Raw genomic sequence first — 72,089 nt, forward strand, 5'->3', positions numbered from 1 at the left:
TTAGCTCGTAGGTTTAATTAATTACTATGGAGGTAGGATATCCATAGCAGTGCTCTTGCTCTGCCGGTGCATGGCGTGCCACGTTTCCATTGCCCCATGGACAGGACCAGGTTAGGGAAATGCCGCACACGTGCAAAGAAAGGCCTATGATATTTTAATAAATAAAGTGTAATCCTTCCAACCCACACACCCTTACATTCCATTTTCTCAAATCCTCCATGGGCATTGTGGGATTATTTTACTACGGATGATGACATTTTATGTGACCTTCAAATTTCCTCTTCTCACACAAAATCTCATGGAGGATAATGGTGATGCAAAATATAAACAGACCAACTGACGCACTTGCACATACCTTCGTCGCTTTTGTAATTCGCCGCGTAGGGTTTTCTTGCTTATTTTGTTTGACAACGTACATAATTACATTCGTCATAATGTGAGAAAGAAAAAAAAAACCCACGGGACTTGATGTTCTGAGCAAAATTACATCTTTGTAACAGAATAACAACATTTTATTCATGGGCATATTTATTTATTTAGCAGCCTCAAAAGGTCAGCACCGGTCACATCACTTGGATCGAACGGCTAAACGCACGTGGCTTGTGCGGACGACTCGCAGCTGCCACTTGCAAAACGTAAAACACTCGCGGCACATTTACGACCGACCACCGTAATTTGCTGGGCCGCAGACCCCCACTGCAACGAGCAGTGGGGGGGGGGGCAGCCACTGTGAGAGCCACCCCCCCCACCGCCCCGCCCCCACCGCCCCGACCCCCCCCACCGACCCCCCCCCCCAACGCCCCAACCCACCCCCCGAAGCGTCGGAAGGAAGTTCAAGCCGACGAGCAACCGAGAGTAACGAGCACATCTCGGCGGCGTTGTGGGTTCCGTGTACCGGGACATCTGCCAAACAGAGCTTTATAGCTCATCGGATTCCTCCAGCATGAATACGTATTCTGATTGTGAACAAGGCCATCCGTGCCCGACCCACTATCCCTTCCTCCCCACAGTAGCAAACCACATCCTTAGCCATCGTAAGGTTTCGCATTAAATCACCCGTATCCTCCAGATTTGTAAGACGCATCTTATTTCCCTATAAATTAAAGCTAAAGTTAGGGGTGGACCATATAAAAAACAGTGTGTGTGTGTGCGGCGTGTGAGAACTTTTTTAGGCATAATAAATTTTTGGTGCATCTGACCAAAAACTCAACTATTTTTTATATTTTATTTTTACCAGGTAAGGCCCACTGAGCTATGAAGCTCTGTTTCAGCGCGACCTGGCCACAAATGATAGCCCGACGAAGTGGCTTATCACGTGGACTCTAAACGCACGCACCTAAATGTGAAGGGAAAAACCAGAGTACCAGGAGAGAACAGACAAACTCCAAATATACAGCAGCAGGCGTCAGGGTCGGGATCGAACCCCACGACCTCCTGTACACCAGGCGAGGTAGTTAACATCTCCTAGCCACCGTGATGATGATAAGAGACACGCAGACTCCAAATATACAGCAGGCGTCAGGGTCGGGACCGAACCCCACGACCTCCTGTATACCCGGCGAGGTAGTTAACATCTCCTATCCACTGTGATGATGAGAGAGAGACACGCAGACTCCAAATATACAGCAGCAGGCGTCAGGGTCGGGATCGAACCCCACGACCTCCTGTACACCAGGCGAGGTAGTTAACATCTCCTAGCCACCGTGATGATGATGAGAGAGAGACACGCAAACTCCAAATATACAGCAGCAGGCGTCAGGGTCGGAACCGAACCCCACGACCTCCCGTATACCAAGCGAGGTAGTTAACATCTCACCACCACGGTGCCCCTACCGGAGCGTACAGTAGTACATGTGGTATTCGTGTTATCCCTTCATCAAGGCGCTGTGCTTCACAGATGGTCTCCCAGTTAAGGGGCGATGCTCATCTGTAGTTTTTTTTGGCACGTGAAGCAATTCACTCATTTCCAGGTAGTTTTCTTAAAGTTGGCAAAACTTGCACCCTGACGCCGGCACAGGTGGCTCACGTTCCGTCACACAACGCCGTGCGAGAATCTTCACCGTCCCATGCAACGACAACAACAACAAAGAGTAGCCGCGGCCGCCTGCAACGAGCGGCGAACGGCGCAACCTCTCGGCCGCGTCACCGTTCTGACTCGAGCGGACCACGTGTCGACCCCAAGCGGTTCCCTCGCTCTTTGCCCGGGTCATTCTGTGGCCGTGTTAGCGCGTCTGCTGCGTGCGTGGGTTACTCCCGCGATGCGCTCGATCTCGTCAGTTGTCAACGCCTGAGCGGGGGTCGGGCGTCGCTCGCACTTGGACGGGTGACCACAAAGACAAAGCACCCCCCCCCCCGCACCCCATAGCCTTGACGAACTGTCGGAGCAAGTGCTGTTAGCGAGCACCTGTGAAGGCCGGAATGGTAGACGAGGGGGTGGGTGGCCAGCACCACGCCCGGCCGCCTTTGTCTCCCCAGTGGCGATGCTAGGGGAGGCTCAGGACCGTAATCACCACGCGCGCGCGCACAAAAATGATTGCAAGAGGCAGCTTGCGGGACTGTGTTACGCTGTGGATAGCAGAGGGCAGTGCATACAAATAGAGTGTGTGCCGTACCCCTATGCCTCCATGTCTATGCTCCCAACCCGAAGTGCCCCATCGTGGCGAAGCATGTTCACACAATCGCCACGACCCACATGGCATGGGGAAGGCCCTCCGTCGTGCAGCAGTCGATAGATAAAAGTGGCGGTGCATGTGCTTGCGAACATCCATTTACGGATGACCTGGCCAAATAGTGGCACTTGTTCACAATGTCCCCTCTGTGTAGTCTGATGGCATAGTTTTGCTGGTTTGATGAACTTTTAAATGTGGACACAAAGCCCCCGACTCCCCACATACGGGCCCATGCAGAGCGGAATTTTGGTTGTTGTGTATCTTGCTCAAGTGGCATACTTTCCGCCGTGAATGGTTTTGCCCTCTGCTTCTTTCGTGCGAGCACCTTTATTTTATTTCCTTTTACTTTCTTCTTTACTTTCGTCGTCAACATCTTCCAAACTTCCCTTTCAGCTGCCGACACTTTCAAATGTTCGCAAACCACCACCGCCGTCGCCCCAGAGGCAAAAAGAAACACACACGAGCTCAGCTCTCTCTCTCTCTCTCACTCGTTCGCTCTCCCTCCCCGCCTTCTCTCTCTCAGTTCTCTCTCCACGGCCTGCCAAGTCGGCACATTCCTGCCTTTTCAAAACCGCTCGTACTTCTCATTTGCAGTTCAACCACTCTTCTGAATCTCCCCCACTTTCTTTTTTAACTCGACCCCCCCCCCCCCACCATCTTCGCTCTCCCCCATGTGCTTCTCTGCTTGCTTTTAAATCTCTCTCTCTGCGTTTCTCTCCATCTCAGCCCTGTGTGTTTCTCCCCCCCCCCCCCCGCCGCCATGCCCTGTCACCATTTTTGGGCCACCTCTCTGATTTTCGCCTCTGATTTTCGCTCTAAACGCCCCTTCCCCTCACACGGGAAAACAAACCACCCAGGAAGCCCCCCCCCCCCAGGCGCGCACAGCCCTCCTCATTTCCACCGCCCCCCCCCCTCGTGCAGGTGGCTGGCGTAGGGTTACTGCAAAATCCGGAGCGAACGTTGGGTGCAGAAAGACGCACGCTGTTGGGTCTGCGAAAGGGCCCGAAATGGGCAATTAGGCAACGGCGCTAGGATAACATCAGCGCGGCCCAATTCTTGCTTACATTAACACGCGACCTTGGTTATATATTTTAAAAAGTTCGTGTTACCCAATGTATCTTGTTGCATGGAGCGAAGTGGGAATTTTTCACCGCGCGCGCGCACAAAACAAAGACAAAGATCCCCCGTGTAGCCTTAACATACTGTTGGGGCAAGTTCTCTTAGCGAGCACCTATAAAAGGCTGGTACGGCACACGAGGGGGTGGGTGACCAACACCACGCCCGGCCGCCTTTGTCTTACCAGTGGCGATGTTTACACACCGCACCAGGTACTCATTTGAGGGTGAGTTGACCTAGGGGAGGCCCAGGGACCGGTTCAAATAATCGTCACCGGTTTTGGCCGTGAGCAGGAATCAAACCCACGTCGCCAGGTTCATAGCGCAGCGCGCTAACCGCTACACCACCGCACCCCACACACACACACATTCACTCGCTCACGCACGCACGCACGCCGAAAGGACGATCGTTGTAATTAAACTTTGAAAGCGCGTCATTATTACGGCTCAAACACTCGTGAACTATGCAGCGGCTCTCTGACCCTCAGGATTCGCCTTGGATTGGCGGTGCCGTGCCAAGAGCAAAACGCTCGCATTCAACAGCTTCTAAGAAGGCAGCACAGGGCGTTAATTCAGCTTATCCTCTTCATGCATAAACATAAATTTTGGCCAGATCATAAAAATACAAAATACTGATAAAAGAGACCGATGTGCACGTTCAGCCAGCTTAAGATAATGATATTATAAAGCCAGATAACCCGTTTGCGCGGTACATCCAAAGGCTTTATTTTCTCATGCGATTGAGTTCATCTTATTAATAAGGAACACAAACTGCAATTGAAAACACAGTCAGCAGGATGAAATGTTCTTCATTACATCCTTAAGGCCACCTGGTCTTATATCGACGAGCTAAAATATTACATTACGTTGCAAAAACGGAAAAGCATGTGTACATCTGTATTGCAGCAGGCTTTGTGCAAAACATGTTTCGTATAATTGATACCTCTTAGTGTCGCTGTTAATTTGTTTTAAATGTCTTTAGTATATTTATGGAGCAACCACTTCCGAAAAAAATTAATATGGGTCTCATATCAAACGCTTTAAAGTAAATCTTTCGAAAACAATTACAGCTGCAATATCTAACGATCCACTCAAACCAAAATTAGCCAATGACAAGAGGCGGAATAATTTCATTTGAACGAAGTATATTTTTGGTGCCTATATTACAAACATGAGAAGAATTTTACATCCGGAAATGTGGACACTTTTTTGATACTTCATGAATTTGTCATCAACAGCTGGGTGATGACAACAACACCCTGCATCCACACCACGGGCACGTGGTAAGGGTGAGAGACGGAGGCAGATGGAACAGGGTGACAGAGACATGGGAGGAAGGCAGACAGACTTTCCAATTTGATTAAATACATGCTTTAGATAGTTGTTATTATTTTGGCTTTGAATTCTAATTTGACCAAATACCTCATTTGGTATTCAGTATTTGGCCAAATAGTAAAAGTGCTCCATACTCTTTTGTTATTTCGGTAAAGTCACGTAGGTAAAAATAAAAAATAAAGTTACAAGCTTATTTTCCATTGCAGTCACGAAAACTTCAAATCTAGAAGTAAAAGTGCAATTCAGCAGATCCCTATAATTTATAATAGTTTTATTGAAACATTTTTTGTTGTTCATCAAATATTATATGTATAATTTATATACTGTCCATGAATCAAGGAGCACAATGCCAGGTTATTTTAAAACGGGACTTCTCCCTATTTTTACCAATGATTCCCCATGTATTACATGATTTTTTTTCCAGGACAGATATTTCCATTACAAAACAAAAACACAAACGGAGGAACGGCGATGTCTGCACCGACGAAATCACTTTACAATTCTATAGTCGGCCGATGAACACGCTTCACAGGAATTTCCTGACACGTCACTCTCACACATCCATCGCGGAGCAAGACGAGCTGCTCACAGAGGTCGCTTGAAGGAGGATCTCAGGAGGTGGTAGCTTCACGATATCCGCTCACACAAAAAGAGTCGTACTGCTCTGCAAGAGATCCATATAAGATCATGTGTTTCGTGACACGATGTTGAAAGCACCACAAACGTGCAATATTTCAATACATATGTATGTGCCGTTCACGAAGCTACACTTATATTTAATATAATTCTCGCTCGCGCTCGAAGAGAGAGAACATCCCTGGAAATGCAGACAAGCGGAATGGCAGCCAGGCACCAACAATTGTCCACGTTATACTAAGTTGTTATCAGCCAATGAATGAGTGGTTACACGTGGAAGGAGACCAGAGAGAACCTGCAGAAAAGACACGCGTGCGAGGGGGCAATACTATATCCCGTACAGATGGAACAAGGTGGGAGTCCACATTCGCTGTACCGCAAACCCGGACGCTCACGGGAATGGAGTTTCGTAAAAAGCGCGTGATCCACCGACCCTCACTGCCTTGGGGTGCTCGATTACAGGTGTGCGTGACCACCACCGTTCGGCTGTTGGCAGCAATTAGAAATATATATACACACATGATCAAAGGGGCGCCTCACAGTTTGAAGAAAAACCGCACGGAGAGAAGACGAGGGTGTGGACTCGTCCAAAATTACCGCGCGTGAATTATGCCGCAACACAAAATCCTCACCCCCACGCGCTTGTCGAAATCGTCGAGATTTACGTTGCAAGCAGTGCGAGATTTGATTGCCGAGTCGATGAGAGTGCTGTACGTGGCTTACACCCAAAGGGTTCTAATTTACTTTTCGACAAGGTCTTGATCACTTACTGTGCCGTGTAGAGCCACGTAAATCTGGCACGCTTTTAATCTGGGGAGCGCATCAGATGTACAAGAGGCGAAGAAAATATAATTCGTGTGGGCTCAGAACAGAATAGGCACTTCTTTGACAATTAATTTGAAAGTGCTTTACGCACGTTAATGTGGCCGTACAAAACAGATAATACAAAACAGGACAAGGTTTTATTGCATAACGAGATTTGGCAAATCATAATTATGCATAACCCTCATTGAACAGAGTTCATGTCATATTATTCAATTGTGTTATTTTCTCAAAGTACTGTACACTAAGCTCCCACCACCCGCTCATACCCCCCCACTCCTACTGCCATTGTGTAATGGCTATCAACGCGGTACTCTAAATTTGAAGGTCGTCTGTTCTATCTCCCGGCGTGGCAATTAAAGCAAATTTCCCACAGCCTCTGCACATCCGGGCATCACGCGAGCTAATCGGCAGGTCGCGTGTTATGGGTGAAAGTGGGGGTGCTCCGACCTCTTTCAAGACATTTAACCAGTGTGGAAGAGTAGGCCAAATACCATATTTTGGACGGGGCTCTTTATAGCTCCCTCTAGCGATCCCTTTCTGCCAGCAGCGGCTGCGAGCAAATACATTTCTATTGTTCTTACCGTTAACATTGCAAAAGGGACAATTGCCGAAAAATATCACGGGTTATTTAAAAAAAATCAAAGCTAAAAAGGGCGATGTTAAATAGTTTCGTAACAGCACAAAGCCCTCCGAATCCGGTGCATTGAGAGCTGTGCGTGCAGACGCCCTTGGACGCCTATCGCCTTGCGTCTCCAGGAATGCGTTCGCTCAAAAGGTAACGCACGAGGCTGCCTGGGCCAGCCCCGATGGAAACTGCTCGCACCAAATGGCCTGGCTGCCCTGCCTGCCACGCGTCACGTCAATACCAAGCAAAGGTCTGCACGTAGCATCATTGCACGGGCAGGCACGGGACACGCACAAGCGGCCAGGCAAGGGTGGAAGTCTAATTCTTCTGCCATCGGTTGACCTAATGAGTTCTGCATGTGTGCTGGAAGCGCACTGAGGGGCTCCTCGCTCGCTCCCCCCTTTGTTCTTTTCACATCACGTGCCGCTGACCCCCCCCGCTCCCTCCCCCCGATTCGCCCATCCCCCGCCACTTCACCCCGCTTCTCTCGCCATGCTCAAGCCAAACCCCCCCTTTTCCCTTGATTTCTCCCTCCTCCTTTCTCCCTGATTTCTATCTGCACCCTCCACCCACTGCCCTCTCCCTCGAGCCGCGACCCTGCCCACTCCACAAAATCACTGCTCTCCCCGGATAACCCAAACCAAACTTGCCCCCTCCCTCCCCCGTCCACCACCACCACACATCTCATGCGGGTGCACTCTCTCTCTCTCTGTACCTGGGGTGATTTATCGTGCAGCCCCGAGTGGGAGGTGGAACAATCCCAGCCAATGGGGTGAGCAGTTTGCTTCGAAGCAGCTGTTGCTCAATCCCCTCTGTCTGCCCAGAGACACGTAGCTGCAATGCAGGCCAGGCCGGCGCGAGAGTTTGTGTGGCAGGCCCTCCGCTGTGCAATGCCGATTGTGTCGAGGGCGGGGGGGACTGACTGGGCTCTTCTTCATTGCTGTGCTTTTGACATTTTTGGCGACCTCGTAGGACACGCTTGCAAACGAGACTATCCTGGTCCCCGTAGTCCTCGTTATGTTAAACGAAGTAAAGTTTCAAACTTGAACCATGAGGAATGTGGGATTTCCACTCATTGCATAAAAACTGATAGTAGATACGAACGCAGCTCAATGCTTGTTGAAGCATAGGGATGCTCTGACAAAAAAAAATATGACTCAGCTGTGTGCCAATTAAAGTTTTCTGACCCGCTCCTACTGGACATCTGTGAGAAAAGAGCTTCACAGCTCATCGTACTCCTCCGGTTAAAATAACGTTTATGATTCTGTTTGATCTCCCCGCGTGTGAGAACCTTTCTCTGGATTATCTGACTCAATCTCATATGCAATATATATGGGCCAAACATCCCAATGCAAGTAGACACCTTTAAAAAATAAAGAGTCTTGATAGGCAATATAATTTTCATGGATAAGAAATCAACATCAAGATATTATCATGTCCAAAGCCATTGATGCCACCCCAACCTCGCCAACAATTTCCACCTTCTGCCAAATTCCGCAGCTGCTGCACAGTAGACACGCAACTCCGATTAGCACGGTTGGCTACGTACGGTGCGAAGGAAGCTCAATATACAACTATAAACTACATTTTTTTTTTTTACCAGGTAAGGTCCCCTGAGCTTTATAGCTCTATTTCAGAAGCCACCTGGCCACAGATCATAACTCAATGAAGTGGCTTATCTTGTGGAAATGTATAGCAGCCAAATACTCCAAACACACGTTTCTAAAATTTTGAGGGAAAATAACCGGAGGACCAGGAGAAAAATTCCACACGACCACGGGGAGAGAGACATGCAAACTCCAAATACACAGACATCGGGGTTGGGATCGAACCCATGTCCTGTATACCAGGCGAGGCACTTAACATATCGCCATACACACATAACAATGTCTGCCTCGAACAGTATCCCCATCTTCTTTGGTTCTTTCGGTAAAGTCACGTAGAATGAGAATAAAATAATAAATTGATAAAATAAAATAACACAATAATATTCTCACGACGTTTCGGCCACAACACAAGCGGCCTTCATCAGGTGAAGGGACGAGACTGTCTGGTAGGACAGTGGCCACTCCAGCGCTGTCCTACCAGACAGTCTCGTCCCTTCACCTGATGAAGGCCGCTTGTGTTGTGGCCGCAACGTCGTGAGAATATTATTGTGTTATTTTATCAATTTATTATTTTATTCTCATTCTACGTGACTTTACCGAAAGAACCAAAGAAGATGAATCATTGCAGTCACGAAAGCTTTAAATCGCAAAGTATCCCCATCGTTTTGCTCGCAGCTTTTCCCCTCGTCTCCGGACTTGTGGGGCCATTCCAAAACCTGTTTTGGCAACCGGCCCTCCTCCGTGCTGCACAAGCCCCACGCAGTGCAACCACCGCGATTTGTCCACTCGGCAATACGAGTCTACCACAGCCGGTTGACCGGCAGGGCCGCGTGCGGTGGGGTAGAGTGTGTGGGTTACTCCCATCACTGCCAACACGGTTGGGAGTGGCCCCAATTTCTCTCCCTGGGGAGGCATAATCTAGGAGTTCCTTTCCTATTGGAGGCCGTTCTGCCCAGAGAAGTGCGAATAAGCAATATTATTGTAGTGTCCGCACCTTTGCCTTCACCATATTAAACACGAGAGCACAGCGTCCATCCTTTGAGATGTCCACCTATCTCCAGTGGGGGTCATCTGCGACTGCGTCACGGAACTGCACAACAATTTCAACCGCACAACGTTTCTACCGCACATCTGTGAAAACTACTGGACATCCGTCGAAAAGAGCTCTTCATAGCTCATCGGATTCCTCCAGTGTAGATACATATTCCGATTGCGAAGTGTGTGCCGACGCACGTGCATTGTGCTCAGTGGTCCTAAAAATCGCAAAATGGAGGAGGGCTCTTAAACCTGGGTCTCCTGTGGACGAAGATAATAATAGACGAGTGGCTAAAGAATGAATGAACTGCCGCAGAGCACAGTGCGTCACGGCTGCCACTCTCGTTCTAAACGGCACATCTGCCATCTCGTGGTTTCAATGGTGCGTGATGTTATCACTGCACATATGCGTTGAGTAAAAATACATGTTTTGGGTATGTAATGCATTCGATATGCGGGGCGAGGGGGGGGGTGTGGCACAGTGGTTCGTGCACTGCACTATGACTCTCATGATCTGAGCTCGATTCCCAGACATGGCTAAGATCAGTGAGGGTCTAAACGAATCTTGCATCACCCGTGTCTAATTTAACTTACAGCTCTTTGTCAATTCCCTGCTCGACGAAGGCGGCCTTCCAATGGCGTGTCGGTCACGAGGGTTGTTTGACAAGACTTGAGCAAGCTGGCCAGTGCGGGTCTGGTCAAGGAAGGAGGCACGCAACCGGTTCTGATATCGCTCGCTGCTGATGGGAGGCTTGAGCGCTGATTTCAACTGCGCAGTTCACCAACCACCGCTCCACCCAACGAAGCCATAAAATAATAGCCCGCTGCATCGCAGTCGTGCAACACCCCTGCATAATAAGCCTTGCAGTTCCGTTACCGGGGAAATCCCCCCTCCCATATGTATTTTGTTTTTTTTACCTTTCAAACAGCAACGAAGGCTTTCTCAATTCCCACGCCAAAAAGGCCGGCGGCATTTGGAAAAGCACAGTTTCAACTAACGGAACGAACGCATGCACTTGCATCTCACGGTCGGCGTTCCACTTGGCAAGGGGCACTGGAACGCAATGGATTGCCCCTTGCGAAGTGCAATGGGATTGTTATCCGCAAACACTGGCAGATGGGCGACAAACGCAAAATGCGTTAAGAGTAACTTGACGGATTGTAATATCTGCAACAGTAGAGGAGTGTGATTGCGATGTATAATCCCAATTGAGTCACTTGAATTTAGCAAATTTGGACACCGGCACACAAAGTGGCCTTGCCCTTGCGAGTGACGTCGCGGGGATCTTTAACGTCCACCGCGAAGCAGACAGTCCGTACTGTTATCGCGATTATTACACCCGCAGTATTAACCAGGGCGGCCACCGGAAACGACCCTGCAACAGGAGGCAAACGCTCCACAGCTCGGCCACGTCACTTGCCCGACGGATTCATCTCGACTCACCGCCGTCACGCTTTACCCCGCGGACAGGCACATTTTTGTTTTCCCAGAGCCGAGACCAGTTGACCCAGGTGCACGGCCATCGGCGTCTGTATTTACTCAACTTACCTGCAGGGGGAAACAATGTCGGATAATAGCTGAAATAATTGGGCTGTGGATAATATACATTTTTTTTTGCGGACTGTACAGCTTTCACAGATAATAGGAGTGACTGCTAATAGGTTTGCGGATAAGAGGAGCTCTACTGTAACACACTATGCTACATAGCTGCACAACACAGTTAGTGCTCCACAATACAGGTTTTTTTTGGGTTAGATCGCGTAAATGTATAAAATCTATCGTTAAACCCGCCACCACCCGACACAGCCAATTTGTAAGGTTTGTCACATAAACAGAATATGCCAATTCGTTACTTGTACAGCACACCGGTGTGTTGGCTTTGCTCAGATGGTGGCGGGTTTAACGACATATTTTATACATTTACGCGATTTAACCCCCAAAAAAACCTGTATTATGGATGATATTGATCGCGAAAGCCTACTACGTGTTAAACAGTTGGCGCTCCACACTGAGCATCAAGATGTTAACTACCTTGCCTGGTATGCAGGAGGTCGTGGGTTCGATCCCGATCCTGACGCCTGCTGTATATTTGGAGTTTGCATGTCTCTCTCCCCGTGGTCACGTGGAATTTTCTCCGGGCCCTCTGGTTACCCCCCTCCACATTTAGAAACTTGCGTTTAAGAGTATTTGGCTGCTATAAATGTCCACACGATAAGCCACTTCGTTGAGCTATCCTTTGTGGCCATGTCGCTTAATCTGGTAAAAAAAATGGTTCAGTTCATAGTTTTACCGGGGCAATACACGTGGCAAAGTCCAGCCAATTGAGCGATAACAAAGAACGTGTCAGTGCACGCCCGGTTCTGCATCGTGCACCGTGCACGGCTTACACATGCGGGGCGTTTATATACATTAAAAGACCATTGCATTAGACCGCACCTAACGTAAATGGCCTTAATTGCAAATACAATTTCAACGCGTGATATTTCAGCACGGGAAATTGTGGAATTAATAGCAAGCAGCGTGAGCACAATTTTGAAAGTTTAAGCACAATTTCGCATTGCAGAAACGCCAGTTAAAGCTACGTTTAATGAGGTGACTAACTGCACACAATGTGTGTGGGGGGGGGGTGTTCATGTTGTCAGTGTAATGAATTATAGATAGCAAGGTGGAAGCCGGCGCGGTGCACTTTATGACATGTTTATCCTAATGTTAATTATTAGGAATCTAATCAGTGCTTACATTTCAGCCGGAACAGTCCAAAAAGCTCTTCCGGGAAATATAGTTTGATAAAGCATGTAATTCTCGCATTATTTTGTCCTCACGATACGAAAAACCACACTGACAGCACCGATGAGCCCATGTGCCTAATTGTATAAACCTGTCCATTGCGTCATTGGAATATAGGGCACAAAATGATGAAGCATTATACATGTACACATTTATACCTGATACTCCAGGGCCTTGTGCCTATAACCCGTACTCCAAGCCAGCCTAGCAGTGTTCAGTGAAATATCGAGTCAGAACTTTTAAGCTCAGAACGTTAGTTAATGTACACGGTACCAAACTTGTGATGTTGTTACAGCCACACTGCTTTCGACTTAGAACGACTTACAGTACTTCATTTCCATACACTGAGTGCCACAACGGTGCCAAAGTTAAAGCACAACGGACTACCGTCACTTGGTAGTGTTGATCACACAAATAACTCTGATCTGCGAGCATCACACAGAGCCCGAGTGAGCCACGGGGGCAGGAGACATGCGAGCAGGACTGCGGCATTAAAAATAAATCCGTTCTGTTACATATACGTCCAGGAGATAAAAATACGCCCTGGAAAAATAAAATATTTTCCGAAACCCGGCGCGTAAATTTACAGCACCTATTTTGAAATGGTAAGGTTAGCCGTAGGAACGCACGGCGATAGGATTTCCATGGACTTAAGCCGGCGTCTGAGGCTGTGATATGGCCTCGCCCTCTGGTGGACCACAGGTGGCGCGGTTCTTTGCGCCGTTCGTTCATTTCACTCATTTGCCATCTTTGCGACTCTCGCCACGGGTAATCTCTATAGCGATCGCACCACGCACGTGGTAATTTGCTTTGTGGGCTATTTTGGGTTCAAGAATCTGCTGCGTGCACTTGCACCCCATGCCAGTGAACTCTCGTGGAGCCCCCCACAGGGCTGAGATTGAGGTGACCCAACCGAGGGTTTCCATTTTCGGGGGGTGGGTTGGTGCCGGGAGGCAAACTTAATTTTAGGACGTGAACACATCCCATATATATATCAGTAAACACTACAATCAAGACATTTTGTGGAGGTCAGCGGGGATAATACAAGACCCACGAGACAACGTTGTGACATATGTCTCCGTTTAATTCCTCCTGTTCACTCGGAATATATGCAGGAGGTCACCTATCATGATGAAGGTGAATCGTGACATGCTTAGTGAATTGGGAGATCGTGAATTCTCCTCTGCTGCCCCCATGGTTTACAAACTGATTTATCTCCCCAGTTACCCGTGCTGTCAACCCCCTGCCCCTGTACAAATCCAGGCTCAACACCTTCCCTTTACCCTCTGCCTATGACCGACTGCCGAACGCTACGAGGTAAATATGATCACTGTGCGTTTGTCTTAAACAACGTCTTGAGATGTGGCCGCATGTATCGTTTCAATAAAGTCTTCACGATATCCTACAACGTCGACTCTGCAACCGAAGTGGAATCTGGAAGAAAGAAAATCAACGATGGCAAATAGGCGGAGGGGATTGCTTTGTCTTTCAAATTATGATTAATTTTCTTTCATCTTAATTGTAAACTATTTTCAATAAATTAATAAAGGTGTCCAGTTTGGACGGGGCGTTTCCCCCCTCGTGACCCCCCCCCCCCGAAAACTCCGCCCATGGATGGCGAGTTGTGTGGTGGCATCAGCCGCAATGTCCCATATGACCTCTTCAACTGATGTCGAACTCCCCACTCAGCCTAAGGAGGAACCTGCCTCTGGATGGAGATACAAAGGGGGACAGTGCAGGGGCACATATTTATGATGGGGGGGCATACCTCCCTTCACGTCACCCCCATGGAGTACTACAATAGAGCTGGGGCAACTAGTTAATTGATACAATTACAATTATTTGACTAAACATATATGGGACGCCGCGGTGGCGAGATGTTAACTACCTCGCCTGATATACGGGAGGTGGTGGGTTTGATCCTAACCCTGTCGCCTGCTGCATATTTGGAGTTTGCGTGTTTTCCCCATGGCTGCGTGTATTTTTCTTCGGGTCCTCCGGTTATTTTTCCTCCACATTTTAGAAACGTGTGTTTGGACAATTTGGCTGCTATACATTTCCACAAGATAAGCCACTTCATTGAGCTATAATTTGTGGCCAGGGCGCTTATGAAAAAGAGCCATATAGCTCAGTGGGCCTTACCTGGTAAAATAAAATAGTTGAGTTTATATTAATGTGTACACTTTATTTTGTGGTTGATTATTCGGGCTGGCTTAAAAACTAAAATTGCACCTCCTACCCCGAAGGCGGGAAACCCCCTAAAAAGCCATGCTCAGCATGACGCGACTGTTGGTGCCGCTGGCGTAGCCAAGCTCCGCCCATCACTTGCAGTCCAGCGGCACATTTGGGAACAGAGGTGCGACTTTTTTTTCTAAATATTTTCCGGTTATCAGATTAGTCACACTATCGAACCGATAATCGGTAATCAATTACTTTACAGGATTCCCTCGTTATACGTGAGGGATACGATCCGGATATTATTGTGAAAAGCAAATTTCTCAGATAAATGATATTGACCTACAAAAACATAAATTTTAAATGAATGACCTTAAATACATTACGTAAACAAGCTATTAAACACATGAACATCATCACAAAACATCTTTCTCTCATCACTTTCTGTCATCACTTTATTTAGTCACTTTATCTCGATGCAGTCGTGTAGAGATCCGAGATGGGATTCACGGATAGCCAAAATCAATCGCGGAGAGCAAAGTGAGTGAATAACGATGGAGTACTGTTATTGAATAATGTACAGGTTCGATTCCTCGGCGCGGCGGTTGAAACAATAGGCACTTTATATATATATAAAAAAATCCACCCTTTCGCTCAACACCCACTTCTGTTCACCCGACAGTAAACATGTGTTCACCACCATCAATCGGCAGGTCGTGTGTGGCGGTGTAAATGTGGCTACTTATTATGGTCCGTGGGACCAGACCGGATATTTCACTCGTCGGTTCCACCTGAGGTGGCCTCACTTTCGCAGTTACAAGTTCCGCATGTGGCCAATAACAACAGTGAATGACGCAATTTCAATCTTTTAGTGTTATTAATAATTATCTGAGAATCATTTCAAATGCGTGCGGTGGTTATCAAGTACTGTAATTCAATGTTACTAGCCGAAAAAAGTACACCGGCACTGCTGAAGTCTTGCTACCTTAGGTGGTGCCATTTTCTGCTCTGGCCCGTGGGCAATATGAAATACTCCCTTCACCTTCAAAAGACGTTCAGCTACCGTAAGAGTGGGCAGAAATACCCTCTAGAGTTTAGATTATAGAATTATCTCTCTTGAGAAGCTTCATTTTCGTGGAATGGTCCATTCGCCAGCAGTGGGCGAGGTAAGCCAGTGGTAGCCCCCCCAGGGGGAGCGAGATGACCTTTCTGGCGGTGCGAGACATTGCCAGATTTGTTCTAGCAGGTAAATGATCGAAAACACAAATTAAGCACGGGGCACGTAAGTACAACTACTTTGTTTCATCGAACCTACATTATAAAACAACAATTTACGATTGTGAACCAAAGGGATGCAGGCTGCAGTAAAGATAAGAACCACTGCGACACGCAAACAATTGCGGGTTTTCACCGGCATTTGACCCCTTTTATAAACTCCACGGCGCCAAAGCAGGTGCCTTATAGAATCACGTGCTGCAGTGTGTGCGGTATACAAGCCGGTCACGGACGCCTGGCAGAGCGGCGGTGTTTGTTTGGCTTGGTAATTGCCTCTATAAGGAGGGGCCGCTATGAATACACGTGGCGGTCAGTGCTGTCCACATAGCGGCGGAGGAGACTTGCTGCCCGCCCTGTGTTTATCCAAACCCAGATTCAAATTGTTTCCATACACGCGGCGAGCTGTCACCGGGGCTGGAGAGGAACGCGTGGCCACCTCGACCCCCCCCCCCCCCCAACCACACACCCTCACAACATGCCCAACATGAGCTATCCCCGGTGTACACCCGGCAGCGCAAGTAACTATTGCTGCGAGGATACCGTGCAAGGGAAAACTTTCGGCCGTGCGCGTGGAACGTCAGCGCCACGTCGCTCCGACAAGACACGAGTCTAAAGCATGCAACATAATTCACTGACACGGCGTTGACTCGAGGTGTAATCTCTCTCTCTCTCTCTGCATCGTGGCCTTAGTAACCTGGGGGGGAGAGGGCGATTGGAGGCGCGTGGACCAGTGGTCTTGTTTGGTGGGGAGGTGGGGGGGGGCATAACGTACGGTGCGAAATAAGTTCAACAAACCAAAACGGTTGCGTACCACTCCTGTAGTGTAAAAGGTAATGGGGAGTGATAGCACCCGTTCAGATATCACTCGCCACTGATGTCAGTAATCAAATTCAGATGGCTGGATTTCAAGTGCAGTGCGCTCACTACTGCTCGAGCTGGGTCCTCCCCTACAATAATATTTTTTGCAGCAAACCGTGACAGAAGAAGATCACCGCGCCAAACCTTTTTTGCAAATAAATGTTTACCAAAAATTAGTGGCGAGTGACATCTTTCTGAACCAACCGGTCCTGCACCTCTCCGCATTGATCAGGATCGCGATATAGCAGCGATTTGGGGGGGGGAAACACCCCAATATTTATCTAGTGGTGAATTGACCATGGCGGCTTGATAACGATTAAGATTATTCGTACAGAATCAGACTGAAAAAAACCCCGGCTTTGAAGTTTCGTGAACCATTCACCTCGAAAATCCGATGTGTGGGTGAAACGCGCGAACGGAAGAGTACCAAAAAAAAAAGATCCTCCTTTTGTGCATCTGTGGGTTGGCGAGCGAGCTTCTAAGGATGCCTTTGAGCCCTTGATGTGATCCAAGCGGGTTTAGAATTGAGGCCATTTACTTTGGCGCAAAGTGTTGCGTTCCAACTTCAGAACACATTCAATAGCCCCTCACCCTCCCTTCCTCCCACCCACGTACCCACCTTTTCAAATCATCAAAGATGCAATCGGGCGTCGCGAGCTCTGTAGGATTCTTGAAATTCTCCATCGAGATAGACTCGGTGCATTCATCAAAAGCACGTGTTGCCCTACAATGATTGTAAGCGTCGCGCCTTGCACCCCGCTCTGATTGGCCGACTTTATGCGAAATCAAGTCCAACGCTCACCGTGAACTCATCCAGGCAGCAGCAGCAGCGTGTGTGCAGGCTGGGCAACAATTACAGCAGTGGTTCTTAACCTAGGGTGCACGCTGCAGCCCCTGAGGATGCGAGATGTTCTTTCTGCGAGACATGGCCAGTTGTTTTAGAAGTCAAATAATCGAAAGCACAAATTAAGCACGGGCACGTCAAGTACAACTACTATGTTTCATGAAACCTATTTATTAAGATTATATTTTTAACGATTGAGAAAAGGGGTGCAAAGCTGCAGTGAAGGTCAAGAACAATTGATCTCCAGTGATAATCAACGACATGCAAAAATCATCGCCGTCTATAAATTATAATTTGAACGTGTATCATTACGCCGACTTCATGCACATCGTTTAACAGAAGCAACCCCATATATCTCATCTACGCAATATAATGGCCGGTTCATGATGCGTAATTGGTATCTACGCAATTTGCATATACCGTACTTTTTGTTAATTAACTTGGAGTTGCTTATCAATGCGCTGTGCAATTATGACAAGTTTTGCACCGTTCGCTCATTGCGGGAACAGTGATAATTACTGGAAGAAAAAAACTAATTAATTTCGTCAGATTTGAATGCGTGTTAGATTTAACGCCGCTTGCAAACCATTTGGGTCAATACGCTTGCTTTCGAGTTGAGGTATTTACAAGCGAGATTTTAAGTTTAAAAAATACGTTAAACCAATGTCTTGCTTTAACAAAACGGTGCTTATTCAATTAACACGCAAACGTATTTGAGATTATACGATTTGAGCACCATTGACAAGCAATGCTATATTTAGTAATTATAAAATTTAATCAAAACGTATATTAAAGTAACGTAAATAGAGTTTAAAACCATGTGGTATACACGTGTTCGTCCTTTTAATACCGTGGTCAGAAACGTCCACAATTGTGACATTTTTACGTATAACTACATGGTTGGAGGATAAAGTGATTGTGCTGTGCAATTTAATTAAACGCTGACGATGGATAAATTACAGCAGGCTTTCAGTGAAAATCAGTGCAAATCGTTTGTTGAATTTTTACATGTCCTTTGCAAACGGATTATTGTCGATTTATCACCAGAAGCTGATAAAGCTTTGAATCTCGTATTTTCGGTAAATGCAATTTTTATATATATAAAACCGCACAGGCAGACCTCACCGAATGGCGGGGTTACGTTCCTGAAAAATGCCGTTTTAGACAAAAAAAGCCCTCTACAAAAAATATACCTCATGGGGAAAATATGGTTGCGTTCCTGGGCCCGACATTACCAATTGATTATCCGTGATTTCCGCTCTGGTTATTGTAATAAACGCTGCGAGTCGCTCTCAATTTCTTGTGAATACACTTTTATTTGTTTGAACTCCACTCCAACACAAAACAAAAATCCCTCTCTCCATCTTCCCGCAGCGCGGCACTCAAAACCCGACGTTCGCCCCCTCACCCTGAAATTGTCAGCCCGAGCCTCGACCCCCTAAACACTGTCGCTTGAACGTTTAACGATGAGCCACCATGCCGTCCGCATGACTAACGTCGACCACTGGACGGCAAGATGCATGCGGCGACGTGCGAACATTTGCACAATGCCTTTGTCCCTGAGCGTGTCGCTGATTCGCCATCTAGCCACCCCTTGGTCTTGCTAACGAGTGGCCGCCGAGATGCATGCGGCAATTTGTGAACATTTCCGTCGAATGCGTTACATAATTATCAAACAAAAACACACAAAGATCCCCCGTATAGCCTTAAGAGACTGTTGGGGGCAAGTGTTGGCTAGCGAGCACCTATGAAGGCCGGCACGGCACACGAGGGGGGTGGGGTGGCCAGCACCACGCCCGGCCGCCTTTGTCTCCCCAGTGGCAATGTTTACGTACCGCACCAAGCACTTAATTGAGGCTGAGTCGACCTAGGGGAGGCCCAGGACCGGTTCAGATACTCGTCACCGGTGTTGGCCGTGAACGGGAATCGAACGCGGTCGCCAGGTTCGCAGGGCAACGCGCTAACCGCAACACTGCCGCTCCCCACACACATACACACAACGACCTACATGGTAAATAAATCGTTATCACAGTCGAATCATTCGCACCTTGAAACGGATGCAGCGCTATCACGGCACTACTTTTCGATGCGGAGACAAGAATCTTGGCAGCGTCAAATCTCGTACAGCCGAAACATGAACCCCCCCCCGCCAACGTGTTCCGGAAAACAGACCTCGATAAACCGTGAATATTCTTAGCTCTTTCGGTAAAGTCACGTTGAAGGGAAACAATAAAACATATATAAAACAATAAAAATTCTCACGACGTTTCGACCATAACACAAACGGTCATCATCGGTCATCAGGTGTGATGATGACCGTTTGTGTTGTGGTCGAAACGTCGTGAGAATTTTTGTTTTATATTTTATTTTGTTTCCCTTCAACGTGACTTTACCGAAAGAGCTAAGAATATGAATTACTGCAGTCACGAAAGCTTTAAATCAAAATTAAACCGTGGATAGCTAAGTGAGCCGCATTGGGCAAGTTTTTCCTGCACATCCGGTCCCTGCTTTCACCACACAATGCGTTCCTGGAACGCCCGTCGTAAATCGGATCCTATTTTCCCACAGAGAGTAGAAACATTACTTGACGATGTTTTTCCTTTCATCAGCCACGTTTAACGGGGTTTAATAGGTAAGCATCCACGAAGACGCCTGAGATTAACAAAAGCTCCACGCCGAGTCACATCGGAAACCAGAGTGACTTGTTCAAATGCGTTCGGGAGTCGTGTTGGAAGATGCGTCGTAAAGCAAGTTTCTGCGTCGTCGTAAATCGATCCGTGGTGACGTTAAATCAACGTGATAAATGTGCATCTTTGTAAATTGGACCGTCTTAAACTGGAGACCGCCTGCATTTGAAAACTAAAAAATTGTGAGCGAGCCGTCATGCACAAAATGTAAAAATGTGTATTTAAATAGCAAAACCCAACATTGCTAAAAAAAAGTTAGAGGCCCATCCAAAGTGTTTGATTCGCCATGAATAGTGTATCAATCATTTTTTTCATTGACAGTGACCGCATTTATCCAGGCAAGTACACATGCAGTAAATCACGTACGCTCCATAATAAATTCAGATACAATAAAACCTTGGATTGCGAGCATAATTCGTTCCGGAAACGTGTTTGCAATCCAAAGCACTCGTATATCAGTTGTGATCACGTGACGCTCGGCAGTACAAAGCGTATACGTACTACTCGTATTGCAAAACCCTCGCTCGTTTATCAAATTAATATTTATTTAAATTTTTTGCTCATCTTGCAAAACACTCGCAGACCAAGTTACTCGCAATCCAAGGTTTTACTGTACACATAAAGTGTGCGCCAGTTTGTTCAAGTTGTAATATAAAATGTTTCTAAAGCAGCACATTGATACCTATACGGTGTTCTTACTCGTGTATATAAACACGTTTTTTCCCTTTGAATCATCGTGTGCATTTTGATAGTTTAAAATAACAAAAATCGAAACGTACAAAAATCAATTCACGTGCAGTATTCGAGGCGTAGCATCATTTAGTGCATACAAAAAAAAACACAAAAAAAACGAGACCAACAAGGTTAAGGAATTCCTGTTTTTCACGGACATTATATTCGGCAGTGTAAATTGCGGCAGGCAGGCGGGCAGGCAGGCCGGCCGCGGTTCACACGAAGAACTGGGCGATGAGGTTGGCAGTGCCGCACAGCATGAGCGCGACGTGCGCCAGCGTGGACCACCGGCCCAGCGTGCCCCGCCGCTTCTCCGACAGCAGATGTACGAGCGACGGCAGCACGAACACAAACGCCAGGCCGCACGTCGCTCCCGAGTAGCTGCACCAGAGGCAAAGGAACGTGGTGGTGGGGTGGGGGGGGGGTTGGTGGTGGAGCGTGTGCAGATCGGAGAGTCAACATAATGAACGAAAACAGCAAGTCAAAGTTTTTGTTTTTCCTTTTGAACTGGCACATCTGAGCAGAGCCAAAGCAGGGCCCGCGCGTTACGCACGGGTGGTTTTCCACTGGCTATTTGATGAACAGAGTCGGAAATAGACCGTTAAACTCTGGCCTCACGAAGACATCCGATTCTAGTTCGAGACCAAGCCGGGCCGGAGAACGGCTAATGGCACGTTCATCGCTTGTGCGTCAGTACAACTAAAACGCAACAACACCGTGCCATCTACACGTGTCTCGACTCGTCAATTGCAGTGCAGATTCTGCAGTGGGGAAAACCTGGCGCTTCCTGAACCGCACCGGGCTGGCTTGGCCCTGGCGCAGATCGGTTGAACAGTGTAAATGCAGTGCTTTGCAATACTTAAACGAGCAGCAATAGTTGATTAGAGCTCATTTTGACACTTCTTTGGGAAGGAATAGTTTCTCCGTAAGACAGCCACCATGTATTGCTTGCAAAGTTGCACTGAATTTGTCAGTGAGTCGAACACCAACCGGGATTTTAATTTACAATCTTCAAATTGTGAGTTGGTCAGTCTACCACAGTGCTACAATTCTCGAATAACAATAATAAAACATGCAAGTAAAATGAGTAAACAGAAAATGGGGGCGTTAGAAGAGGCATGGTTGAAATATGCAGGGCGTTTTGATTTACGAGAGGTGTGAAAGTGAAAAAAAAATCGTTGAGAATAGGGAGGGGAAAGGCCTTAGGGATTGGGGGAGGGCAACAGGAAGTCAGGCCAGAGGGTGTAAAGCAGGAGAGCGACGACAGGAACAAAAGGTGAGTGGGAACGGAAGCAGAGGGCACAGAGAGGAAGCGAGTGAGCGAGCGAGGGAGGGTCAAGGTGAAAAGGTGGATGAAAAGGTGGGTGAGCGGGAGGGGACGTTGAGGGTTGAAGGGGAATGCAAAGGCGACAGGGGGAAGGATGTGGATAGGGGTGAGGGGTCAGATGGGGAGAGGGTGGCATGCGAGAAGAGGCACAAGGCAGGGAAGTGAGGTGAAGGGGTTTTGTTGAAGAGTAATTCAAGCTGCAATACAAGAGCTGAGCTTGGCCTCCAAGCTTAGATGGCTTTCTCGGGGCCCTTGCCTTTTCACCGGCATTAATAATTTGTGTGCTTGGCACGCTGTGCAGTAAAAGAAAGCTAGTATTTTCCTAGGGTCCAAACCGATTCATTAAATATTGAATGCTGCAATGAACTCTTTTTTTGTTACGACATACGATGCCCAGACCTGCTGTGGCGATTAACCCTTCTTTAAAAATCACCAATACGAAACATTATCTGGTTTAGAGAAACTAAACTTTACTGAAGCATTATTAAACATAGTATATAAGACGGCTGGTCAGTGTAACATTATGAGACTGTGAATGATTAGTTAATCTTATTTCTGACCAATTCCTAACATGCCTCCAGCATAGTTAACAAGATTACGGCTGCTTTTTGTTATTACTTAGTATTGTCTTTAATCAGGCAACCATGACTAGTGGTCCACGCCGGGGTGACACATTAGGAACTTTATGAGCAACACATGGTTTAAGCTTCACAAAAATATGCAGAAGCACAAACATCCTTCACAGAATTCCGTTTATTTTTGCAGTGGGGGGGGGGAAGTTTCCCAAGATGTTTTTACGTGCGTAAATGCGTACATTTTTCTTCTTGTTTTTACTTTCGCTGTTCGCAAAGCACTCAAAAACTTAGACCGCACCCAACAGCATGGCTCACTTACCGAATGATCGCGCCGATGTTTGGGTAAAATCTAGCGACGAGAACTCCGCAGCCGATGAGCACCATATTGAGCACCAGCACATGCAGCACACTGAGGAACAAATGGCACGAAAAACAACAAATGTGAGCGCCTCGTGTGACACGTTAAACTGCATTAAAAGTTGAACATATTTCACTCGAGCACGCAGACAATTAGCGGCCTTTAAGAGTTTTCGCACAACCTAGTGGAAACGGTCAAACGAACGATCGATCGAGTTTTCCGCTCAATTCAATGCAGGGTCTATTTTCCACGCCGGGTCAAGGTGACTCCAGAAAACACGGCGAGGCCAATTTGGTCAAATTAAGTGGAGTTTTGAGCCGTGCCTCGTGGCCTCCTCATCTGTTTAAACGGGAGGGAAACTGACAGGGCTGTCACCTTGGGTAACTTTTCCCCCAGATCTGCGTGAAAATCTGCACGCGGAAGATGTACGCCAGCATCGGGAAGACGGTGCTCATCTGGAAGAGCAGGAAGACTCGCGCCAGCAGAGCCATGATGTCATCGTTTGGGAGATTGTCCAAGAAATTCTGTCAATACAATGAAGGGGATGATGTGCAGTGATAAAATATATTAAACAAAACGTATACACAGTGGATTAGCCGATGGGTAATTCCTAATAGTTATAAACATTTCAGCACTTTCACATCATCAGCTATGATCCATCCACTGTTGGATGAAAGCCTCTCCAAGTCGTCGCCATCTGTCAGTGTCTTGCGATGCAACAATCTAGTTCCTGCAAGCGAGCCAATTTCATCGTTCCTTCTCCGCCGTTGATGAGTTACCTATTTGTGCTGTCACTGATGTTAGATTTCACCACTAGCCATGAACTCTTTTAGCGACATGTCCTATCCAGGTCAACGTACTTTTCTTAATACAATACAATGTCTGTAATTTGTGATGCCTTAGTTTATCCAATCAGATTTTGAGAAAACATCTTCTAATGTCACTGTGAATATAACTTGCTTAAAATATCTTTCCCTTTAAAAATCTATCCTCTTTCTGAGCATGTCTATTGCCGTTCAGATAATGTTACCTTTCTACCCACTTTAACGCACTTTCCATTGTTACATTAGTTATTACGTTATTCAAAGTGGTGACATCCATTTGTCACTTCAATCATTGTGTTTCGCTAGACATTTGAAAATGACGCTTAGGTTTAAGTCTAAAATCAGCTATGCCTTGACCTACATTTTTTATAACTATTTTCTTTGTACCTACAATTAGCTTTGTCCTTTGGCTATGTTGAAGTGCACCTTGCATCGCACCACCCTGATATCTTTTCACGTTCGTTTTGCTGAGGACACAGATGTCTCCAACAATCCAAGTTTTGTTTGTTATAACTAGGTGAAGCCCATTATTAATTTAATCACATGGGTCCCACTCCATTTCCATCTCCTATAGTCCTCTTTGAAAACAATATTCGTTAACTTCATATAGTGATCACTAACAGAAGCTAACCTCTTGTATTCCTTCTTGCAATGTGAAACGTAATAATTTTCTTGCCATTGCAACTGTTACCAACTATTGCGATACAGTCACCCATGACGATGCCATGATTTTTACCCCTCGCTATGACTTGTTGCTGGGACATACACTTGCATTATGTTAAACCCATCGTGATTCTAGAGGCTTACCATTAGCTGGGCAATTCTATCCGATATACTCTTGAAACCTAAAACTCTATGTATTATTCCCAGAGAGTCTAAGAATCCTGCTCCTGCATAATTAATGTCAACTATCACTCTGAGACAGAATAGGTTGCCATTTTGCAGAAGTTATGGAGTCACCTTTTGTTATCACGTCACCGAGGCCAACTATGTCTCAATTTAAATCTCTCAATTCTGTCCCCAGTTTGACGACAGTTGATTATCTGGATAACAGTCCACGTGTCGTATGCAGTAACGATCCAGTCAAGAAGGAGTTCTGTTCTTACCTAGTGAATCCTAACATCCGTTACTCCTATGCCTACGATGTTGCCATAATGTGTGATGAAATCAGAGTTGCAGGTGATGAAGGACCATGGTTCAGACTGCACTAACATAGGGGGAAAGATATGTGACTATACTTCACCATGCTGGTCAGTGCCGGTTGGTGGATATACCCACCAGACAAGGGAAGTGCACTACCTATATATAAAAAAACAACCTCAAAAACACATTTGTCAATAACACTGCTTTAAAAAGGAAAAAAAAAATCTAGGATTGAAGCTTTCGTGAATGCAGGAATTACTATACTCATTGGTTCTTTCGGTAAAGTCACTTATGTAGAAATAAAATTAAAATTGAAACGTCGTGATCTATTGTAATTTTATTTCTACGTACGTGACTTTACCGAGAGAACCAATGAGTAAAGAAAAAAAAGTCTATGTAATAGGTGAAGTTTTGGGCAAGGGTCCTTCGTTACATCAGGCAGAGAGGTGGAGACAGAATTTTATATTCCACAGGGCCTAATTATTAAATAATACAAATGTTGCCTGATTCACAGTTTTTAAATAATACAATTAGTGATGCATTTCTGGGTTCAATTATAATTTTAATACAATTATAATCAGCGTAATGTACTTAAGTGATGTTTAGGCCCAACATTCAGGTTAACCCCAAACATCTCCCAATCACTCATGGGGGGGGGGGGGGGGTGGTTAGCCATGCTCATGTTCTCATCAGTGTAATGATGCCGAATTAAGGCTGTGTTTACTCATTACCTAAACCGGAACAATAATATATATTATTCTTGGTTCTTTCGGTAAAGTCACGTAGAAGGGAAACAATAATATATATGTACAATTATATTCGTTTCTTATGAAATACATATCGACGAATAATTATGCAGTAAAATGGTACGGAATATATGCAGTATATAGAGTGGTCTTTACTCGCCTCTTGAATGCAAGATTTCCACAGCGGTGGAGATGGGAAGGAGGCAAACACTAGGATTCCTACGTAGAGGTACGTGAAGCCAACCAGGCCATAAGCAATAGAGAGATCTCTGACCTGCTCACACGCATGTCACACCACCACACACATGATACATGTTTAGCGAAAGGGGATCGAGGCCATTGAGGCCCTTTATGGAACACTTTTACGATTAAGGCATCGAACATAATGAACGGTGAAACGTATGGTGTTTTATGCTGGGGGAATGTTAGCGTACATTGTTTTCGGGATGCCGGTTGTTTTTGACCAGGGTGATGACGCAGTTGTGAAGGAAAAAGGCAAGCGTTAGGATGCCTGTCATGGCAGGGAAAAACTGGCGAAACTCTGCAAGCACAAACACACGACCACAAAGAAGATTCAACAGTAACAAGTTACAAAAGTGCTCATCCAGCCATGATCAAACCACTGCTGGATGAATGCCTCCCCAGGCTGTTGCCATCTATCATGACCCTGCGATGTAATAATCCACCATGCACTTGCAGCTGATTTCATCATTCCATTTCCTTGGGAAGACGCCCTCTCGGATGTGTCCGTTCCTTGGCTGTCAACCATCTTCCCTTCTAGCGAAGTGCACTGCCTAAGTCCAATTATTTTTCTTAACAGTACGACGTATGCCTTTAACCTGCCAATATTCTCTCATCCATGTGTTCCTGTTTCGATTTAACTTCATCCAGATACCAGTTTGAAAAACAAACGCATTGTTGGTTGTAATTCCTATGTGCTGCGCTTAGATAATTTACCTTGCTATACAATTCCACATAAGTCACTTCATTGAGTTATAATTTGTGGCCAAGTCGTATCTGAAAAAGAAGCTAATGACTCAGTCACCTGGGGTAAGATAAAAAAAAAGTTTAGTTTTATTTGTATAGATTTTTAAACTGATTTGTTACCGTTCCTATACTTTGCACTCGTATCGTGTTTTAGTATTGTTTGTTGTTCTAATGTTCTGACTTGCCCCTCCTGGACATCGGTAAAAAAGAGCTTTATAGCTCATATGACTCCTCCAGTAGAAATAAATAAATAAACATTCTGACTTTATAAGCTTACCAGGCACAAAGTGTCTGTCGCTGGTCGAGATCCAGTGGAAGTCGAGGTGTATCCCCCACTGAGAGGCCTTGACTGTGACCAGGATCAGGAGGTAAACCACAGAGACTGTGCCTACATTGCAAAGTGGCAACCACACAAAAAAGACAAGACTTAGATCCCTCCGTATCGGCCAGCACCACGCCCTACCACCAAACGTGGTAGGGCGTGGTGCTGGCCACCCACCCCCTCGTGTGCCGTGCCGGCCTTCATTGGTGAAGGCCGGCACGGCACACGAGGGGGTGGGTGGCCAGCACCACGCCCTACCACGTTTGTCTACCCAGTCGCGATGCTTTTACGCACCACAGCAGATACTCATTTGAGGCTGAGTCGACCTCGGGGAGGCCCAGGACTGGTTCAGCTAATCGTCACTGGTGTTGGGGTCGCCGGCTTCGTAGGGCAGCGCGTTAACCATTAGGCTACCGCTCAACACAACACACACTTTCAAAATGAAGCCACGTGTTTGTACAACATACTGGCTACAGACCGCCAACTTGGGGCTGTCCGTATGAAGCCACTGGCAAACGTCAATTACTTTATAGTAAATACATATAAGGTGTCACTGATTTAAAGAACATGAGAGAAGTGTGGATGTATTCTATTTAACCACTCAACAGATTAAAAACACGAGGTATTGAAGGAAGATACAGCCTGAAAACCAGATAGCTCATAAATTGATGATACAAAATAATTACTATTTAGTTGGTGATATTGCAGCAACGGGTCTGGGACTGTCTGATAAGGCTTTTGAAGCCTTGTGAATAAGGGAAAATATATTTTAAAGCCAAGGGCAAATGCAAAATTATGGAATTCTAGTGAGTGTTATACATCAGCATTATAATGCAACATCAATGCAGTGATGTCAGTAGGGCACTATGGTGGATACCATATTAACCGAACTTCAATACCATTTTACAAACCAGGACACAAGACTTGGTAGATATCTACAAGATAAGCGCTATTTGTTGTGTTTTGGTTTCACGTTTAATTACAATTTGGAAGATGCTCAAAACAAAATGTAATCTTACGCTGTTGCGCATGTCATTTGACATGTACAATACAATACAGAGAATAACCCATGCAACATTACCAACAAAGATAAACCCTTTAGCCAAGTATATCACACAACAGCAGCAGTCTACAGTACGTTCAACAGAGCTGCCAACACGCCTCGTCTGCCATGCGCAAGGCACCCTCTGCTGACCCGGCTCACAATTTGTGCTGCCAGGTATTGAAAATGTCCCATCGGGCGCAGTGGCAGACCAACACTGAGCTGTATCATTACCGAAATTCAGGTGCTGTTTTCATTGCTGTGAAACGTAACCCATGACCAAGTCAACAGTGTCAGACTCGCTCGCAAGAGACTGCATTTTGTTTATATATTTGAACCTCAAGCCCTGCTCACCAATCAATCACGTCCATTTCCAGAAGCTAGGCGAGAAGCCCAAAGGGATACAATATCTCTTTTCGCAAAGCAAGCTCAGATTCGATACATTGCGACTGCTTTCAAAAATGACCTAATTTAATTGCACATTATTCCTCCGAGTTTACTTTTGTAACAGACGCGATACAGCCCCCTCCATAAATCGAGGCCGGGAGGGAATTAAATCAAACGGAAACCCCGGACTGTTTGGTATTACGGCGACCTCTGACCCGGCTGGGACGCTCGAGTTTCGTTCTAAATTCCGAGCGTCTCCCGAGTTGTTTCCCAAATCTTGGGCGCACCCTCGCCGGGCCTCACCCAGGTTATTGAAGCGTGCGAAGAACGCAGCGGAGCGGAAGTTGAGCAGAGGCAGCAGCAGAGGCACCAGGTAGAGGGGCACGGTGTTGGTCTGGCTCCAGAACGTGTTGAAGGTCTCAAAGGAGCCGTTGGTGGGCCCCCGCAGCCCTGCCTCAGGCGGTCCCTCGAACACTCCCGGCGCCAGCATGAGGAGGCCCCCATAGCCGGTCACGTTGGACAGCTGTTTGACAGGGTTCGGGCAGAGCACTGCAACGCAGCACCGCGCGCGGTAACTTTGACGTCAATTCCTTTAAGTAGAAACTTTAAAGTGTATTTAAAATTAATGGTTCTTTTAATGATATAAAACATACTATCAGTTTATATCGTGTCATTCATGCCGACAGCATCCCACAAAGGTGATGGAGTATTTACATGAAAGTCCTGGTGTTGGTGGAATTTCATCTGCAGTGGTTGTCTTTTGAGTCACTGGGCGTTGAATGCAGAAATTTGGTGGATTTGCATAAGCGGAATTGTGATGCAACATGGAAGATGAAGGTTGTGTGTCCGACAAAGTGCTTTGGAGGTTTTATTGGGATAAAAGATGTTACGTGATTTATTGCACGAGTGGTATTAGCAATGCGATTTATACACGTATAACACTTATTTTATTGGAACTGTTTACACATTTCTCTTGAAACATTTTGTTAATATACCAAATGTAAATGTTTGCAGTTATTCAAACAGTTTATGGCTGTCATGTGCATTTCATACCAGGATGAGAACCATTTGTTCTCGGGATATTATCCGTCATGTTTATTCCACAGGCTTTGTCTGTCACGCAGAAAGTACATCACAAGCACAAACACATGATTAACAACTCAAAGGTCTCCCTGTGCACTACTGCGCACACATTGTGGTGGCCATCGTTGTCAGTCCTGAATCAGTGATGGACATTCCACATTCTTATAGAACACATCGGGCTTCATGTCTCCACTCTTTAACGGAGTTTAACTCGCAGCTTATGTGCAATTCCCTGTACTCGGGTATCAAATATGCTCTCGAAAATTTAAATTCCTTCATGGCATCACAAAAATCAATAACACCAGGCCAAATACTTTTCCAACACACGTATGCATGTTGAGTTTATTTTTCGCACCGTATGTAGCCAATCGTGTTAATCAGAGGTGCGTGGGAAGGACCACAAACTAAACACAAAGAAGCAGATCTAAAGAAATTAGTTTTCAATCTGGATTTAAAAGCGCATCGCTCCAGTGGCTTCCTAATATCGGAAGGAAGAGCGTTCTGGACTGCCGCAGAAGCGCATCTGAAAGCGCGCGATGCAGTGGTTAAGCAAAAGGTGGTGTGAGGATGACTGGAGTTAGCGTGCTCAAGATGTGCCCTTTCCACAGATCAAACTTACACACACGCATTCTTTAGATGTATGGATGTCCATTCATTGCATTCCAACATTCTCTATCATTTAAAAAAAAGTCATTTCCATTTTACCCACACCAGAAACGGACTTCTTGACCACCATAAATGTCGCTGCACTGCCCTCTGCTGTCTATAATGTGGTCGCACAGTCAAACAGATACTCAACATTCACAATACTTCGCAATCGAAATAAACCATTGGAGCCTGTCCTTGGAAGTACATGTCAAATTTCAAATCGGGTATCATACCATGCTCTGTTAGAAAAAAAAATGTTTGCTGGCTGGATTACTGCTTGTATTCTTTGCCTGGATTTATAACGAGATTCCTGGTTGGCCCATGGCCAAATGCACGAGCGAAGCGGTGACATAAATGTGCACATATGCGCGATGACATCACCTGCATCACACAGCGTTGAGCCAGTTTGTGCATGCACCCCCCCCCCCTCAAACTCACCCTGCACCCTAACCGTGTATTCCGTGCAAATGCGAGAGGAGAAAGATAGACGGAGGGAGATAAGAGGGAACAAGAGACGGAGAGTGGCTAGGAGAGAGTGATATGGTATCAAACGGTGAGGAAAGAGGGCGAGCAAAACGGAGGAAAGCGAGGGAAGCGACAAGTAGCGGAAGAAAAGATGATGGAGAGGCAAGAGAGACTGAGACGGTAAAGTACTGCTATCTAATGGCCAATTCGCAGTCCGGTGGGTTTGGGGGGTCTCAAGAATACAAAAGGGTGAGCCACCAAAGCGCTACATTCCAGGTGTGCGCCACCATGCCAAGATACGCTATCATCGTGACATGTGGTGCTGATTAACCTGATCCCCACACATATTACTATTGGCTGAGTCGACCATGAACTCATGCCTCTGTACGGAGGAAGCGAGCTTCGGAAAGGACAAGTCCGGCACAATCTCAACATTGAAAATAAGTTCAACATACATAGATGAGATGGCCCGCATTGCACATGATGTTGGCCATGAGCACCCAGTAGACGGTCATGGTGCAAGCCAATCACACATCTTGGTCATGATTGCACATGTACAAGCACAGCCGATTTTGGCAATCAACTGCCGGATAAGGGCCTCTATTATGGCATGCGAGGCATTGGGATTATTTCACCCAAATTCCCCACGCTGCCCAGTTCTGCGTTGGCGAGCGAAGTGGGTACAAGACTGGTGCTGATATCACTCTTCTTGGTTGGTAACAGCACTCGGGTCGCTGGTTTCGATTTGCAGTGCGCTATCCACTCCACCACCACTCCACTAAACAATACCACAAAAGAAGAAGGCATCTCATCGTAGCTATCTGACACCAATGCATCGGTCTTTTAGTTCCGTAACTGGGGAAATTCCCCAAATGTATCTTGTTTTTCAAATGGTATTGCAAGGAGAGAGCAAAGGTGCATAGCAATACAACGCAATAAGATTGCTCTGCACTGCCCTCTACTGCAACCTGTCTGTGCACTCGAGCTCACCGTAGATGAAGCGGCCAGTGTTGTACATGAAGTTGGACATGAGCACCCAGTAGACGATCAAGGCGCCGGCCAGAGACACCAGCGAGAAGAGGAGGCTTATCCACTGGCCCAAGCGCCCGAAATAGTGGCCGCACACCTGAGGGAAGTCCATGTCTTCACCACCGTCTGGGAAAGAGTGGAAAAAGCATCATTCTAGGTCACGGGGTCAGCAACATGCACCTCCAGAGTAAAAAAAATAAATGGCTCTTTTTGTTATTTTGGTTGCCGATCCCTGGCCATGGCAGTCCAGATCACCGTGGAAGTCCAGTTTCACCATGGAAGTCCAGTTTCACCATGGAAGTCCAGTTTCACCATGGAAGTCCAGTTTCATCATGGAAGTCCATTTTCACCATGGAAGTCCAGTTTCACCATGGAAGTCCAGTTTCACCATGGAAGTCCAGTTTTACCATGGAAGTCCATTTTCACCATGGAAGTCCAGTTTCACTATGGAAGTCCAGTTTACCATGGAAGGCTAGTTTACCATGGAAGTCCAGTTTACCATGTGCCGGGGTTGGTAAACCTGTGGCACCAGAGCCGCATGCGGCTCATTAAGGACTGTTTCGTGATGTTAATTATTCAGGACCGTCTCATACGGCTCTTGTTTTTTTTTTACAAATTAGAAAAAAGGCTCTTGTTGTTGAGGTTGCAAAACCCCTCTTATAGGTAGGCTGGCCTTAACACAGTTGTGTATCTTCAGCAAGTGTGTGATGTTGTATTGAGGTACATTTCTGTATATTGTTTTTTTTCTAATAAGTTGAAAACGATAGTCTGTTAAACCTTACAGACTACAGGGGTCAATGTCATTAGTGAGCATTGTATGTGAAGAAAGTGGTGTGGCCAACACCTTGTTTGGCCCACTTAAGTCTCCCATATCTTAAGTTTTCACACTGCATGAGATACTCATTTAAGGCTCAAACAACCAAGTCAAGACCCAGGAAAGGCTCAGACACCAAATGCCACCGATCTTATTCATAACTGTGAATAAATCCGGGCCGCCGATATTGCCAACCAACACACGACAAATGTCCGAGTACCACGCTCGATGTTGCACAAGACAAAGTATTCACTCTAGGATGAGAAGAATCAGATTATCAGCTGTGTTTTTAGGAAGCGCACAAATATACACGTGCATGCGCACTAACCGATGGCTTTCGGTGACTGCAGGATGCGATAGCAGCTGTAGAGGGTGATCAGCCCCATCAGGAAGATGATGATGATTCCTAAAGTGAAGCCCGCCTGAACAGAGAAGCAAATGCACGGTGAACCGAGCGCAAGCTCAATTTGCGTACGAATAATTTTAATTAAACAGGGATTCTGCTGCAGTGTAATGGTTCGCACACTGGACTTGGAATCCAGAAAGCTCAACATCGTCAATAACATTTCCTTAAAAGGAAATATATAACAGGTGACGTTTTGGGCAATTGGCCTTCTTCATACCAATCCAGAGGTACCCGGTTTGTTCTCTGCACAGCAGTTGAAACAATGGGACAATATTTCAAATCCTCCTGCCTCTGCTCACCGAGCAGTATAAATGGGTACACCACATTCACACATTTAGTCAACTGGCAAATCACAAGTGGTGGGGAAAGTGTGGGTACGTTCATCTCTAATAAGACGTTTGCCCAGTGGAAGAGTAGACCAAAATACCCACCAGGAGCTCTAATGAGCTCCTTATAGTGGAGCCCTTTCCAACAGTAGCTGCGTGAGCTAGCAATTTCATGCCTGTACCTTTACCATCTTAGAAAACTGAATTTCATTGCAGACTATTTCCATAGTATAAGTGTTTGTACATTTCAGGCTCACCTGCATCATGGCCCAGGGAATGCTCAAGATGGAGGTGCCCATCATTGTGTTCCAAATGGCAAAACTTAGAACAAAAATAAACAAATGCAAACTGGTGAATAATGCATCTACTCCCATAAACTATTCCACAATGCAATGAACATCACTACCTATTGTTTTGATTTCAATGTAATTAATTATATTATAAATACCTAGTGTTTTTGTGGGATTCAAATAAAATGGTTTCTCTGAACAAATACATACACTACTGTATTTTGAGGTGTCTAATGAGGTTGCAAACTTATGTGTAGCAACCCACACTTATTTTGGATGTGTTGTCAGTAATCGACTGTTGACACCCTGGATGTAACACAGCAGCAGTTTTGACAGCATTACACCACAAATCAATGGAAATTGGTAGAGATAAGCCAAAGCATAAAAGCACTGACCTGCCATCAACATACACAAAGCTGAGCATGATATTTTCTTTGGAACTCGTGTGGATTCCACATTTGTATATATTTTACAGTGCCAAAGCTTAAAAGAGCATGCAAATTAATTGCCTTGCATTGTATTCTGACCTTGTGTGCTTGCTTAAAAATGCAAAACTTGTTTCTTGCATTGTACACACAGCAACACATGCCAGACACCGCTCTCTTTACACAAACTGCACTCACAGGTAACACGGCGGCAAGCAAATGCACTGGGCATTCGCTTTACTCACTTCCCAAGGATCAATACGGACAGAAACAAATTATTATTACACCGCAATTGTGAGCTAACAGGGGAAAGGTAAAGTGGGGATTGAAAATGCGGCGCGCGGTTGTTGACGATCGATCCCGTCAATGTGCGAGTGAGCGCACCTCACCCAAGTGGGCCTGGTGCTTGCTTACATGGTGACCAGGCTTGGCTGCTTGGCGCCGTCTGGCGTGTCTTTAACTCGAAAGGCGGTACCCAGAGGACTGTACACGTAAATCTCATCTGGCGCCGGGATAACATGATGCGGGGCTTGCTGTGGACGCAGACAAAGACAAAGATCCCCCGTGTAGCCTTAACAGACTGTTGGGGCAAGTGCTGTTAGCGAGCAGCTATGAAGGCCGGCACGAGGGGGTGGGTGGCCAACACCACGCCCGGTCGCCTTTGGCTCCCCAGTGGCGATGTTTACACACCGCAACAGGTACTCATTAGAGGCCGAGTCGACCTAGGGGAGGCCCAGGACCGGTTCAGATAATCGTCACTGGTGTTGGCCGTGATTAGGAATCGAACTCATAGCACAGCTCGCTAAACCATTGCACTACCACACACACACGCGCGCGCACATACACGCGTGCGCACACAAACCCGCACTCACGTGCATTGCCAACTCAGCTACATACCCACACTCTCACCAATCAATTCCTCGGGTTTGTTTTCAAGGGCATAAGAAGCTACGATGAGGTAATACCAGCGTAATTCCAAATAAATATTCACATGTAAGAATGGATGACTACTTCCTTACTACTGTTGTGTGTATAATTACCACGGAGACGTCTTCTGGAGGCAACGCGTTTATTACAACATTCTCGACGGACACCAACTGTAACACGAAGAGGTACGGCCCCTTCAACCCGATAGCCTAAGGGAGGTACAGCCTCCCTTCTAGCGTGTCCTACACACCCCGGGCTACGCTACACACAGGTCCCTTGCCACGGCCACTAAGGGAGGCTAGACTGACCCGACCCAGCCAGGGTACGGGTCCCACCACCGGTCCGCTACAACCCGGCTCTGACAAGAGCCTCGGTTGAGGGTCCCAGGGTGCTGGTCCAGTCTTCAGGTCTTGAGTTGGCGAACACTGCCGGACCCGGCTTTTATCCCCAGGTCGGGCTTACCCCTTCCCTCATCACCCCCTCTCTGAAATGTCTGGGAGGTTCTGGAAAGGTCTTAAAGGCTCTTAAATCTTAAAGGGTTTTAAAATTGGCCGGTGGCCCCTATCCCCCCCAGCCCTCAGCTCTTGGGGTCTGGGGTGCCAACTTCCGGTCACGGGCCACCCGGGGCGGGGGGGTTTACCTTCGAACCCCGACACACCTCGTTCTCTCTCTCGGCTGCCCCCTGTCGGCCAGTGAGCGTGGTGGCAGGTAGAGCGACCTACAGCGCCTTGGTATGGCGCAACACTACACATCTGATATTGATTTAATACGGTGGTAACAAATGTTAATGCTACGATTGTGCATGTGATAAGTTCAAATTTTCCTTATTTTCCAAAGCAATATAATACAATGCACATAAGTTAACCATCACGCATATATAGAATAGCTTACACTCTGTAGCATTTCTGTAGAGCATCTGACAAGTTAATATAATTAAGTAAGCTGTAACACTCTTAAGTTCTTTGCTGACACCCACAGAATGCGCCCTTTAATGAGCATATGTGCCATATGTCCCCACGTTATGCTCCCGTTATTAAATTATGACTGCGGTTGAACCGTTGTGCCTTTCAGATGTTCAATGGTAAATCCACTTGCCGCATTCCAGCCCCTTTTCAGCGATCAACTTTCCATTTAATGTTCTCTTTCGGAACAAGGGGATGCGCGTGAAAACAATTTTAATCTCTCCGAGAACTCGTCTTTCTATGGCCCTGTTTGACACGCGCGCGTTACATTTTGGCCGGCGGCGTTAAGCAGTTAACAAGCCAGGCAATGTGCGTCACCACCCCCCCACCCCCCGAGTTCTAAGGTGGGGCTAACCAGGGTGGTCAAGTTGCTGGACGAGAGGCGGCTGTAGTAGCGCAGGCGGCTGGAGAGCAGGGATGCGGCCGGGGAGACGGTAGCCAGGCGTTCCTCGCCGCTCTCCGCGTCGCGCTCGACGATGCTCTGTGCGTCCACGTAGAACGGCCTGCGATGCGAGGGACCGCCCAGTCACACACACGCGCGCACGAGCACATGCGTGAACTTGGTGAGAAAACGTTGTAGAAAAAAATATGATTGCATGGGTTCATTCATTGTTTTCACACGTTTTACTGTCTAGGCTATGTTTGAATAACACAAGCTGGTAAATGGCATTTATGTTTCTTAAGCCCATTTAGCCTTAGCCTCCCTCTACCAATGAGTACAAACTAGTGCAACATTTCCATTGGCCTCCCCAAGTTTAACTAAGCCTGATAGGACCTACTTATATGCATTTTAATGCCAGCACCGAATAGGCAATAGTGAACGGGCTTAATATACTCTTGCTAACAAAACTTTCCCCAATAGTCTATGGCTTCATAATAAAGGTTTTTGGGTTAGATCGCGTTTATTTATAAATGTGTCGTAACCCTCCACCACCCGACACGGCCAATCAGCAAAGAAAAGTGTCACGTTGACAAAAGACAAATAATTCACTACTTCAGCCCACCGGTGTGTTGAAGAGTTAATCCACATTTACAGTTTGAGTACGACGTTTCGCTGGTAAATACTTCCAGCGAATTGCCCGATGATGCTGGAAGTATTTACCAGCGAAACGTCGTACTCAAACTGTAAATGTGGATTAACTCTTCAACACACCGGTGGGCTGAAGTAGTGAATTATTTGTCTTTTGTCAACGTGACACTTTTCTTTGCTGATTGGCCGTGTCGGGTGGTGGAGGGTTACGACACATTTATAAATAAACGCGATCTAACCCAAAAACCTTTATTATGAATAATATTGGTCGCGAAAGCCTACGTGTTAAACAGTCTATGGCTTGTTTTTTTTCAATCCCCTGGTGGATGAGGGCCTCCCCATGCCGTGTGGGTCGTCGGGGTTATATACTTGAACATGTAAGTGCGTGGTTGAAGGCGAGTAGCACAGATGTGGGAGCACAGATTGTACAGGACAGAGATGGATGTTGCTGCCCCACCCTCGGCTTCCCACCACGTAGCCCAACAGGCCTATGAAAACCATACTCTTTGGTTCTTTTGGTAAGTCACGTAGGTATAAAATAAAATAAATTATTTTATAAAATAAATTATTTTATACCTACGTGACTTTACCGAAAGAACCAAAGAGTATGGATCCCTGCAGTCACAAAAACTTCAAATCTATGAAAACCAGTTTGTCCATGGTGGTTACTTATCCAAGTGCTATCCAGGCTTAACTATGCTTATAGTAGCTTGCAAGACCTGATGAGATCCGTCACATGCCAGGTTATCTGGTTATAGGTGATCAGCATATAGAAGTCCTTGTGAATAAACGGTTACAGTACGAGGATATTCTTTGCAACCAGGATCAGAGATTCTATGAACATTTTGTGATGATGGATGCATGATGTGGCAACGTACAAATAAGTCTACCACATTCTACTGAATAATCAACTTTTTCCGAAAAAGTTGCAGCTTGGAATTACTCCAAATGCTCGTATCTCATCTTCTATCAACTGTATTAAAAGACGTTCTATTTTGGTTCTATTTGCAGCACAATTTCATGCAAGGTTACATAAGCATATTTCTTTCCCACATACTGTATATTAAAGAAATGCATAAAGTCAAGCAGCGGTTCTCAACTGCGGGCATGCGAACCCCTGGGGGTACGTGCAAATGTCCCAAGAGGTATGTGAGGTGAATTATAAATGTGACATTATATCGTACATGAGTCATTGGTGAATAATCATCAATGAATCTGCCAACAAAAAAAATAATAGATTTTAAATCCATATGGTAACCTGGAACGATATAAATTACCTTTCTAAACTCAATGATTGTAAACAATGTGATTTCCAAGAGTAACCAGCGAGTGCGAACGAATTACATCATGCGTCCGTTGATTTTTTTTAATTCACTTGCATTTACTTCGCTAGTTAGGACACCTCACAAAATGGGCAATTGGTAAAAATATTGCCGTTCATTATTCATACATTTATTTCTCAGAACCAGTTTGGGTCAGGCAAGCGGGTACTCGGTTGAAACAAAATTCAAGGGGCACGGTAGCCAATAAAGATTGACAACCACTGGAGTAAGGAATATTTAGGATTCAGTTGACATGCTGAAAGCCTCCGAGCTACACCTACATGCAACTTATAGCTTTTAAAACAATGTACACCAAATGAGAAAATTCCTAGCAAACAGCCACCGCAAAGAAGAGGCAGCGGTAGAATGAGCAGTTAAAATTAAACCTGCGTCCGAAATAGTATTGCAAAAGCGATGTGTTAAACGAGTGGTGAGCCAGGGGTGTGGTGGGTTAGAGGGCAGATGTACACACGGCAGAAAGGAGGGGACAGCAAGCCACCTGCGCAGTTTGGTGTCGTTGACGGACGGTGACATCCCTCTGCGACCCTGCATTGGCAGCACACCTCCCAGTAGTGGATCCGTTTCTCTGCGGGTCGAACCCATGGCTCACGGCGCGGCAATGGCAGTTGCCCTTAAATGTTTTTACCGGTGCCGTTTGCCACGAGCCAAAGACCGCGAGCGCAGGCGAGGAGGGAAGAGGAAGAAGCGAGCGAGAGGGACCTTCGATCTTATTGTCCCCAGTTGAGGCCCTTCATCGCTCGCTATGTGACATCCAGGTGGCAAATGCTGGGCTGCAACACGTAAATATGTCAACATGTGCTGTGAATAAAAAAAACTCCGCTTCAAATTAATTTTTACGGGAATTTTTGGTATTTGTAATATGATTGCTTCTAGCACACAATGTGCAATATACACAGTATAAGAGGATGGTATACAATATTATTTTACGTCCGTATTCAAGTTTATTGCTTGGGAAAAGTGATCCATTATATGGAATGGTACTGTAGCCTTGCGTATACGGCATATAAATTACACGAAAACATCCTGTAATGTGCAGTTATGACTTCTGACTACTGAATACTGACCAATTCATCGCCTGCACACTATTAATACATTGTATATAAAAAAATAAACCTGACAAGATGAAGAAAATGCCCTCGTGTCAGTCTATCTGTCACTTGAGTTTTCCACGAAAAGTACAGTTGAAACACATGTCCATAGTAATTCCTGTTCAAAGAACGATCACAGTTCTGGGAAAAAGTATAACCCCCCCCCCAAAAAAGACTGTCCTGGTAATTTCCACCCAGGGACTCCTAGGCCAAATGAGGATACATGTAAAGCTCTGGACATTCTAACATGTGAACCTGGGTGCTTTCTAAGCTCACATAGCCCCCCCACTCATTCTTGTATCCGTTTTCATTAGCTCTGGACACGCAAGACTATCCAGTAATGGTGCTCGTATTCCACCTTACGTCTTTAACCTCATGATGGAGCTTTATAGAGTTCATATTTCGCTTAAACAATAGCGACCAAGATAAACTTCTGTGAGTTTATAGCGTATAAGCTGTTATGATGGCGTTTGCAGGCAGACAGGTCATATGTCAATATAACATGTGTATACTTGGGGCATGAGTTTTGGATTTAAAGCCTTTACATTTTCAGATATTTAAGGACAATTTCAAATCTTGTTTGGAAGTTTTTGGATCATTTCCATTTTGCTTTCGTGAGAAAAACTCTGCTCGCAATAGTGACTACCCCGATGCCACATGACATCCCTTTTGTTGGCAAAAGCAAGTGATGTCATACAGTGCCACTACTTCCAATTTTCCAAGTGATTAATCTAAAAAAATGTTTTTTTTTGATCTGAAATGTTGAGCCTCGGCCCGGTTTAAACAAATAAATATGAAAAGAGGTAGCGCATATTATAGGTTATTTGCATGTTGTTAATCCACTGCTGGATGTGAGCCTCCCCACACAGTGGGGGTTTATGTGATCATCTTCACACCGTTCAGTGCGGTTTTGTGAAGGCGGAGAGCATAAATGCGGGAGCATAGATGTAGAGTACCACAACATGGATTTTGCTACACTGCCCTCATAAGTACGTAGCCGCGTAACTGATTTTTACCACGTGTCCTCCAGGCTAAATTCAGCTTAGCTTCCGAGACTGGGTGCATTCCGGATGATTTGGTCATATAGTCTGTGCTCTGATTAAACAGACGAAATTAACCACACAGTTCCTACTTCGTTAGTAAATAGATTAGAAATGTTTTAATTGCTTAAACGAGCGTGGGACGGAGGTCAAATCCAGTTTACATGCATAAGTGGAAATTCCACATTCCCATAATGGGGTTTCATTGGTCAATATTATATACCAACTGTTCTATGCATGCACTCTACGTTGAAACTTCTTTCGCACCGTACATAACCCAACCTTGCCCCATGGGTGCGCTGTTGATGTCACAAAGTAGTATCTTCCCAAAGCTTGTAAACACTGACCATAGTAGTCAAAGTCACACAATTATAATTTAAATATATTTCACGCACATTGGTGGAATTCAGTTTTAGTGGAAATTCCATATTCCACCGTTGACAAGAATCGAGTAATGAATGATAAAATATTATCGAGTTCTTCCACATTGCAATCCAACAGCTGGGAAATTACAACTTAAGAAAACGTACGGTATTAAAAAAATGAACACTGAAACACAATCTCGAGTTTAAAGGGAAACTTGAAATGCCAACATTTATTTAAGTCGAACTTCTTTCGCACCGTACGCAGCCAACCGTGATAATTAAACGGAGGTGCGAGGGGGGGGACGGACAATTAATGTTAAATGGTCGAGTCCATCGGAAGGATCAATCGTGTTGACGTCCCACAAAGCGGTGCTCAGCAACAAGTTAATCAAACGAATTAAGTAGTATAACATTTAAATAAATATACACAGTCCGTGGAATGTTATTTGTTGTTGCGGAAATTCCGCATTCATGCGACGGGGTCGAGTACATCGCGCATGAGGAGCACCGCCGACTAAGGTACAAACAAAGCGGAGTTACGCGGCCACTTAAACAAGCTACTGAAACACAAGCTAAATGATACGAAGAGTTTGGTAAAAAAAAATAGGACTTAGGCAAAGAAAACATTCATAACCTTCAAATGCGAAAACGCTAAAACCCAACGACTCAAAAGCTCACGTCCAAAGGACTCGGATGACTCCACCAACTCAGAAAACGACGACGAGCGTGGGGTCGACGTTCAAACCCTTCGCTTCGTCAACCTCGTCGTCGTCGTTGTAACACGAACGTTATTGTAATTATCGGCGTGAACTATAATTCATCTTAAGACGTTACCGCCACGGAAGTGTTATTTTTTTTACCGCCCACGGAGACCGGCTCGTGAACGACGAGGCCGCGAGAGGCGCTGGCAAAGCAAATAAATAAAATGCCCTGGGGGCTCACTTCGCGTTGAGGACGTGGGAGGACGCACAACGCAACGCGTGCCCTAGGGGCGATTTTGACTTAAAAAGGTTTTGTCAATAGCGGGTTGGGGTGCAGTGTAAACATCCCCTGCGCGTCATCGGGCGGCGGATGGAGAATTGATGCGTCGGGGGTTCTTTAAGAGTTAAACTTAAACGACTTCTAACGAAGTCGATTTAATCTACTTACATTTTGAAACCGACAACTTGTATTACACGTTGCCTTAAAAACTAACAAAAAAATATATATATACCGTATTCAGGTGGGAAAGCTTTCTCACCTGATGACGGACGCTTGTGTTGCGCCCGAAACGTCGTGATTTTATTTTTGTATTATTATTATTTTTACACGCTTCCTATTAAATCACGCTGTCTGTTGTTGTCGTATCGTCAAATCTTGTAACTCTATTTTAACACACTTCCCAATGTGGTATCGACTGCAGCCTTGGTATGCTTATGTCATACTGATGACAATACTATATTCTATCATAAAAAATAAAAATATATTTTTAAACCATCTTTGTTATATGTTATGTTTCGCCTTGGGTCTAATTTATTGTCCACGGTAAAGTGACGTTGGCTGTAAATCACCACGGTCCCCTTACGTTGTGGGCAAGCTTCGGGGCCACTTCCTGGAGTCGTGGTGGAGTTTTGCCATGACTAGTAACGGTACATTTCATTAAAGCGTGTTTTAAAAAAAATATTACTTACTTTATTTTATATCGACGTGACTTTACCAAAAAGAACCAAAGAGTGTGGATTCCTGCAGTCACGAAAGCTTCAAATCAAGATAAACTGCATTGTCTGATGGCAAAGACAAAGATCCCCCGTGTGGCCTGGCCAGACTGTTGGGGCAAGTGCTGTTAGCGAGCACCTCCAAAGACCAGCAACGACATAGGAAGAGGATGGGTGGACAGCACCACGCCCGGCCACCTTTGTCTCCCGAGTGGCGATGTATGCACATCACACCGGGTACTCATTTGAGGCTGAGTCGACCTAGGGGAGGCCCATGTCCGTTTCAGATAATCGTCTGAACCTCGTGTGCCGTGCCGGCCTTCACATGTACTCGCGAAAAGCTCTTACCCCAAACAGTCTATTAAAGGCTATATAGGGGATCTTTATCTTTCTAGCCATATTATGGACGTTGGGGTGGGGGGGTGCCCTATTATAGCGAATGGTTTTCCATTTGTTTTGTGTTTAGATTATAGACAGGTTTTGCGTGCATGAAACCTGCACAACAATTACTGAGTCACTGACTGCTGAGCTGATCGTGTCCCAATTCAAATAGATGATTCAGCCCCACGTTCATTTGTTTAACCAGGTGTTGATTAACTTATGCGACCAGCATTTAGTCTCGTCCGTGCCCTACTGTGTTATGTATCGGCACCGTCATCAGCATTTGTTGAAGCGAAAAGAAACCCCCAACTCAGGTTCAGAAAATATACAAAATGTTAGAGCAGTGGTTCTTAAGGGCCGTCCATAAATGACGTCACGCGATTTTGGACGATTTCCCCCCCCCCATCGTCACACGGCGTCACAAGTCAGATCCCCCCTCAAAAATGACGTCACAAAGCTCTGCCCCTTCCCCCCCCAAAAAAAAACATGCTTCAAATCGCTTTAAACTATTGTCATTGTAGTGCGTATTTAATGTGGCGCTGCACTCTGATGTAGGAGAAATCTTGTATTAAAAAGTATATTTAATTAAGTAGAACGTGTTGTCTGTATTCTTGATTCTTTCGGTAAAGTCACGTAGAAGGGAAACAATAAAATAACAAAAATATAAAACAATACAATTCTCACGACGTTTCGACTGCAACACAAGCAATCATCATCAGGTGTGAAAACCACAGCAACAAAATTTGAAAAAAAGTGGCGTTTTTTTAACGTTAGCAGCACGGAGAGCGATTTGGCAGTTATTCAGGTGGACGAGTCCATTTATGTTCGGAAAAGAGGAGGGGGGAGACGAAAATAATGGATGCGGTCTGAAAGCCACCGTAAGCGTAAACAATCAAGACCCGTCATGGTTTATCAAATCCTTCCAATGATTGATAAGCCAGAATCCATCTTCTCGGTTGAAATTGTCTCTGTGTTTGTATATGTGGATAGCCTCATGAACGAATCTCTCATGGTAGCAAAATGGCTGGCAAAGAACCTCTGTCTTGGAGAAGTCAATGTCATGTGAGCCTACTGAATTATAACAGTGATTTGCCACGGCCGAGGTGTTGGTTCTACCGTGTTTTAGGTCTGCTATGTGTTCACGAATGCAGTCCGAGACATGTCGTTTGGTTTCTCCAATGTAACTACTACCACAGAGGCAACTTAGTTTATAGACGCCAGGGTACTGTATGTCCAGAATCACATATTTTACAGACGGAACTAGATCACGGATTTTATGTAATGTGTTGAATCGGACCTGGATCTTGTGTTTATTCAAGTTTTTGGAGATCTTTTTTGTGATCCCCGCAATGTAGGGTAAAGTGATGGTTTTGAAAGGCTCCTCAAGAGGGTCCTTCTTCATGGTTGGAGTGATAGCTTTGCGGATTGTGTAGTCGGAGTAACCATTAGCCTTAAGAGCTTGGTGTACGTGCTTGAGTTCACTGGCTATGTGTTCCTGGTCGGATATGCATTGGGCTTTGTGGTGCAGAGTCTTGATGAGGGAATTCTTCTGGGATGGATGGTGGTGGGAATCCGGTTTCAGGTAAGCATCCGTATGGGTAGCTTTCCTGTAGACAGAGTGGCTCATTGAACCATCAGGTCTCTTTTTATTAGGACATCCAAAAAAGGTAGCTTGCCATCTTTTTCGACTTCAATGGTAAATCTGATGGCTGGGGGTATGGAATTGATGTGGTCGAAGAATTGGTCTAGAGCAGGCCGGCCATGTGGCCAGATGACAAAAGTGTCATCCACGTACCTCTTCCATAAGGTTGGGTGCAGAGTGGCAGTCTGGATGGCGTCAGTCTCAAATTTCTCCATGAAAATGTTGGCTACAACCGGAGATAGGGGGGAGCCCATTGGGGTGCCCTCAGTTTGTTTGTAGAAAGTTCCATTCCAAGTGAAGTATGTATTGGTTAAGCAGTATCTTACCAGGGGGGGTACCTCAGTGTTTAGTCCTTGATGAACCAAGTCTTCAATGATTGCGATGGTGTCAGGTACAGGAACTTTGGTGAATAAGGAAACTACATCAAAACTGACAAGCAGGTCGTCTGGGGACAGGGAAATACCCGTGATTGTCGATACCAGGTGAGTAGAATTTTGTACCGCAGAGGTGGTTTTTCCAGTGAAAGGCCACAGGATTTCAGACAGAAAACGAGCCAGTTTGTAGGTGGGGGAGTTGATAGTAGAGACGATGGGACGAAGGGGTGTATCTACTTTATGTATATTTGGTAAGCCGTATAATCTTGGTGGCCTGGCAGCAGAAGGTTTCAACGAGAACTGTTTGCTTTGATCAATTAATGCGGTTGAATCAAAATGATTTTGTTGGTTTGTATGAAGAGGCTGTTGGTGGGATCTCTTTATTTTTGTATAGCTGCCATCGTTGAGTAATTCTTGAATTTCGTTGTTATATTCTATTTTATCCATAATGACAGTGGCATTGCCCTTGTCGGCTGAGAGAATGACAATGTCATCCCTCTTTTTAATTTATATAATGTAAAACGCTCATCTTTGCTGAGGTTGCTAGCTGGCATCTTAGCATTTTTGAGGGTTGCAGCGATTTCGGAGCTTGCTACGTCTGCAGCGATGTGACCCAGGCCCTTGAGAGCCACGTCTACTTGGGCAATGATATCATTAACTGGTATGTGTTTAGGTGTGACTGCAAAGTTTAGCCCTTTAGCTAAAACGGATTTCAGACCATCGTAAATAGAACTGTTACTGCGATTAATTACGACTTTGTTAACGTCTAGCTTTTTGGTGTGTGGGTCCGGTCTTTTGTTGGAGAGGAGGTTAAATTTGGAAATCAGGTTGTCCTTACATTTGGTCGACATTGTGGCAGCTGAAGAGGCAGTCATATTGTCTACATGTTCCCAATCCGATGTGGACATTGTTGCCGTCAATGATAAGTGTGATTTGTAGAGTGTCTTGTCTAACTGATCGAGTTCGGTGCGTATAAGTCTGATTTTCTCTGAGATAAGAGCTAAGCTAGTTCTGAAAGAATTTGTTTCGCATTAGAAGAAGTCACAGCAGCAGAGGTCAGTGTAAATGCGATTGGTATTACCCCAGAGTCGCGGCATCTCTTCAGAAAGGTGAGAGACTCGATCAGCTGAGCCTTCTTATCCCGGAGTTTGTTGAAGGATCTCAAAGTTATGTGCAAACCCTCCCCGTAGAGGCGGTTAAATTTTGATTTAAAGCTTTCGTGACTGCAGGGATTCATATTCTTGGTTCTTTCGGTAAAGTCACGTAGAAGGGAAGCAATAAAATGATAAAAATATAAAACAATACAATTCTCACAACGTTTCGACTGCAACACAAGCAATCATCATCAGGTGTGAAAATCACAGCAAGAAAAATTGAAACAAGTGGTGTTTTTTTCTAACGTTAGCACCACGGAGAGCAATTTGGCAGTTATTCAGGTGGACGAGTCCATCTATGTTCGGAAAAGAGGAGGGGGGAGACGAAAATAATGGATGTGGTCTGAAAGCCACCGTAAGCGTGAACAATCAATTAAGACCCGAAATGGTTTATAAAATCCGTCCAATGATTGCTAAGCCAGAATCCATCTTCTCGGTTGAAATTGTCTCTGTGTTTGTATATGTGGATAGCCTCATGAACGAATCTCTCATGGTAGCCAGATGGCTTGCAAAGAACCTCTGTCTTGGAGAAGTCAATGCCATGTGAGCCTACTGAATTATAATAGTGATCTGCCACGGCCGAGGTGTTGGTCTTACCGTGTTTTAGGTCTGCTTTGTGTTCACGAATGCGGTCCGAGACATGTCGTTTGGGTTCTCCAATGTAACTACTACCACAGAGGCAACTTAGTGATATGGGGGGGGGGGCATTTTGATGTGACGTCACATTTCTCAAACCCCCCTTCGCCACGCATCGTCACAAATGTCTGACCCCCCCCCACCCTAGGTGCGTGACGTCATTTATGGACGGCCTCTTCACTTGGGGTGCACGCAGCCCCTGGGCGTGCGAGGTGCCCTTTCTGGGGGTTGGAGACATGGCCAGATTTTTTTCCGAAGGTAAATGATCGAAAGCACAAATGAAGCACGGCCACGTAAGTACAAATACGTTTAAACCGATGTTATTTATTAACACAAGTGACAGCCACGGTGGCTGCAATGCTGTTCGTAAAATATTGATTTGAAGCTTTCGTGACTGCAGGAATCCATACTCTTTGGTTCTTTCGGTTAAGTTCACTTAGGAAAGAGAGCTGTTGGTAAAGTTGTCAGAAATTCTGAAGATGTCCAAAAAACGAAGACTCCAGTGCAATTCCATTTTGCGTATGGCAATATGAATATGTTCAGGAACTAAGTGCCAATGTCGAGGTCAGCTCGCCGCGAGAGGGCTTCAGAGAGAATTCCGTGTAGTTTTGCTACGGTCTTCTATTGAATGTGCGCAGACGAGTGGTTTACTATATGGTGCAATAAGCCCATCAGATGGCGCTAGCAGACCACTTTATTTGTGTAAAGCGGCACCGACCAACTAATGTTCGACTCGAGTTGAACATTGCTCGCGTTCAGCATTCATGTAGATGTGGCGTAAACTGCATTGATCTACATTTGGTGAATTCAAATAAAACTGATGTGAAATGTACTACATGCTGTACATGTACATTAATAGTCATTGCATCATGTTCGTGATCAACTTGAGTTTTCTGAAATCACTTAATTCTACTCTTGTTCACCTCTTTGCTCCATCATACAAACAAACGTTTCCATTCAGTGCATAGTACCCAGTATGACGTATGGATACGAAATATAACCATTGACAAAGAAAATGGAACAAAAAAAGCTGACTCATGGAGAAATTCATTCTCGGAATTACACCGAGAGAAAGTGGAGCTTATTTCAGGGAAGAAATGTAAATCTTGAGGAAAGTAAGTGGGCCGGGGCATGACAGATTATGGCTAGAAGTACAGACAGCTGATGGACGAGACTGGTTAGAGAACATCAGCCAAACGAGGGAACATGCCCAAGAGGACGATTACTGTGGAGGTGGAGCGATGACATCAACTCATTCAGAAGTGAGTCGAATTGTCGCCTTTGCAGGACTGAGAGATAGCTGCAGAATTGGGGGAGGAGGGGGGGGCTTCAGTGCATGGCTAATGATGGTGATTAATTGCACGATTGATAACAATGGTAAGAGTGGATTTTTTTAAGCCACCCTTGTTAACATTTAAAACACGATAAAGAGAAAGCCGGCTCTTCTCTGACATGAAGAGGAAAACAAGATCTAAATTAGTTTTCCTGAGTAGCTTTCTTCAGCGAATTGTATGGTTTGGAATGAGAAAGGTTGAGTGGGGTTGAGTAATGTAATTGCTCATAGTTTGAGGATGAGGGGTAATAGTTGAGGTGTAAATTATATGCATTTAGCTGACGTTTCATGATTCTTCAAAGTGTGAACAATTGCCAGGTTATTCATATGGTAATTAAAAGGCAGATTGTGACAGCATGCACCACTGGGCACAGTGGTGCATGCCTATAATGGAGCAATTCGAATGCTAGAGGAGGGGGAATCACGCAGATTTGTTAGACTCCCAAACCCACTGTGGTGCATCGTGTGTGGTCAGAAGATGGGAAAAAAATCAAATGTTCAGTGAACTGGTTCATGGAATTCCTCCGTGTGTGATCTCCCAGTCGATGTAGGTTTTATCCTGGTATTCCAGTTTTCTCACAAGCGAAAGGCTAATCAATAGCGATGGCAAAACTTCACAATTCATAACTCTCATGAAGAAAAGTTTTGAGGCTCATCACGATATTCATGAATGTTTAAATGGCCTACGGATCCGAAACATCATCTTTTATTACTGTATATATACCACACCTCTCATGTTCTACATCTGGAGGCATCAGAACAAAGGGGTATTTGATATAATAAGAGAATTGCTCAGTAAGGAAGTGATTGCAGACCAAATAATACAATGTAGCAAAAACAAATGTCGTACTGTAGAGATAATATACAAAAAACAAATGTTAATACACACAGTTGAAAATATCAACTATGCTTGAGACTACTCGTTTTTGCCAATGAACATGTATATTTACAGACAAAATGTGAACAAAAGCCAAAAAGTGCACAAAGATGCTTGAAAAAAACACGCTTGCAATGACACTTAGATGCAGACAAGAACATATTAATTAAAGAGCATACAAATAAAAGTAGGCTTAGGTAGAACGTGTCATTGCAAAGGATGATTTGGTGGTGGTCAAAACCAATGACCGAGGTAGCAGCCAAAATTAGGAAACAAAGACCCCGAGTGATGATGACGGCTTAGGGAGAACCTCATCCAACAGCGTGTTGATGCTGGCTAATGATTATTACAATACATTTTGATTTAAAGCTTTCGTGACTGCAGTCATTCATATTCTTAGCTCTTTCGGTAAAGTCACGTTGAAGGGAAACAATAAAATAATAAAATATATATAAAACAATAAAATTCTCACGACGTTTCGACCATAACACAAACGGTCATCATCAGGTGTGAAAACCAACGGCAAGAAACATCCGAAAGAAGTGGCGGTCCGCATTTATTTATTTATTTTTAGACGGTGTTTGTTTTTATTTATTTTTAAAAACGTTAGCGCCACGGGCAGCGATTTGGCAGTTTGTTTAGAAGGATGAGTCCATCTATGTTCTGAAAAGAGGAGGGGGGAGACGAAAAATTACTGTATGCTGTCTGAAAGCCACCGTAAGCGTGAACAATCAATTAAGACCTGAAATGGTTTATCAAATCCTTACAATGATTGCTAAGCCAGAATCCATCTTCTCGGTTGAAATTGTCTCTGTGCTTGTATATGTGGATAGCCTCATGAACGAATCTCTCATGGTAGCCAGATGGTTTACAACGATCTTGGAGAAGTCAATGCCATGTGAGCCTACTGAATTATAACAATGATCTGCCACGGCCGAGGTGTTGGTCCTACCGTGTTTAAGGTCTGCTTTGTGTTCACGAATGCGGTCCGAGACATGGCGTTTGGTTTCTCCAATGTAACTACTACCACAGAGGCAACTTAGTTTGTAGACACCAGGGTACTGTATGTCCAGAATCACATCTTTTACAGACGGAACCAGATCACGGATTTTATTACAATAATTATAGTCTTCCACAATAGAACTCTCACGCGTAAAGTTATTAAGACGTGAAGCGCTTTGCGCTCGTATATCGATCACAATCGTGGCAATGGAAGGCAAGTCAGCAGCGAGGTGTAGTTTCGGTGGCGCGGGGTACACAACATGTGGGGTTTGGGGGGCCAATTTGGGTTTCTCGAACGCGCGACCTCGGCAAAACCCCTAACAAATTCAGACTTCGGCGCCAGACTAAAACATTTGTGCTTTATAGATTGTAAAAAAAAAGTGAGTGTTTTCTTTCTTGTCCTTTTTACCCCCTTCTGTTCCCGCCCCCCCCCCCCCCCTTCGTTCTGTATATTTTCAAATTTATGAACACTCGCGTTCAATGTGCTGCATCTCATGTCACGTGAGTTATGTGCGCGTGCACGGTATGAATTATCCTGCGCGCGCGTGTGTGTGTGTACACAGTGTTGTATCAGTGCATTTTTAAAACACGCGGCGTTTGTAGCGACACAGCTCAATTTTTACAATGCACAATAGGGTCTTGTAATCGGATAGTGTAAATATTGCATTGAATCTAAACACGGGTTTGCACTCTTGCAGACAGTGCAATGCACCATGTCCAGCAAAGACAAATTGTCAACGCAGATGTGCTTTTTAAATTCTCACATGCAATCAACATCAGCTACGACCTATCCACTGCTGGATGAAGGCGTCGAAAATCCTTCAACAATTCATCCAGCTCCTGCAAACGATCCGATTTAATCATTCCATCTCGCGGGTGCACATCCTCTTGGGAGTGTTCAGACCCTTGGCTGTCAATTCTTCGTTAGTCTCGACCACTGGCTATCATCCCTCTGAGCAACTTGTCCTACCCAAGCCCACTCACTTTTCTTAGTTCAATGATGTTCAACTTGTGTATGTTCTCCAATGCATGTGTTGCTCTACACGTCTCTCAGTGTCATTGCAGGCACGCATCTTCCTATCGATGTGTGCACATTTTTGAGCTTTTGCTCCATTTTAACTTTCAATATCCGTGTTCCTGATCGTCCATATGCCATAACAGGTAATATAACATAATATACACAGGTTAAATTTTTTTTCTTAAGTGTTCATAATTAAAAATTTCTAGAATACAATGTAATGAATGCAATATAATTTCCATATATGGTCATATACAAAGAGTGTATTAAAATTGTAATCACCCATACAGTACATATATACTGCGTGTTATTATTTACTATGAATAAATTTGCGTAATTTACTATGACATGTAAGCATGTTATCGTATATAATTAATATAGAAGTTATCAGGTTGCTACTTCAGTGGACTTGTGAATACAATATGGTAAAATATATATGTTAAATAGAATAATTCTACAGTACGCTCGCAATACGAGAATCCAAATTAAAATAAATAATGGTCCCCGTCAATACCACAATTTTGTGTTTTCATTATCCAATATATAAAAATGTAGTATAGTAATTTATCTCGTAGTCGCAAGATCAATTTTCAGAAGCGCTTTGAACTTTCTTGCAACTGAGAGGAAACTGAAATGCCCAGAGAAAGCTCACGCACACGAGGGAATAACCAACAAACGACACACACAGGTCATAAAGCCGCTTTGCTGTACTCGAAATATAACGACCTTTATTTTGGAGTTCTGCCTAGGAACCCGCAATGTTTATACGTTAAAAGAACACAATAGTTTTTTTTTATTTGGAGCCGCAGGAAGCACAAAGGTTAAGCACCCACGACTCATTGTATTACAGACCTGGGCGGCTATTTTTAGGTAAACCAGGAATGCAGTGGAGCCGAGTGCGTGGATAAGAGAAATATTTCCGATCCTCAATGCCCACGGAACCTGGATCCCACACCTCTGCGTTCGTCAGCTCGCCCCCGCAACCGTGAGCGCGCGCCCAGCAATAGGGGGGGGGGGGGGAAATACTCGAGACTGGTCACTGGCGCCGAGCATGTGACAAACTGCGTGGCACGGGAAGGCGTCCTCCGTCGCTTACATCCCGTCACGCTTTCTTGCCATGGATTGAGCCCAGATATTATTCCAATATTAGCGACGCCCTTGCGTCACGCGGCGCGAGGGATCGGGACGTGGATGGGGCCGCCGTCGGTGACTCGAGAGCATCGCGCACGGCGCGGCGCGCGGGTTCACGCCAACGTCTTCTGCAGTGCTTGAGAAGAAGGTCAATCGATTGGCTACACGCGTGCGCACTCGCCAACGGACGAACGCGTGGATATGCAAGGCACGTGAAAACACGTGAAAACACGTGAAAACACGTGAAAACACGTGAAAACACGTGAAAACACGTGAAAACACGTGTACACGTGAAAACACGTGTACACGTGAAAACACGTGAAAACACGTGTACACGTGAAAACACGTGTACACGTGAAAACACGTGAAAACACGTGAAAACACGTGTACACGTGAAAACACGTGTACACGTGAAAACACGTGTACACGTGAAAACACGTGAAAACACGTGTACACGTGAAAACACGTGTACACGTGAAAACACGTGTACACGTGAAAACACGTGAAAACACGTGAAAACACGTGTACACACGTGAAAACACGTGAAAACACGTGAAAACACGTGAAAACACGTGTACACGTGAAAACACGTGAAAACACGTGTACACACGTGAAAACACGTGAAAACACGTGAAAACACGTGAAAACACGTGTACACGTGAAAACACGTGTACACGTGAAAACACGTGAAAACACGTGTACACGTGAAAACACGTGTACACGTGAAAACACGTGAAAACACGTGTACACGTGAAAACACGTGAAAACACGTGTGTACACGTGAAAACACGTGTACACAATGTGTTTTTTTTGTTCTCCTAAATCTGATCTGATCGTCACGGAATGTATATAGCGCTTTAACCGAGGCGCTTTACAAAGAATTCACAGCGGTACGTACGAACGTGATGGTGGAGATGAGGTGAGTGAAAGAGATGAGAGGAAGCAATGGGGGGCAAATCTGCGATGCGTGAATTCGGTGAAAGCGAAATTGATTACAGTAAATGATGGTGAGTGGTTCTGCAACATGTATCTATTGAATGCTATAAATGAGCAAACACGCACAATTAAACATGCAAGCAAACAAAACGAAGACAAAGGCACGTGCATAGTTATATGCAAACAAAGACAAAGCATTCTTTAGCCGCTTGCACTGATTGGCCAAGTGCTGTTTGCAAGCACCGATTAAGCCCAACCATCTTTGTCTGGTTTGGTTCGTGATTGCCAACGTCATTGCTCGAATATGTACAAATGGCATGCGTACATAGATAAACACAAAGATGTACAATACACATGCAGTGTTGGCATACACCTGTAAGCCCAGTGCTAGATTAAAAAATAATTTATTTAGAACTGATTTTGTGTTTAGTTTGGTGTCCTTCCCCCGCACCTCCAATTAGCACGGTTGGCTACGTACGGTGCGCAAAAAGTTCAACATACGTGCAAGGGTTAGTGGACCACGCAGAAATGTGTTGCACTCTGATACACACACCCCATGGGCTGAAGTAACAGGAGAGAACAAGGGTCCATGAATCCATCTGTGACGACCTTTCAGTGCTATCCCATTGTGTGGACCATGGCTTTTCTCTGGGTAGTCTGGTGTCCTCTCATACAAAGCAAAACGCTCCTTATTAAAACGGAATTTGACAAGCATCCCAATGCAGAACCATCAGAATAAGAGTCTTTAGACTCGTTGAGGCTCTATCTACTCTTCTATCTACGTGACTTCACCGAAAGACCCAAGGAATATGAATTCCTGCAGTCACGAAAGCTTTAAGTCAATATTTAAATGAATGACGTTACTACTTTTGATCACTATGTGCATCACATGGAAAAATGAACTACCCCTGTATTGCCATTCTATTGGGCCCAGTTCTGTTAGCGAGCACCTATTAAGGCCACCACAGCACACGAGGGAGTGGTGTAGCCAGAACCACACCCACTGCTGATGCTTAACACACTGCACCAGGTACTTATTAAAGGCTGATTCAACTTAGGTGGAAGACCAGAACCAGTTCAAATATCATGTCCGCAGTGAGAAGGATTCAAACTCGGGTCTCTCAGTTCGGAGTGCAGTGCATCACGGACGCACGCACGCACGCTCGGAAGCGACCACGCGCACCCACCGTTAAGTTTATCTGTCAAGCCTGAGCGCCACATCCCAGCTACCGCCGCCCATCCACGTTTGCGGATCGGCAGGGATCAAGGTCACCGAACAAAACCCCTGGCCACGCCTCGCATTGTCGCGGGACAGCGCGCGTGATGAATGCTCGCGCGCGGGAAGTGACGAGGGGGGGGGGGGTCAGAAACGTACGCACACGGAGACGGCTGGAGTCAGATGGGCGCGCAACTCTCCACGCCAGAGCGGTCAGGGCTTTGGGTGGGCGGGTGGGAACTGGCGCGGAAGGAACTCGCCTTGTCTGACAGGTTTACAGGCCTCTTCCTCGGGGACTCGCTGTACTTCCTTTTGGATGAGACGCGCGTCCCTCCCAGCCGGCCAGCCACCGCAATGCGCCCACAGCGCACGGCCTCCCAATGGGCTCGCAGTGACCCTGTTACATACAAAGGTGGCTTTTTGTTGCGCTTTACTTCTCGGTTCATCTGCGGCATCCAGGTGGGATGTCGCATCACAGGATTGTGAGATGTGGCGGTGGCCATGGAATGCCTTCATCCGGTAGTGGTTCGACCTTGGCTGATGATTATTTACGTTACCGCTTAAAGTGGGCAGTACAGCAACATCCATGATTGTACTGTTCTTCTATGTTCCCACGTCTTTGTTTCCCGCCTTCACCATCCTGCGCTGCCCCGCGTGAAGCATGGACAAATAACCGCCACAACCTGCACGGCATGGGGCAGCCCTCATCTAGCGGTGGATTTAAAAAAAAAAATTAGGCATAGGCTATTGGGGCAAGTTCTGTTAGCAAGCTCATATTAAGCACGCTCACGGTTGCATATCCGGTGCTGGCGTTTAACAGGCACGTAAGTAGTCATATCCGGCGTAGTTAAACGTGGGCAGGCGAATGGCAATGCTACACTGGTTTGTAGACGGTAAAACGTCTGAAAGCAATGAGTGAACCCCATGCAATCTAGTTTATTTCTAGAATTAATGTTCAAAATTCTCGGCACCTCAAGGTCACCATGTCCAGAGCATGCGGCACACTGTGCGCAGTCAGTGAACCGTCACACTCTGGTGCCAAAGGCCCTGCTCGTGGAAACCTTGCGCCTATTGTTTTTTGGAAGTTCATACAGAGAAATCGCTTATTTTAAATCAAATGTTCACTTATTAAATGTTTTTTTTCTTTAAACCCCCCCCCGCTAAGTATGTATTTCAGCGCACCCCTCCCCAACAAATGATTTCATCTGCCGCTCATGCTTTGTTGAACCACTTTGAACGCACCGACCAATCCGGAGCGCAATCCGCTGTCAGGGGGAGAGGCAGGTATGAATAATTAACGCGCAAATTCATTCATGCGCTCACTCATCCGTCCATTCATTCACTCGTCAAATTTCTGTTTTCCCTCGTTTAATGAATGGTTCACCCCCGATCCCCGCCTCCTTGTCAAAGCGTTCCGCCTGTGGAGGTGAGGCGAGACACTTTCCACTCACGCGGCCAAGGAAACGCCTGGACAGAGTTCGTGTGTTGTTCGCATGACCGCCGCCGCTTGCGTGTGTCAGCTCTCCATTGTCCCACGCCGCTTGGCTGATAGTGATATTCTGGTCACGGTGAAAAAAATACATTCTCAAAAATAATAATAATTAAACATCCACAAATGAAACAGGGGCATCTGTTTCCTTTACAGTATCGCAGTTTACGCGATTTGGAGAAACGGACTTAAATTTACAGTTTTTTGTGGCCACATGCAATATCCCTCAGCACCACACCCCTGATATAAATAGCTCCAGTCAACTTCACGTAAACATAGCATTCATCGGACACAATTGCGTACATCTGATAAAGGTCGCATAGAAGTGGTGGGGGAGTGGTATAGCGCTGAGAGCAATGGATGTAAACACAGAGACTTGAGTGCCGATGAAGGCCATGGTTAACATCAGTGGCGAGTGGATATCACCACCACCTAATATTTAAATCGCGCTTCCTATCCAGTATAATGACAGCTGCCCATTTTTGTGGGACAAGGTGAATGCATCACCGGCCTGCAATTGAGCATTAGTCTGACAGCGAGGGGGCGGTGGTGCTTTGTGACTTTCTCAATTAAGTAATTTGTGAGTGTTTTTCAAATTTGAACCGTGACGTCCCCGCACACGGCTTACTTTCTTGTTTGCTCGAATGAGGTCGTGCGAAATTTAACGTCCGCTGTGAAATAGACGGTGTGTGTATTCATAGTGAACACACTCGCAATATTTACCAGGGTGGCAGCCGGACTTGAACCGCGAACCTCTGCAACAAGCGGCCATCGCTCCCAACACCACCTCCCGACTCTCCCTCCTTCAACCAGCCTGCACTGAGCAGTGTGGTGAAGTATGGTGGACGAGACTGGTGAATATGGATGGATGTGAATTTGGTTGCCATCTTGTCAACAATTGATGCTGCCTCTCTCGTTGCCTTCCTGTTTAAATGTGCCCTTGGAAGCACCACTTGTTTTTTTGAGAAAAAGTATCAGAAAACATGGGTGGCCCAAACACACAGGGTACACAAGCAACACGCGCAGCACCAGCAGCAGCAGCTACAAAAAGGAAAGAACCAAAACAGCATCCATTAAAACGCAGCAGCCTCGCCTCGCTGAGTGAAATGATGTTGAGACCAGTGCCTGATTAACTGAGCAGCTCTCCCCAAAGACCCCACTGGCCAAAAGTTAAAACACTTTCGCGGCCGTGATAAACAGGCCAGGCACCTGCGCAAATGCATCGTTACGACCAAATGGTAGCGTGTGTCAGGGTTATCGTGTGGACTGAACACGCGCTATCCAGCACCTGTCTGGCAGCATGTGGAGTGACACCAAACAAACATGGATTTAATTGCAACAGATGACCATTATGCAACTAAGTCATCGTATCAGTATCATCATGAGCCATGGTCTGTCCACTGCTGGATAAAGGCCTTCTTCCATCGTCACCATCGATCATTGTCTTATGATGTCACAATCCATCTGACTCCTGCACATGAGCTGATTTCATCACCTCCACTACGCATCGATCATTCTCGCGGGTGAATTGTCTCATTTGGCTGCCGTTCCAAAACCAGCCAACATTTATTTTAGTGACAGCACCATGCTCCAGCCCCCTTACTTTTCTTAACAGCCAACCTAACTTGCTTTTGTTCTGTAATCCACGATGTTCACTGGTCTGCCACACGGTGTAATGGACACCCATTCGCAATGGTTCTTTGCAAACGTTTCAGATTTTGTTTCACGTTGTTCGCCAATAATCCTCCAGGCTTCTGATCTCCGTGTCCCAGCCGGCGATATGCACTCACGGTGCACTTCGTTCTCCAGGCGCATTTGTGTGCTACTTTCGGCTACAACATTTCTTACGTTAAAAAATCAATACGTCCTGATTTTATTCAAATCTTTACGTGATTCGTCGTGTGCGAGTTGGTGGTCGAGCCCCGGCGCAGTAACTAACGCACTTCCGCAATGCGCACAGCACGCCTGAGTTCGAGTCGCAGATCTACTTAACCCCCCCTCCTTCTCCACCCCGAAGCCCGTTCCCTTCGGCAACCCAGACTGACCATCTTTAGTGAAGTATGATTAATTAGTTGAACACGTACGCATGATGAATTAACCCCCGGCCACCGACGTGCAACGAAGAGGTCTTTGTCCTGAACAGGGCTGTGCAATGTCCATATCTCGATGTGTGTCGCTACCGCGAACTATATTTGGCGGCGACAGCGAGTGCATCCAGTGGCCACGAGGTTTATCTTTCCATGTCAACACGTGAACAGCGCGTGGAATTCACGTGCGAGTAGACAATCAATTGGCTTGGAAACGTGAGCCGCGTCCGGTCTGTTGAGGGTTGAACTCGCCCTTCTCGCGACCAGGGGCAGGAGTTCACTCAAGCAGGTGCGACAGGTGGGCCTGTTTGTTTATGTTTCAACGCTTTCCAACAAAAGTTGAAAGCGTTCGTGCATTAGCCCTGTCCGCCTGTCTGTCTCATGAAGGTGATCCAATGAGAACGCAACTTTAATATAAATGTAATATATCGCAGAGCCGGTATCCTAGCCCTGTTGTTTTTTCTCTGCTTGTGGATGTGCTGCTTCATGTATGTATGTATGTTGAACTTCTTTCGCACCGTACGTAGCCGACCGTGCTCATCGGAGGTGCGGGGAAGGACAACAAACTAAACACAAAACGCTGTTCTCAAGTTTCCTAAAGAAATGCACGCCTGGTGTGAGTGCTACCGTTGTTATTGTTTATTAAATATTTTTGAAGACAAAATGCAGGTTGGAAGCCTGGAAGGTGTTATAGAATCCATGCATATGCACGGATTGTTCTTTCGTGTTTGTTTATGCTTCAAGTTCTGTGCAGACTAAACCAGACACTGTGAACTGTTTTTTTTAAAATCAACATTCAATTGTAGCGCCACAGCTCCAGGCCACACAAAACGCAGCGCCCACATTCGTAACTGATCCAGCTGGGCTGTGGGTCGTGCAGGAAGTCTGCGTATTGTTCATCAATAGCTGAGCAATGAAAACAACACTGATTACCTTTTATCTAGTGTGACATCAACAAGGCAAAGCGAGAGCCCGGGACGCTCGCAGAGGCTGATACGAACTCAAAAGCAATCCACCTGCCTATCGTGGCAACGGAGGAAGCATAACATGGTAGGGTAAAAATCCAAAATATCTAAGCGCCTCTATTGCTCAGCCTGTGACCAAATGTATCCTCAATTGTGTTCGATCTCATTGGATCTCAGAAGCTAAGCAATGTGAATCCCCAGTTAGCACTTGGATGGGTCACCGCCAGGGCTTGCCAGGTGATGTCAGCATGGGTCTGCGAAGTTGGCAGCAGATGGCAGCGTTGAGTGGGGTTTATCCAGGTGGTGCGGTTGTCCCCCCACCTGCCAAACATTCACGAATGGCATTAGCCAATAAGATCAGTTCGTGCGCAGGAGCTTTGTGGATCTTTGCATGGAAGGGGGTGGCTTGGGAAGCATTCATCCAGCAGTGGGTAGTTAATTGTTGCCTCTGATGATGATGACGACAGAGATAGGGCAGTGGGAGGCGGTGGGGGTGGAGGCATTGGGAGGAACGTGGCTTCGAGAGCAATGGACACATTTAGAGTGTTCCATTTTACTCGGGAGGGATGTCCCTTCGGGGTTCCGGACTAAGTGCTTGTTATATGAGACAGCACCGCTCTGTTGTCAAATCCTCTTGTTTTTACACATTTGCCTAATGTGAGGAGTGGCCTCACATGGTTGTGTGCGTGCTCGTACCCATTGGGCACGCCATGGAAAATTGCAGCTTTAAAAAAAGTTTTCTGGTTATTTATTACATGCAGTGACAGGTTCAGACACCAACTGTTGTCGAGTTAAGTTCTTAGCCATAACTAACACCAGTGACGATTATCTGAACCGGTAATGGGCCTCCCCCTTGGTGGACTCAGTCCCAAATGAGTACCTACTGTGATGTGTAAACATCACCACTGTGGTTACAATGGTGGCTGGTTCTGTTGTTGGCCATCCATCCCCATGTGTGCCGTGCCGGCCTTCATAGGTGCACGCGAACAGCACTTGCCCTAACAGTCTGTTAAGGCTACAAGAGGATCTTTGTCTTCTTTGTGTGCGTGTGCCAGTGTCTGTGTGTGTGTCAGTGTGTCCACGTGCACCAATGTTTCGCCCAGTCGTAGCGCGCCACCGAGCACGCTGTGAATGCCAGAGTCAAATTGCTTTAAATATCCGCCTGCACGATACATTACGCACACACCTGCACGTCTGAAATGTCAGCCCGTGGGATATCATAAATCTCGTTGTTTTCTACACCTCCCCCCCCCCGCTCCTGCACGTTGTTTTGTAAATGATTCAAATTGACATCACGAGGAGGTAGGCTTCGTAAATGATGCCGGCTGACGTGAGCGACACTGACTTTCAGAAATCCCGCAATTGCACTCTCACGGAATGTGTACGCAGGTACGGGGCGTGTGTGTAACACACCCAGCTGTGAAAATACTCCGCGTGGGATGTTTCATGTAATAACTCTGGGCAAAGGCAACGTCGCCAAACGGGACGGCGGTCTAAGAGCTCTCGGCTAACTATCGCAACGTGCCCAATAGGATAACCGCTTCGGAGAAGGAGCAATGGAATCAAGTCGTGTGCAGGTGTTAGATGGAATTGCTACATCGCAGGATCGTGAGAGATGGGCTTATGGCATGGGGAGGCCTTCATCCAGAAGTGGATTGATCATGATGATGATGAATGCATATCTTATCCAGGGGAAAAACGTATTAGTCCCTTGACCCTGGCCAGATATTTCACTTGTCAATACCACCTGCAGTGGTAACGCTTTATTGATATGGATGAGTAGGCTATCACATCATACATTATTTTCGTTGTACAGGTGGTGCTTTCGTAAATTTTAACAACGGCAGGCCAGTCAGCCAGTGCCAGTAAACCCCCAGTTATTATCTTTTGTTTTATTACCCTGTTATTCGTGAACGTTCATGTTGAACAACGTTGGTGCTATTAAAATATATTGCCATCTCAGGTGTGCACCAAAATCATCCTCTTGCTCTGCCACCACGAACTGCGACTTGGAATTCGCATGCGCACGCAACTGACGAGTGACTTGCCCAAACCTCCGATGAGACACGCGTGCATCAACCGCACCTTATCAAAAATCGCCCTTGCGTGTAGGCTACAGACTGTTGTCACTACGGCGGCGTTGTCTCGATCTCCCGTCACTTTCTTTTTGACGCATTCCTCCCAACAAAGCGTGGCGTGCAAAGGGCTCGCCAAACAATGCTGGGTCAATGGGGGAAATGAATAGACCGTCTCGGGGGTTTGGAAATCGAATCATGCGGGCTCCACTTTCCTCCACTGCCGCGTTTGTGTTTGGTCTCTCCTGGTGGAGCGCTGCTCTCTTGACTTTCGCAGTGCGAACGTGACTGTGCAGTAATGAGATAACGTCGAACGTATTTCGCACCGTGCGTAGCCAACCGATTGGCACCGTATGGTGCGAAAGAAGTCCAACATACATGGCAAGTTTTCAGGCGGTGTACGAACCTTTTACGGCCTTTTATCTGGGCGAACGAATAAAGGCAAGCTCGCTGTTAATGTGGTCCATGTCTAGTCGCTTGGTTTTTCAGAGCCATGGAATCTAAGTGCTGCACACTGATGTGCAGATATCATCATAATTATCGGCTCAAGTTTAAGTGCATGGGGTCCGCATCTCATTCCTTTGAAACTCCTAGACTGTTTTCTTGTGAAGAGGTGAGTTTAAATAAGTCTTAAAGTTTCGGGGGGGGGGGGGGGGGACTGAAAGCAATGCCAATGTTGATTTAATCCTACAGATTGACCTCTTAAACCACTGAAACGGTTTTTAGTGAATTGGATCACACACGAGAAATGTGCTTGCTTTGAGATACCTTCCTCTGCCGTTATGCTATGCCCGTAATTGTTGTAAATGAGTCATTTGTAAGAGATGGACAGAGATTTATGTATGTTTGTAGACATACGTACGTACAACCCACACCGACGAGCGCGGTAGATTATCATCAAACAAACCCCCCATGACCAACAGGGTGTGGGGGAGGCCTTCATCCAGCAGCGGATTTACAAAATAGCCTTTTAACTTTTTTCCCCTCTCTCCATACAATGACATACGTGCACAAGTACATCACACAAATACATTACACGAAGATTGCACACGCACGCGCAATGTGCACACGCATATGTTGTACAATGTCACGGCTCTCCACCCCGGGAGGCATGTTTTCTTTGGACCTGTCGTTACCTCTCTCCGATTTCGGCGTTTGTCGATATCCGTTTCGGAGTCCCAGGATCCCTACCCCCTTAACCTCCACTCCCATTGCACCCCCCCCCCCCATCACCACCAAGCAGCAACACAGCCGTCTTCTGACCCCCCCCCCCCCATTCCTCCCTGCACCGCCATCTCGACCCATCGCGTCTCGTCTTCTCACCGCAACTGTTCAAACAACATCCCTTATATGCCTATTCTTTGGGTGTTTCGGTAAAGTCACGTGAATAGGTTCAAATTAATAAAAAAAAACAAAGACGTTTCGATCACAACACAAGCGATCGTCATCAGGAGGAAAACAAGATTTATCCCTTATGCCTTTAGCATTTTCAAGAGACTTGCCTTCTCATTAAAGTGAACATTTTAAATAACCAAAAAAACGGTCTGTTTACTTTTCATGCATTTTTATTTGCGACTTACTTTCTTATGGTATTCGTTGCGCACAATCACACTTTATTTTGTGCGCGGTTGCAATTTACTTGTCCCAGTCGGTGTTAGTCGCTGAAGTCGTGACGGGGGTGTCTTTTTTGTCATCCCTGTTGCTCTGTGCCCCCCGTACCGGTGCCGTTCTGTTGTAATGTGCACTGATGCCTACTTTACTGGGGGCGATATTGGCACGTAAATTGAAGATTGATGGAAGAGACACACAAAGAACCCAGCGAGGCTCACGGTAACAGGGCGTTTTGGACTGTACGGTGTCCATAGCACGGTGGCGAGATGTTAACTACCTCGCACTGGTATAAAGGAAGTCGTGGGTTCGATACCGACCCTGACGCCTGCTGTATATTTGGATTTTTCTCCGGGTCCTCCAGGTTTTCCCTCCGCATTTAGAATCAACGTGCGCTTAGAGTAATGTGGCTGCTGTAAATGCCCACGTGATAAGCCACTTTCGTTGAGCTATCATTTGTAGCCAGGTCGCTTCTGAAAAGGAACTACATAGCTCAGTGGGCCTTACCTGGTAAAATAAAAAAAAATAGTTCAGTTGAGTTTTGGATCTGATTCGTTGAACCGGAACATTGTAAGAAGGGTTTCCATGCCCCACACTTGCGCACGGTGAGGTTTTTCTTCCTCTACAAACGGGAATCGGAGAGCGTACAACAGGGCACTCTATGAGTTTGTACAGCCGGACCAAGTTACGTCTTCAGGCCATATTTAGGGACAATTGCCAGCCTTGTCATACCGCACATACGCACAGCTTGTATAAATCGCGATGATATACGGTTTATTGGTCGCCATAACTGCGTTGATGTTTACGCTCCGCCATGGCGTCTCCTGAATTCTCCCGTGGTTAATTATACAGCTGAGAAACTCCCAGTTGTATTTACAAATAAGCTTTGAAAAGCCACACACACGCGCACACGCGCGCACGCACGCACTGTGGCCAATGGGATACACTCTCAAAAAAGGCGCGTCGACGACACAAGGACACGTGTCACAGATACACTACGGCGGACTGAGTCTTGCAACCAGCCACATTTTGTTCACAGTCCGAGTATGAGTAGAGCTGCAAGCAATGAAATGTCCCGCTCACTGCACCTCTGGCAGAAGGACTTCCGCTTCAGAGAGCGCCTACTCTGCCACTCTAGCCAAACATCTTGGAAGAAGTGGGAGTATCCACCACACTCTGGCCTACCGCACGCGGACTGCCGATCGACGAACAGTGGTGCGCACGTTTATACTGCTGGGTGGACAGAAGCGCTGGGCGTGGATTTAGGAAACTTGCACCGTTATTTCGCCACGGTGGCGAGAGGGCACCACAGTGGCGAGACGCTAACGACCTCAACTGGTATACAGGAGGTCGTGGGTTCGATCGCGAACCTGACGCCTGTAAACTTGGAGTGTGTATGTTCTCCCCGTAGTTGCGTGGATTTTTCTCCATGTCCTCCGGTGTTTTCTCTACAAAATTTGAAACATCCGTTTAGAGTATTTCGCCATTATACATTTCCTCGTGATTAGTGACTTCGTTGAGTCATCATTTGTGACCAGATCGCTTCTGAAACAGAGCGATAGAGCTCAGTGGGCCTTATCTGGTAAAATAAAAATAGTTAAATAGGAGTAATTTCAACTCCCACTCGGATGGTCGAACTGGCGTTCACTGGATTGCAGGTCCAGTGCCCTAACCATGACACGTCAGCATCATCCCCCGTCCAAGTGCCATGGGCAAACACAACAATAATAACTATAAACACCCGTACTCCTATTTATTTCTTTGCTTGGAGCAAGAAGATTAAAAAAATATAACAACCAGTAATAACAAATAATGAAGTGCTCCAACCAGTCCCCTAGCGACTGTCAATCATGCACGATTTCTGCGAACTCTTTTTTGCTTTGAAAATAAAAAAAATAGGGAAAAGAAAACATTCAAAAACTTAAATTCCACTACGATTCCATGTACGCAACCTCGCATTGTACATGTCCATAAATCACGCATTATCATGTACCTCCGCTTATCCTATGCAGACCATGTTTAGAGCCCGTGGAGCGATCTCCCACGGGTTTTTATATTTTTTATATATATATTTACATGAACCCCAGACGAGTCCAAGAGAACCGTGCTTGATAAATAGCTCTGTGCTATCACATGTGAAACAAAACATCTCTCTCCGGATTTTATGGGACGCACTCGCTACACACATATTTTATATTAAAACTTTGGGGCTTTGTCTTCTTATAACCTGGTAGGTTTGTGCGGATGTGACCAGATTTGAAGAACTTTATTGACAACGGGCACAAGTTTGGGGTGCGTCTTATTTTCCGAGTCCGGAGAATATTGAGTTTAAGTTTATTTTATTTGTTTCACAGATGATCCCGTTAAGTCCATTTCTCGGCAATTTTACAAGGGGGATATATGGTAACACTCGCAGTGTTGTGGTTGGACTGGTCACTTAATTCAGTCAGAATGTTTCTGCATAAATAACCGACATCTGTAAACACAATGTAATGAAATACAATTCGTATTTGTATAGCATCTAAATGCTGTACAGAAATAGTGGCCATAATGACACTATATATATAGAGGGGCAGTCAGTCATGGTCGTTGAGCTCTGCACTTGTGTAGGGGTGTCTCAGGTAAGGAAATTTCCAGACAATTGGAGCAGCAGAGGAGAAAGAGCACCCCCCTACACACAAGAGAGAAGGTTTATTGGGGGTATTGATAGAAAGCTTTGATTGCTGGACCAAAGTGCGTGGACGGAGGGTAAGGCGAGTCCGTGGAGGACTCAGATGCACAAATGTCAAACTATTCACCACATCGAAAGTTAAGAATGCCCCAGATCTGTGCTGTAAAACATCTGGAACGTCGCGAGACACCCACGAAACAGAGCCGAGCAGCTCATTGGGCCCTTCCTGCAGACAAAAAAATCTACCGTATATCAAAACAAATATGTAGTATGTCATGGGACCTCCCTTGCCAGTATCAAAATATAACAACAGGTTGTACCCTTTCTGGCAATAAAACAGTTGTGTTCAGATGTTTAAACACCAAACTGTAAGCCTTTGCAAGGAATCACGTCTTTGCAAGTACTGTATATGTGGTTAATGCAGACATGATTCCTTGCAAAAGGTTTCAGTTTGGTGTTTAACATCTTAACACCTCCTGTTTTATTGCTAGAAACTGTAAAACCTATTCTTATACATACGTACTATATAGTGAAAAAATAGAAAATTTGACAAACAGCAACATTTATTCGGACGGCGAGGCCACAGCTGAGCATGGTGGCGCATGCCAGGAATCCAGCACAGTTGTCAGCTGGGCTGGTGGATCACGCAGAGATCATAACAAGGTGTGAGACACCCACGAGATGGGGGAACACGAAGCTACACGCGATTTGTTTGCGTGAGCAACCAGCGGATGGGCCTCGACGGTCCCCAACATTTTTGGCACCAGTGGAAGACACATTTTTCATCATTGGGTCTTTCCCCCTTTTCAAAGAAGCTCTCCAGCGACGTTTGTTTTTTTACTCATTTAGGCGAGGGTTAGCTTGTGGGCTTACCAACACTGTGACTGAGACAAGTGCACAGTGCGGGAAAGAGGCGCGGACGGAAGTGATAAATAATAAAATAATGGGGGCTGGCCACGCGCGGACTCACCGCTCTCACCTCCTGCTGCTGCTGTGCGGCCCGGTTCCTAACAGGCCACGGACCGGTACCGGTCCGCGGCCCGGGGGTTGGGGACCCCTGCCTAGAGAACCCCGCTGTAGGGTGTTTGAGCCCACATATTGGAAGGGGTGGGAGTGGCCACGTTTTACCCCACCGCATGATGTGACTGGCACCCGTTTATCTTGCCGTGTGAGGCGGCGGTCGGACCGGGTGGCAGGAATTTAAGAAGTGCGCCGATTGATTCAACTGGAAATCGAACCGGTGACCACTGGACTTGCAATTCCGGTGCGCTTCAGCATCGCACCGATGCAACATCGGAGGTTACCAGTAGATGGCAGTAAGTCAAGTATTTGTATGACCGATGTGGACGAGTTTTCAGTGGGTTTTCCTCTCACGTGCGCAGTGCTTTCTCTGGGCACTTTAGTTTCCCCCCCCCTATGGGCAAATTATACACGGGTATACGACAAGAACATGTCCAAATATTCACAACAGGAACCGACCCTTTTGAACAAAAAAAAAAGAATTTTGAGACTCTCCTGAGTATTTTCTGTGTAAATACAAAAATATTGGTTTGTTAAAAATAAATCCTTTTGTGTCCAATATGCAAATAGCATTTAATTAAAGCCACATAAGCTGGGAATGCTTTGTATATATATACACACGGGAGAACGAGGTCACAAATCTTTCAACAAAACTGCCCATTTAAATCGGAAAAGCCTCCCGCAAGTATAGCGCTCCGGATATTGCGTGTAATTCTGCACCGTGCATAAGTCAATGCCAACAACTCTGCGGATAGCGCAGACCACTGCTTTTGTCCCTTTGGCTACAGTTTCTCTCCGACGTTGTGCCCCTCCCCCCTCCCCCGACCACTCTAACTCTTAATAATAATAATGATCTTCTTTGGTTATTTCGGTAAAGTCACGTAGAATGAGAATAAAATAATAAATTGATAAAATAAAATAACAATAATATTCTCACGACGTTTCGGCCACAACACAAGCGGCCTTCTTCAGGTGAAGGGGACGAGACTGTCTGGAGGACAGCGCTGGAGTGAGAAAGCCACGCTGAGATCACGACCTTTAAGCTTAAGAGATGCCGCGACTCTAAGCTTAAAGGTCGTGATCTCAGCGTGGCTTTCTCACTCCAGCGCTGTCCTCCAGACAGTCTCGTCCCCTTCACCTGATGAAGGCCGCTTGTGTTGTGGCCGAAACGTCGTGAGAATATTATTGTGTTATTTTATTTTATCAATTTATTATTTTATTCTCATTCTACGTGACTTTACCGAAAGAACCAAAGAAGATGAATCCTTGCAGTCACGAAAGCTTTAAATCGAAAAATAATAATGATGATGATAAAACGTCTTGGTTGATGGTGTTTCTCTTCAATCTAGAGCAGTTGTTCTTAACCCTTACTGCAGCCTTGCACCCCTTTAATTCTCAATCGTAAAACAAATGCATAATGTTCATAAATAAATCGGGTTTGATGCAACAAAGTAGTACTTACGTGGCCGTGCTCAACTTGTGTTTTCAGGCCATGTCTCGCATCCCCAGAAGGGGCATCACGCACCCTCAAGGGCTGCGTGCACCCCCAGTTTAAGAACCACTGATCTATGCATTCCCTTTGTTTTATAGCCGTGCCACATTTTGAAATGAAATAGAGTGTGTGTGTGTGAGCGCAGGCGCATGTGCGGTAAGTTATGGAAGTGCGGTAACACAAAACTGTGGAGAGTTAAGAAAAAAAAAACCAAGCCCTGGCCAGGTTTCACTTCGGCGATTTCAGTCGTGTTTTTGTACGCTCTGGCAATCTGTGTTTAACTCCAATGAGCAAATGAATTTCTCTCTCGATGTATTTAGCTCTGTGTGTATGCATGTGTGCGTGGTTGCTTGTAAAATACCGTGGACGTATGTGTGCTTTTGTTTTCTCCATACTGATAACAATATAATTGAATGTGAAATTTCAAGAACACAATCATTTTATGTGGAGCGATAGATCCAGTGGTTCGCACACTTTTGCTATAAATGCAGTATCAGTGGCGACTCTCCTGGGCTACTGCTCCCGTAGTCAACCGGAATTGACTTGCTTAGTGAAGTATAGTCAAACAATCCCAGAATCGACACAGCCTTCATTTTGTAGTGGCTTGACAAAGGGCTGTAAATTATTACCATTTTCATCATCATCATCATCATTCCTCCCTCCAGGATCAGTAAAACAAGCACCGCTTTAACGAGGTTGCACAACTTTTTGGAAAGTCAGTGTTGGTTTTGTTAAGGTTGGAATGACCCCCACCATAGGAATGTGGGATTTTTATCGCTCAGGACCACCATTGGGGATAAGTATCATCCAATGTCCATTTTCTGTGCGCGGTTTTGATGGACTGCATAAGCCACTTCGTAATGGGAGAGAGGTCAACTTCAGCGTTAAGAGACAGGTGTTTGAGACAGGAGTAATGCCTGTGTTACCGTACGGGTCAGAGATCTGGACGTTAAAAAAGGAATTGGAGAAGAACCTTCTGGCCTCTGAATACAGGTGCATGCACAGAATGCTGAGAATGTCATGGCAGGATTCGTAAAGTTTAGAATATGACATGACAACAAAGTGGTGTAGATGGAATGGGGAAAAGTAGGTTGGGATGGGTGGGACATGTGTGTGGGTACCAAGAGACATCAGCGAGACCAAACACCAGATGGTGGCTGGCATATTGCGAGAGCTGCATTAGAAGGTGGCTTGTCAACTTTGCAACTATCATTATTGATTATGTATACCGCGCCTCCCATGCAGTACATTTCGAGGCTTCAGAACTTAGGGGTATTTGAGTGAATCACTCAAGAAGGTTCGAGAAGAATAGAGAGATGCCAAGAAGATGTTATGGGATCAATGCCAACGGCGATGATGACCCCATGACCTTTATCTTAAACATTGTCATAAGGATACATTTTGATAGCTCAACAAGATAATCACACTGACATGGATAGGACTTGAATTAGCAGTGGATTGAGAATGTTTAAATATGTAGCTATGCGTATTGTGCAGCAAGTATACTGTATGATACGGCCTGCGGGTGATTACTCTTTGATGTGGCTTGTGGAATTTGTAAAGTATTATTTTGTAGCATTATATATTTTTGAACAAATGATGACGCATTCACAGTACTCAAGAGTATTTCAGTTCCAAATTGCTTCTGCGTTCGCAAATTGCTTTTGGAATAGTCTGTTTTTGTTTATCAACTCGGCACGCAAAACACGCGCACACACGCACGCCACACAGAGCGACGCCACGCATTGAGGTGTACGTGTAGGTGGACGCAAGGCAATGCGCTTGCATATTGCGTGACAATAATTGTGATTTCATGGGGGAGACTAAATCCAGATATTAATCACAGCCCTCGCCATGTCTATACGCACGCAAAATGCTCTTTCCAATTGTAAACAAGCAATTATATTGTGCTTCAAAACGAGGCATTTGCAGCACTGCGTTGCTCTGTCACATGATACAAACACGGTTGTCTACATAGTTTTACGAGTCTTATTCAATTGCATGACATTCAGCGCCCTGTGCAAGGCGCTCTGCGACTTGAGGTAACTCCCTCGGCCTCGGCTAACATCAGTGGCGATTGATATATTAACTGGCTGTGGGTACAACCTGCACTAACAAGTGTGGTGAAGCTGTTTTGGTTGTTGTTGGAAGCCTGTGACTTCCCACAGCCAGGCAAAGGCCTCCTCCACGTTTTCTTCAATTCGCACCTTTTCTTATCTGCTCTTGTCCAGTCGTGGCCGCTGAAATCTTTGATTTTGCCTCATTGCCGTCTCTCCGTGCGTCTCCCTCTGCATACTTTGCCTTCTCTCGGTCTCCACTGTGTAGTTCATTTTGCTCACCTCATCTCAATTGTTCTCACGACGTGTCAAACAACTCAACGACTGACACAGCGAAGGACCAGATGAGGCCTTCATCAGAACGGTGGACTGAACGAAAAATGTCTGTAAATTATTATCTGTTGTAAATGCGCAACGTTTAGGGATAATGCCGCATTGTAAAATGAAATAGTGCGCTTTTAAATATAGTCCCAGTGTCTGGAGCAATTTCCCTTTCCGATTTAATGTAACGCTTCGATTTCCCTGAAGGAAAACTATTTCCGGAAAGGTTTGCACCGTTTCACGAAACATTCCGCTTCCAATTTTCACAAACGCATGACATGCGTTGTAAACGTTTGTATCTTGTGTATAATAAATCTGCCAATGAAACTAAAACAGGACAATGTTGGACACATATCACCCACACGTTATGAAGAACAAATGTTTAACCGGGTCATTTTGAGCTACAACTAAACTTAGGCACTTTATAACGCCATATTATATTGCGTAACTAAAAAAAAACCCTATAAATTACATTGCAACGGTAACACGAAGCCACTTCCTCGTACGCGTCTGCGTGGTGTCTCCATTGGCAGCACGTGGGTCTCCCAAACCGTGGCCTCTTCCACACCCCTCACCCCCCACTCTCCTATAACATCACCTCTTGTCCCCATCTCTCCTCCTCCACCCCGACAGGTCTCAGGTTATCGTGTGCAAGGCAAGACCCCCCCGTGGAGGGCAGCAGTCGGACTTTAATCGCTTAATCCCAGGTGAGCGGCAACGAGCACACGCGACCCTCGAATTCCTGCAATGGCCTCTCTCCTCCAAAGCTCCTGGCGCCCCCTCAAACTCCTCTCCCGCAGCCTGGGCCTTTTTGCCACCCCCCACTGAGCCCTTCTCACTTCCCCCTGCCCATGCAAACAAAAAAAAAATCTGACAGTCATCCGGACTGTTTGGTTAACCCTTAAATGTATGGATGGAATAAAAAAAAATATCGGTCCGCAATTTTTTCCAGACGGGGCTTAAAATGTGTGTTCTAATCGCAGGGCTTTCACGGAATGGACATGTCATCGCCCGTCGTTTCCGCGTCACGCCGTGGTGAGGAGGCCACGTTCCCAAAAATCCTCCATTTCTATATGGCTTTTAAATAATCGGTGACATGTTTTTTTAAATATATATCTATTTTTTAATATGTATTTTTTTAATATGTATTTTTTTATCGAACAAGAGCCCGGTATAAAGTGCGAGCAATGGGGAGAGTGGGACAGGACATTTCGTTTTTTTTATAAATCCAAAATTTCAGCACCATTGAAGACACAACTCTTCCCCTGCGTGGCACATTCGTTAAATTGGTTATACAGTGTATGCATGATAGTAAACAACATCAGCAACCCAGCAGCAATTGTGCAGCAAGTTACAGAATGCTGACGAGAGCTGGAAGGTCCAAATCGCTCGATAATTTTCTGTATTCACAAATTCTCCGAGAAAAAAATATATCATTATTTGTCAAAAAGTTATACTGATCTGGGCAATGGCGAGTTTGGTGAACTGCGTGGTGAGTTTAGATGCACCACGCACTTACTTCACCTGGAATGGTACTTTCTACAAACAAAATGAATGTACCCCCATGGGTCCCCTATCAGTGATAGCGAATATTTTCATCGAGAAATTTTAAACAGATGCCATCCAGACATCCACCATACGTCCTTCCTTGTGGAAGAGATACGTAGATGACACTTTCGTCATTTGGCCACATGGCCTGCTAGCATTGAACCAATTTTTCAACCACATCAATTCCATACACCCATCCATCAA

At 45.7% G+C, this 72,089-nt stretch overlaps 1 protein-coding gene across 5 annotated transcripts; it reads right to left on the reverse strand.

Annotated features, from left to right (window-relative positions):
• Window positions 1-19,079: 19,079 nt before the first annotated feature.
• Window positions 19,080-42,077, reverse strand: LOC116948912 (neutral amino acid transporter 9-like). 5 transcript variants are annotated; one of them, XM_076071887.1, is made up of 15 exons: window positions 41,837-42,077; window positions 39,144-39,230; window positions 36,648-36,795; window positions 34,818-34,936; window positions 33,946-34,009; window positions 33,285-33,378; window positions 32,104-32,268; window positions 29,971-30,030; window positions 29,221-29,466; window positions 27,444-27,554; window positions 26,614-26,720; window positions 26,340-26,453; window positions 23,842-23,990; window positions 23,428-23,517; window positions 19,080-21,587 (listed from the first exon to the last, which is right to left on the reverse strand). In XM_076071887.1, the coding sequence occupies exons 2-15, from the start codon at window positions 39,194-39,196 to the stop codon at window positions 21,422-21,424; spliced, it is 1,686 nt and encodes a 561-aa protein (XP_075928002.1). In that variant the 5' UTR covers window positions 39,197-39,230; window positions 41,837-42,077; the 3' UTR covers window positions 19,080-21,421. The 5 variants fall into 5 exon arrangements, with proteins under 5 accessions (XP_075928002.1, XP_032822062.2, XP_032822063.2 ...); XM_032966171.2 differs by having other exon boundaries at window positions 39,144-39,435; XM_032966172.2 differs by having other exon boundaries at window positions 39,144-39,463.
• Window positions 42,078-72,089: the final 30,012 nt, after the last annotated feature.

Source organism: Petromyzon marinus, chromosome 35, assembly GCF_048934315.1.
Source record: "Petromyzon marinus isolate PM22_M1 ecotype Great Lakes invasive population chromosome 35, UKy_Petmar_22M1.pri1.0, whole genome shotgun sequence".
In the NCBI taxonomy this organism is placed as follows: Eukaryota; Metazoa; Chordata; class Hyperoartia; order Petromyzontiformes; family Petromyzontidae; genus Petromyzon; species Petromyzon marinus.

Excerpts from the sequence above, each read along its gene's own strand:
- LOC116948912 (XM_032966171.2), bottom strand. The coding sequence starts at position 39,247 with ATGGGTTCGACCCGCAGAGAAACGGATCCACTACTGGGAGGTGTGCTG. Across the intron at positions 34,937-36,647 it reads CCAGCAACTTGACCACCCTG|CAAGCCCCGCATCATGTTAT; the intron begins GTTAGCCCCACC and ends CTGCGTCCACAG. Across the intron at positions 26,454-26,613 it reads ACCGGCATCCCGAAAACAAT|GTCAGAGATCTCTCTATTGC; the intron begins GTACGCTAACAT and ends GCGTGTGAGCAG.